The sequence below is a fragment of the Schistocerca piceifrons genome, chromosome 3, assembly GCF_021461385.2.
Source record: "Schistocerca piceifrons isolate TAMUIC-IGC-003096 chromosome 3, iqSchPice1.1, whole genome shotgun sequence".
NCBI classification, from domain to species: domain Eukaryota; kingdom Metazoa; phylum Arthropoda; class Insecta; order Orthoptera; family Acrididae; genus Schistocerca; species Schistocerca piceifrons.
Window position 1 is genome coordinate 49,179,420 of NC_060140.1, and position 72,089 is coordinate 49,251,508.

Below are 72,089 nucleotides of genomic sequence, written 5' to 3' on the forward strand. Positions count from 1 at the left end.
TATAGCAGTGGTCACATGATGTTCAGAGAGGCAGATTATGTCAGCTGGGTTTGAAGACTCTAATTCATCTATGCAGATAATTAATTCGCTAATTTTATTTCCCAGCCCTCGAATATTTTGATGCAATAATGATAGCTGACATTTCACATTGACAGAGTTAAATTGGGTAGAGTTAAAATATCCGCTGACTGTTGAAAATTCTTAACCAATGGCTGTTTATGCTGATGTATTGAGCTAGAATTATGTTTTTTGGTTTCTTTCTCAAACTGAAGATTTGTCTCAGTCCTAACCTCTCTTAAGAGTAGGTTTCTTTCTGTCCTCCCTACCCTAAAAAAGGGTCTTTTCTGAACCCTACAACCACTGGTAGTTTATCACTCGTGACACTGACTCCCCCTTTTAACTTTCCTGCCATTTTCCCAGCCAGTTTACCCTTCCCTTTCCTGTTGAGGTGAAGGCCATGCCTAGTATAATCCCACCTATTGAGAGAATCAACAGGAGCCACACCAATATTTGACCCCGCACCCGACATGAGCAGCCGTTCCAGCTCCAAACTAACTCTCTTGACAGAAGAGTTCAAATGAGGTTGGTCATGGCGCCCAAGAACAGCTAGAAACTCAACACTAGTGTGCTTCGATGCTGATGCAATCTTTGCCAGGTCACACTCTATACTGTACCCAGGATGTCTGACGGTACTATTACCTGCCCCACCCACTATAACCACAGTGTCTCCTACTTCTCCCCAAATGAGAATCGCGTACAGCGTCAACATATGGACCATCTCATAGGGGTCAAGTATCATTTTTTAGATGCACCATTGCCAGTTTAGTGTACCCACGCACCCTCAAATTGACGTTTAAAACAGATATTTCGTCGTTATTAAATACTAAAGGATCCATTCAATCTTCTGCCCAAGCGAGTAACACATCTATGGTCAACATATGGATCTTCTCCTGGGGTCATGTATCTTTTTCCCGATGCATCAGTGCCAGTTTAAAGAATTAACACAGAAATTGCGTCGCTATTAAAGACTAACAGATCCATGCCGACTTCTCCCCAAGCGAGTTGCGCGGCTGTGGTCAATTTATTTATTTTCTCCTGGGTGTCAAGTATCTTTTATCCGATTCATAGCTGCCAGTTTACTGTATCCCTCGCTTCCTAACATTGACGATTTAACCCAGAAATTGCATGGCTATTAAATACTAAAGGAGGGTACCTCCCAACTTCGCCAAGAGTGAGTAACACGTCAGTGGTCAACGAATGGATGTTCTCTTCAGAGTCAAGTATGTTTTGTCGGATGCACCACTGGTACTTAGCCGTATCCGACGCACCGTCTCATTGACGATTTAACTTAGAAATTTCGTCGCTATTAAATAACGAGGGATCCATGTCGTCTTATAACCAAGAGTGTAGAGCTGCTATGGACAACATATGGATCTTCTCGTGGGTGTCGTGTGTTTTGTCAGTTGCCTGTTTGTGTATCCCTCACTCTGACGGTTTAACACAAAATTTTGGCGCTATTAAATCATAAATTCTCCATGACGACTTTTATCGAAACTAGTAATGGGACTATAGTCAACGTATTGATCTTCTCCTGGGAGTCAAGTATCTTTCTTCCGGTGCATCAGTGATAGTTTACTGTAACCCTCACATCCTCACATTGTCGAATTAACACAGATTTGCGTCGCTATTAAATACTAATGGATACATACTGACTCCACCCCAAGTGAGTAATAAGGCTGTGGTCAAGGTATGTATCATCTCCTTGGAGTTAAGTATCTTTCTTCCGATGTACCAGTGATAGTTTACTGTAGCCATCACACCCTCGCATTGACGAATTACCACGGAAATTGCGTCACTGTTAAATACAACTGGGTACATGCTGTCTTCTCCTCAAGTGATTAATGTGGCTGCGGTCAAAGTATGGATCTTCTCCTGGGAGTCAAGTATCTCTCTTCTGATGCACCAGTGATAGATTACTGTAACTTTCACACGCTCATATTGACGAGTTGAGACAGAAATTGCACCGCTATTAATTATAAATGGATACATGCTGTCTTCTCCCCAAGTGAGTGATTCAGCTGCCGTTAAAGTATGTTACTTCTCCTGGGAGTCAAGTATCTTTTCATCCGATCCACCAGTGGAAATTTACTGTAACTCTCACCGTGACGAATTAACACAGAAATTGGGTCACTATTAAATACTACAGGATATCTCCCGAGTTCCCCCTAGTGGCTAACATGTCTACGGTCAATGAATGGATCTTCTCTTGGGAATCAATCATCTTTTTTCGGATGCACCACTGCTAGTTTAACGTATCCCTCGCACCGTCACATTGACGATTTAAAACAAAATTGAGGCTGTTTTAATTCATAAATGATCAATTACGACTTTTATCCAAGAGAGTAAATCTGGCGACGGCAACATATGGATCTTCGTCTGCCGGCTGCTGTGGTTCTAGGCGCTTCAGTCTGGAACCGCGCCACTACTACGGTCGCTGATTCGAATCCTGCCTCGGGCATGGAAGTGTGTGATGTCCTTAGGTTAGTTAGGTTTAAGTAGTTCTGGGGACTGATGACATCAGATGTTAAGTCCCATAGTGCTCAGAGCCATTTGAACCATTAGATCTGCGTGTGGGAGTCAAGTATCTTCGTTCCGATGCTCCAGTGATAGGTTACTGTAACACTCGGACCCTGACATTGACGAATTAAAACAGACATTGCGTCCCTATTAAATACTAAATGATACAAACAGACTTCTCCCCAAGTGAGTAGATCGGATGTGGTCGAAGAATGTATATTCTCCGGGGAGTGAAGTATCCTTTTTCCGATGCATCAATGGTAGTTTGCTGTAACCGTCACACCTCCACGTTGACGAATTAAAACAGAAATTGCGTCGCTATTAAATACTAATGGATTCATGCTGACATCTCCCAAATGAGTAATGCGGCTGCGACCAAAGTATGTATTTCTCCTGGGAGTGCAGTATCATTCTTCCGATGCACCAGTGGTAGTTTACTGTAGCCCCCACACCCTAACATTAACGAATTAACACAGAAATTGCGTCCCTATTAAGTACTAATGGTTACATGCTGACTTTTCCCCAAGTGAGCAAAGCAGCTGCTGTCAAAGTACGTATTTTCTCCTAGGAATCAGGTATCTTTCTTCCAAGCACCAGTGGCAGATTACTGTAACCCTCAGACCCTAACATTGACGATTTAATACAGAAATTGAGTCGCTATCAAATAGTAATGGATACCTCCCGAATTCTCAGCAAGGGAGTAACCTGTCTACCTTCAACGAATGGATCTTCTCTTTGGAGTCAAGTACCCTTTTGGATTCACCACTGGTAGTTTACCGTATCTCTTGTCCGCCCCCGGTAGCTGAGTGGTCAGCGCGACAGACTGTCAATCCTAAGGGCCCGGGTTCGATTCCCGACTGGGTCGTAGATTTTCTCCGCACAGGGACTGGGTCTTGTGTTGTCTTAATCATCATCATTTCATCCCGATCGACGCGCAAGTCGCCGAAGTGGCGTCAAATCGAAAGACTTACACCAGATGAGCGGTCTATCCGACGTTAGGCCCTCGTCACACGTGGTTTCATTTCACTTCACCCTATCTCTTGCTCCTTCACATCGACAATTTAACCCAGAAATTATGTCGCTATTGATTACCAAGGGATCCCATGTCGTCTTATAACCAAGAGCGTTGATCTGCTTTGGTCAACGTATGGATCTTCTCGTGGGAGTAATGCATCTTATGTCAGTTGCACCACTGCTCGTTTGTGTATCCTCACATTGACGATTTAACAAAAAATGGGGCGCTATTAAATAATAAGTGCTCCTTGACGACTTTTATCCGAGCGATAAATGTGGCTATGATCAACGTATGGCTCATATCCTAAGATTCAAGTATCTTTTTTCTGCTGCACCAGTGATAATTTACGGTAAACCTCGCATTGACGAATTAAAACAGAAATTGCGTTCCCATTAAATACTAATTTATTCATGCTGACTTCTCCCCAAGTGAGTAATTCGTCTGCGGTCAAAGTAAGTATCGTCTCCTGGGAGCCAAGTACCTTTCTTCTGATGTGCCAGGTTAGGTATACTGTAACCCTCAAACCCACAAAATGATGAATTGACAAAGAAATTGCGCCGCTATTGAATACTAATGGATACATGGCGACTTCTCCCCAAGTGAGCAATGCAGCTGCTGCCAAAGTACGTATCTTCTCCTAGGAGTCAGGTATCTTTCTTCCAAACACCAGTGGTAGTTTATTGCAACCCTCACATTGACGTTAAAACAGATATTGCGTCCCTAATAAATACTAAAGGAACCACGCAGACTCCTCAAACGAGTAGCACGTCTGCGGTCAGCATATGGATTTTCTCCTGGAGTCAGGTACCTTCTTTACGATGCAACAGTGGCTCAGAATTTTGGTCGCTATTAGATACTATTGTTTACATGTTGACTTCTCCCCAGGTGAGTAATGCGGCTGCTGTCAATATATGTATCTTCTCCTTGGACTCAAATATCTTTGTTCCGATGCACCAGTGATCGTTTACTGTAACTCTTAGACCCTCGCATTGGCGAATTAACACAGAAATTGCGTCGCTATCAAACACTAATGGATCCATGCCGACTTCTTCTTAAGAAAGGTGTGCGTTTGTGGTCAATTTATGTATTTTCTTCTGGGTGGCAAGTATATTTTATCCGATGCAACACTGGCAATTTCCTGTATCCCTCGCACCCTAACATTGACGATTTAACACAGAAATTGCGTCGCTAGTAAATATTAAAGGATACTTCTCGACTTCTCCCGAAGTGAGTAACATGTCTACGGTCAACAATTGAATCTTTTCTTGGGAGTCAAGGATATTTTTTTGGATGTACCACTGATAATTTACCGTATCTCTCGCAACCGTCACATTGACTTTTTAACTAAGAAATTGCGTCGCTATTATATACCGCGAGTGTAGAATTGCTATGGTCAACATATGGATCTCATCGTGGGGGTCATGTGTATTTTGTCAGTTGCACCGCTGCTAGTTTGTGTATACCTCACATTGACGATTTAACACAAAATTGCGGCACTAGTGAATGACAAATGCACCATGACGAATTTTATCCAAGCGAGTAATGCAGCTACGGTCAATGTATGGATCTTCTCTCGGGAGTCAAGTATCTTTTTTCCGATGCACCAGTGATAGTTTACTGCATCTCTCATACCTCACATTGACGAATTAACACAGAAATTGCGTCGCCATTGAATACTAATTGATACATGCTGACTTCACCCCAAGTGAGTAATGCGACTGCTGTCAAAGTATGTATCTCCTTCTGGGAGTCAAGTATCTTTTTTCCGATGCACCAGTGGTAGTTTACTGTATCCGTCACACCGTCACGTTGACGAGTTAACACTGAAATTACGTCGCTATTAAATATTAATGGATACATGCTTACTTCTCCTCAAGTGAGTAATGCGGCTCAGTTCAATGAGTGTGTCTTTTCCTGGGCGTCATGTATCTTTCGTCCGATGCACCAGTGGTAGTTTACTGGAACTCTGACATTGGCGAATAAACACAGAAATTGCGTTGCTACATGATACATGGTGGCTTGTTCCAAAGTAACTAATGCGTATGCGGTCATAGTATGTATCTTCTCTTGGGAGTGAAGTATCTTTTTTCCGATGCACCAATGGTAGCTTTCTGAAAGCATCAGGCAATTACGCTCACGAATTATCACATATATTGCGTTACTATTATATACTAATGGGTACATGTTTACTTCTCTCCTTATGAGTAAAGTGGCTGAGGACGAAGAATGTTTCTTCTCGTGTAAGTCAGGTATCATTCTTCCGATACACCAGTTGTTGCTTACTATAACCCTCACACCCTCCTTTGACGAATGAACACAGAAATTGCGGCGCTATTAAATAGAGATATGGACATGCAGACTGTGGCCCAAGTGAGTAATAGGGTTTGCGGTCAAAGTACGTATCTTCTCCTGGGAATCAAAAATCTTCCTTCCGGTGCACCAGTGGTAGTTTAGTGTAACCGTCACACTCTCACATTGTCGAATTGATACAGGAACTGCGTCACAAATAAATACTAACGGATGCTTGCTTTCTTTTCTCAAAGTGAGTAATGCAGCTGTGATCAAAGTATGTATATTCTCCTAGGACTCAAGTATCTTTCTTCCGATGCGCCACTGGTAGTTTATTGTATCCCCCACAGCCTCACATTGACGAAACACAGAATCTGCTTCGTTCTTAAATGCTAATGGAACATGCTCACTTTTCCCAAAGAGAGTAATGCTGCTGCAGTTAAAGTATGCATCTTCTCCAGAGAGTCAAGTATCTTTTTTCCGATGCACCAGTGGTAGTTTACTGGAAACCTCACGTTGACGAATTAACACAGAATTTCGCATCGCTAATAAATACTAAAGGACATATGCTAACTTCTCAACAAGTGAACAATGCGGCTGTGGTCAAAGTGTATATCTTCTCCTGGGATTCAAGTGTGCATTTTTCGATGCACCAGTGGTAGTTTCCTGTAACCATCACACACTCACATTTGCAAGACAACACGGAAATTGCGTTGCTATTAAATACTAATGAATACACGACTTCAGCCTAAGTGAATAATGTGGCTCTGGTCGAAGAATGTATCTTCTCTTGGGAGCAAATTATCTTCTTGCGATACCCGAGTGGTACTTAATTGTAATCCTCACACCCACACTTTGATGAATTAACACAGAGAAAGCGTCGCCATTAGATAATAATTGATAAATGCTTACGTCTCCGGAGCAATGTACCAGTTGTAGTTTACTGTATCCCTCACACCCTTACGTTGACGAATTAACACAGAAATTGCGTCGCTATTAAATACTAATTGATATGTGCTGACAAATCCCCATGTGAGTAATGCGGCTGTGGTGAAAATATGTATCTGTTCCTGGGAGCCAATTATCTTTCTTCTGATGCACCAATTGTAATTTACTGCATATTTCACGTCCTCACATTCATGCATGCACACAGAAATTGCGTCGCTATTGAATACTAATGATACATGGTAACGTCTTCCAAAGTGACTAAAACAGCTGCATTGAAAGTATTTATCTTCTCCTGGGAGTCAAGTATCTTTCTTCCGATGCACCAATGGTAGTTTACTCTAACTCTCGCACCCTCTTATAGACGAATTAACACAGAAATGGCGTCGCTATTAAATACTAATGATACATGCTCAAATTTCCCCAAGTGAGTAAAGCAGCTTGGGCTAAAGTATGTGTATTCTCCTGTGAGTCAAGTATCTTTCTTCTGATGCACCAGTGGTACTTTAATGTAGCCCTCACATTGATTAATTAACAACGTTATTCCGTCGCTATGAAATACTGATGGATACATGCTGACTTCCCCCAAGTGAGTAAAATGGCTGTGGTCAAAGTATGTATCTCTATCTGGGAGTCAAGAAACTTTCTTCTGATGCCCCAGTGGTAGTTTAATATACCACTCACACCATCAAAATGACGAATTAAGGTAGAAATTGCGTCGCTGTTAAATGTTAGTGGGTAGAAACTGACTTCTCCCCAAGCGAGTAATGCGACTGTGGCCAAACTATGTATCTTCTCTTGGGAATCACGTATCTTTCTTCCGATGCATCCTTGGTATTTTATGGTAACTTTCCCACCCTCACATTGACGAATTAACACAGAAATTGCGTTGCTATTAAATACTAATGGATACATGCGTACTTCTCTCAAAGTGACTAGTATGCTTGTGATCATAGTGTATATCTTCTCTTTTTTAGTCAAGCACCTTTCTTCTGATGCACCAGTGGTAGTTTACTGTAACCCTCACGTTGATGAATAAACACAGAAATTTCGTCGGTATTTAATACTACTGGATGCAAGCGGACTTCTCCCCAAGTGAGTAATGCGGCTCGGCTATGGTCAAAGTATATATCTTATCCCGGGAGTGAAGTATCTTGCTTCCGATGCACCCGAGATATTTTACTGTAACTCTCACACTGTCACATTGGCCAATTAATACAGAATGTGCGTTGCTGTTATATGCTAATGGATAGATGCTGACTTCTGCCAAAGTGAGTAATGCCGATGGTGTCAAAGTATCTTCTTCTGGGATTTATTTATATTTCTTCCTGTGCACCAGTGGTAGTTTGCTGTAACCCTCACATTAACGAATTAACAGAGAAATTGCGTCTCTATTGAATACTAATGATATGGGATGGCTACTGAAATCTGAGTAGTATGGCAGTATTCAAAATATTTATCTTCTTCTGACAGGTAAGTACCTTTATTCCAATTCACCAGTGGCAGTATACTGTAGCACTCACACCCTCAGATTGACAAGTTAACACAGGCATTGCGTCGCTATTAAATAATAAATGATACATGCAGACTTATACCCAAGTGAGTAAAGTGGCTGTGTTTAAAGTATGTATCTTATCCTGGGAGTCAAGTATCTTTCCTGTGATGCACCAGTGGTAGTTTAACCATCACACCCTCACATTGACGAAGTAACACATAAATTTCGTCTCTATTAAACACTAATGATACATGCTGGCTTCTGCCGATGTGAGAAATGTGGCTGTTGTGAAAATATGTGTCTTCACCTGGGAATCAAGTTTCTACCTTCCAACGCACCAGTGGTAGTTTACTATAACCTTAACATTGACGAATTAACACTGAAATTGAGTCGCTATCAAATACCATGGACCTTGCCGTTGGTGGGGAGGCTTGCGTGCCTCAGCGATACAGATAGGCGTACCGTAGGTGCAACCACAACGGAGGGGTATCTGTTGAGAGGCCAGCCAAACATGTGGTTCCTGAAGAGGGGCAGCAGCCTTTTCAGTAGTTGCAAGGGCAACAGTCTGGATGATTGACTGATCTGGCCTTGTAACAATAACCAAAACGGCCTTGCTGTGCTGGTACTGCGAACGGCTGAAAGCAAGGGGAAACTACAGTCGTAATTTTTCCCGAGGGCATGCAGCTTTACTGTATGATTACATGATGATGGCGTCCTCTTGGGTAAAATATTCCGGAGGTAAAATAGTCCCCCATTCGGATCTCCGGGCGGGGACTACTCAAGAGGATGTCGTTATCAGGAGAAAGAAAACTGGCGTTCTACGGATCGGCGCGTGGAATGTCAGATCCCTTAATCGGGAGGGTAGGTTAGAAAATTTAAAAAGGGAAATGGATAGGTTGAAGTTAGATATAGTGGGAATTAGTGAAGTTCGGTGGCAGGAGGAACAAGACTTCTGGTCAGGTGACTACAGGGTTATAAACACAAAATCAAATAGGGGTAATGCAGGAGTAGGTTTAATAATGAGTAGGAAAATAGGAATGCGGGTAAGCTACTACAAACAGCATAGTGAACGCATTATTGTGGCCAAGATAGATACGAAGCCCACAGCTACTACAGTAGTATAAGTTTATATGCCAACTAGCCCTGCAGATGACGAAGAAATTGAAGAAATGTATGATGAAATAAAAGAAATTATTCAGATTGTGAAGGGAGACGAAAATTTAATAGTGATGGGTGACTGGAATTCGAGTGTAGGAAAAGGGAGAGAAGGAAACGTAGTAGGTGAATATGGATTGGGGCTAAGAAATGAAAGAGGAAGCCGCCTGGTAGAATTTTGCACAGAGCATAACTTAATCATAGCTAACACTTGGTTTAAGAATCATGAAAGAAGGTTGTATACATGGAAGAACCCTGGAGATACTAAAAGGTATCAGATAGATTATATAATGGTAAGACAGAGATTTAGGAACCATGTTTTAAATTGTAAGACATTTACAGGGGCGGATGTGGACTCTGACCACAATCTATTGGTTATGACCTGTAGATTAAAACTGAAGAAACTGCAAAAAGGTGGGAATTTAAGGAGATGGGACCTGGATAAACTGAAAGAACCAGAGGTTGTACAGAGATTCAGGGAGAGCATAAGGGAGCAATTGACAGGAATGGGGGAAATAAATACAGTAGAAGAAGAATGGGTAGCTTTGAGGGATGAAGTAGTGAAGGCAGCAGAGGATCAAATAGGTAAAAAGACGAGGGCTAGTAGAAATCCTTGGGTAACAGAAGAGATATTGAATTTAATTGATGAAAGGAGAAAATATAAAAATGCAGTAAGTGAAACAGGCAACAAGGAATACAAACGTCTCAAAAATGAGATCGACAGGAAGTGCAAAATGGCTAAGCAGGGATGGCTAGAGGACAAATGTAAGGATGTAGAGGCCTATCTCAGTAGGGGTAAGATAGATACCGCCTACAGGAAAATTAAAGAGACCTTTGGAGATAAGAGAACGACTTGTATGAATATCAAGAGCTTAGATGGAAACCCAGTTCTAAGCAAAGAAGGGAAAGCAGAAAGGTGGAAGGAGTATATGGAGGGTCTATACAAGGGCAATGTACTTGAGGACAATATTATGGAAATGGAAGAGGGTGTAGATGAAGATGAAATGGGAGATACGATACTGCGTGAAGAGTTTGACAGAGCACTGAAAGACCTGAGTCGAAACAAGGCCCCCGGAGTAGACAATGTTCCATTGGAACTACTGACGGCCGTGGGAGAGCCAGTCCTGACAAAACTCTACCATCTGGTGAGCAAGATGTATGAAACAGGCGAAATACCCTCAGACTTCAAGAAGAATATAATAATTCCAATCCCAAAGAAAGCAGGTGTTGACAGATGTGAAAATTACCGAACTATCAGTTTAATAAGTCACAGCTGCAAAATACTAACACGAATTCTTTACAGACGAATGGAAAAACTAGTAGAAGCCGACCTCGGGGAAGATCAGTTTGGATTCCGTAGAAACACTGGAACACGTGAGGCAATACTGACCTTACGACTTATCTTAGAAGAAAGATTAAGGAAAGGCAAACCTACGTTTCTAGCATTTGTAGACTTAGAGAAAGCTTTTGACAATGTTGGCTGGAATACTCTCTTTCAAATTCTAAAGGTGGCAGGGGTAAAATACAGGCAGCGAAAGGCTATTTACAATTTGTACAGAAACCAGATGGCAGTTATAAGAGTCGAGGGACATGAAAGGGAAGCAGTGGTTGGGAAGGGAGTAAGACAGGGTTGTAGCCTCTCCCCGATGTTGTTCAATCTGTATCTTGAGCAAGCAGTAAAGGAAACAAAAGAAAAATTCGGAGTAGGTATTAAAATTCATGGAGAAGAAATAAAAATTTTGAGGTTCGCCGATGACATTGTAATTCTGTCAGAGACAGCAAAGGACTTGGAAGAGCAGTTGAATGGAATGGACAGTGTCTTGAATGGAGGATATAAGATGAACATCAACAAAAGCAAAACAAGGATAATGGAATGTAGTCTCATTAAGTCGGGTGATGCTGAGGGAATTAGATTAGGAAATGAGGCACTTAAAGTAGTAAAGGAGTTTTGCTATTTGGGGAGCAAAATAACTGATGATGGTCGAGGTAGAGAGGATATAAAATGTAGGCTGGCAATGGCAAGGAAAGCGTTTCTGAAGAAGAGAAATTTGTTAACATCCAGTATTGATTTAAGTGTCAGGAAGTCATTTCTGAAAGTATTCGTATGGAGTGTAGCCATGTATGGAAGTGAAACATGGACGATAAATAGTTTGGACAAGAAGAGAATAGAAGCTTTCGAAATGTTGTGCTACAGAAGAATGCTGAAGATTAGATGGGTAGATCACATAACTAATGAGGAAGTATTGAATAGGATTGGGGAGAAGAGAAGTTTGTGGCACAACTTGACCAGAAGAAGGGATCGGTTGGTAGGACATGTTCTGAGGCATCAAGGGATCACCAATTTAGTATTGGAGGGCAGCGTGGAGGGTAAAAATCGTAGAGGGAGACGAAGAGATGAATACACTAAGCAGATTCAGAAGGATGTAGGTTGCAGTAGGTACTGGGAGATGAAAAAGCTTGCACAGGATAGAGTAGCATGGAGAGCTGCATCAAACCAGTCTCAGGACTGAAGACCACAACAACAACAACAACATCAAATACTATTGGATACCGGCAGACAATGTGTCTTATCATGGGAATGAAGTGTCTTTCTTCCGATGCACCAGTGGTGGTTTAGTGTAACCCTGACACCCCCTCTTTGGCGAGTTAATATAGAAATTTCGACACTATCAAATACTAATGTATACATGCAGACTTATACCCAAGTGTTCACAGTGGCTGTTGTCAAAGTACGTTCTCCTGGGAGTCAAGTATCTTTCTTCTGATGCACGAGTCGAAGTTTACTGTAACGCTCACAGCCTCACATTGACGAATACTAATTGATACCTTAATTCCGATGCACTAGTTGTTGTTTACTGTAATGCTAACATCCTGACATTGACGAATTAACACGGAAATTTCTTCGATATTTAAAACTAATTGATACATTCTGACATCTCCACAAATGAGTAATGTGGCTGCAGTCACAATATATGTCTTCACCTGGGAGTCAAGTATCTTTGTTCCAATGCATGAGTGGTAGCTTAGTGTCACACTCTCACACGCACATTGAAGGATTAATATAGAAATTGCGTCGCTATCAAATACTAATGGATACTTGCTGTGTTTACTTCCAATGCATCATTGGTATTATACTGTTACGCTAACACACCACATAGATGAATGAACACTAAAATTTCGTCGCAGGTTAGTAGTGATTGATACATGCTGACGTCTCCCAAAGTGTGTAATTTGGCTGCGGTTACAATATGTATCTTCTCCTGGGAGTCAAGTATCTTTCATCCGGTGCGGCAGTGGTAGTTAACTGTAACCCTCACAATGACGAATGAACACTGAAATTGCATCGCTATTAAATAGTAGTGGATACATGCCGAATTATACCCAAGTTTGCAATGTGGCTGTTGTCAAAGTATGTACGTTCTCCTGGGAGTCAAGTGTCTTTCTTCTGATGCACCAGTTGTGGGTTACTGTAACCCTCACACCGTCAAATTCACGAATTATCACAGAAATTGCGTAGCTATGAAAAACTAATGGTTCACATGCTTACTTCCCTCCAAGTGAGTATTGCAGCTGAAGTCAAAGAATGTATCTTCTTCTGGGAGTCAAGTATCGTTGTTCCGTTGCATGAGTGGTAGCTTAATGTAACCTCTCACACTCACATTGACGAATTAATATAGAAATAGCGTTGCTATTAAACACTAATGTATACATGGTGACTTATCCGCACGTGAGTAATACGGCTGCGGTCTAAATATGTATCTTATCCTGGGTGTCAAATATCTTTGTTTCGGTGCACCAGCGGGAGTTTACTATAGCCCTTAAAATCACGTATTAACACAGAAATTGCCTCGCTATTAAATAGTAATGTATTAATGGTGACGTTTCCCTATCTGAACACTGCCACTGCGATCTCCTGGGAGTAAACTATCTTTCTTCCGATGTTCCAGATGTAGTTAACTGTAACCCTCACACCATCACATCGACGAATAAACACAGAAATTGCGTCGCTATTAAATACTAATTGATACATTCCGACTTCTCCTCATGTGAGTAATGCTGCAGTGGTCAAAATATCTTCTCCTGGGATTCATGTATCCTTCCCCCGATGCACCAGTGGTAGTTTACTGTAACCCTGACATCTCACATCGACGAATTAACAGAAAAATTGCGTCGGTATAAAATACTAATAGATAAATGCTGACTATTCCCCAAGTGAACAATGTGGCTGCGGTCAAAATATGTATCCGCTCCTTGGAGTTAAGTATGTTTCTTCCGATGCACCAGTGGTAGTTTTCTGTAACCCTCACACTCTCACATTGACTTATTACAACAGAATTCGCGTCGCTATTCAATACCAATGTAGATATGCTGTGTTTTACCAATCTGAGCAAAGCCGCTGAGGTCATAGTATGTTTGTAGTCCTGGGATTCAAGAATCTTTGTTCCGAAGAACCAGAGTTAGTGTTGTGGTTGGCAGGAGAGCTCACACCGAGTTACTAGAAGAGGCCGAAAGGCACGCGTTTTAGCTCACGCAAGCTGGCGTGAGGTCTGGAACAGGACAAGCAAATTAATATTTAGAAAACGGACGTAGCTGGTGGAATACTTAACTTTAATCCATTAATGATGAACGTCGGTTTTGACGGTACATGATTCACAATATCAATAGTAACTGATAATTACGCCTTGCTAGGTCGTAGCAAATGACATAGCTGAAGGCTATGCTAAACTATCGTCTCGGCAAATGAGAATGTAAGTAGGCAGTGAACTATCGGTAGCAAAGTCGGTTGTACAACTGGGGCGAGTGCTAGGAAGTCTCTCTAGACCTGCCGTGTGGCGGCACTCGGTCTGCAGTCACTGATAGTGGCGACACGCGGGTCCGACGTATACTAACGGACCGCGGGCGATTTAAAGGCTACCGCCTAGCAAGTGTGGTGTCTTGCGGTGATACCACATTCCTCCCCCGCAAATCGGCGTACGGTTGTGGCATAAGGCTTCCGCCCGCCGTGGGGAGGACCCCATGTTGACGTATGCGACGAGGTGGGGTGCCTAACAACAGGCGAGGCACTGCCACCCGCACCCTGCCATTCGGACCGCGGGGAGCTAGGAAACGCCTGAAAACCTGCTCCAGGGTGCACGCCAATATGCGGTGTATGCGCCCGCAGAGAGACAGGAGGAACCGAAGGGTCGATCTACATCGGGCCGGGGCACCCGACGGGCGAAGACGACATATGGTCCGGAGCGGGCAAGAGTTCCATGTCAGAGGACAACTGGTCACGGAAAGTGACGGGCGGCGCGTGACCCAGGGAGGCGCCCGGCGGCTGCAGCGACGCGTCCACTACGGGTGTTGCCGGCGGGAGAACAGGCGGCGGCGGCGCGTCGCCATGGGGCAAAATGGAAGACAGCGTCGGTAACACCTGGGGATGAGGCGAGCCATTAGATGGGCCCCCAGGGCGCTGACCGGACGGCACCATCCCTGAAAGCAGACGGCGAGCGGCAGATCCCGTGCGACGACAGAGGCGCAGCTGGTTGATATGCCGGCGCACCTCTCCAGAGGCCCCCAAACTCAGATACATAGCGCGGCCGAGGCAGCGAAGAATGCGCCCTTCGAGCCAACGCGGTGAAAGTCGGTAGTGGCGGTAGTAGACAACGTTGCCTGGGGCAAAAGCAGGTGTCTGCCGCTGCACAGGAACCTGATGCGGCCGATGTAGCAAAGACACCAAGGTTCGATGAGGGTGACCGTGGAGCAACTCAGCCGGTGAGCGACCATCTCGGGACTGAGAGCGATACGAGGACAAAAAGAGCAATAACGCGTCCTCCCGAGAATGCGACTCTTTCAACTTCAACATCTGTGACTTGAAAGTCCTGAACAATCGTTCAGCGGCATCGTTTGACTGGCGAAAACGGCGCGGACGTCAGATGTTGAATACCATTGGCCTTGCAGAATGACTGAAATTCTGCGGGCAAGAATTTTGGGCCTTTGTCGGAAACAATAGTCTGTGGAAGACCTTCAATGCAAAAAATAGCAGATAGCGCTTCAATGGTGGCAGATGACGTCATGGAAGACATCCTTACAACAAAAGGAAAATTACTGAATGAATCTACAACCAACCATCGAGCATTCCAGAATGGACCACCAAAATCGATGTGTAAGCGTTGGCCAGGGGAAATGGCTTTTGGCCATGCAAAGAATTTCCGCGGTGGTGCGGATTGTTGTTCGGCACACGCCATGCAAGAAGAGCACATATTCGTAATCGCGGCATCGATTCCGAACCAAGTACAGTGCTCACGAGCAAGTTGTTTCGTTCTCACTATACCCCAATGTCCTTGGTGGGGAAGCTGTAAGACAGAGGACTGTAACGAACGTGGTACCACGACCCTGGACTGATCTTTATCAGAATGCAACAGCAAAACACCACGTCGTACAAAAAGTCTCTCCTGGTGAGCAAAAACTCGGCAAACCAACGGATCCCCGATCCATGACTTTGACAAGGGCCATTGCGTAGCAACAAAATGCAGGACGGTAGCAAAGACTGGGTCGGCAGCTGTGGCTGTAGCTACACGACGAAAATCAATCGGAAACGATTCGACTACGTCATCGGTTTCCAAATCAATGAACATGCATCAAGTTCAGAGGAATCGAATGCTCTGTCCTCAGGAACAGGCAAACGGGACAACGCATCGGCGTTTCCTTGCTTAGCAGTGGACCGATACAAGATATCGTAGCGGTACTGCGAGAGGAAAATAGACCAGCGAATGAATTTCTGCGCTGTACGTGGAGGTACAGGCTTGTGCGGATGAAAAAGCGATGTCAAATGTTTGTGGTCTGTGATGATGGTAAAGTGACGACCATACAAGAAATCATGAAACTTTGTAACACCAAATACGAGAGCCAAAGCTTCTTTCTCGATCTGTGAATAATTTCTTTGCGCAGACAAGAGCAATTTGGACGCAAAGGCAATAGGGCGATCGTGCGATCCATGTTTTTTGCGCAAGCACAGCACCGATCCCGAAATCCGATGCATCCACCATCAACAAAAGGGGCTTCTGTGGGTCGAATGGCGTAAGGCAATTATTGGAAAGCAACGCCGATTTCAACTGGCGGAAGGCGCGTTCGCATTCTGTCGTCCAGACGAACGGAACACCTTTACGGCGTAACCGATGAAGCGGAGCTGAAATGAAAGAGCCGTGTGGAACATATCGGTGTAATAGTAGATTTTTCCCAGCACACTGCAGCTGCTTCAAATTCTGCGGCGAAGGCAAGTCTTGTATGGCACGGAGGTGCTCGGGACTGGGATGTATGCCTTGGGCATTGAGTACATGTCCCAGGTATGGTAAGTCACGAGCAAAAAACACACATTTGTCCTTCCGCAAGCGAAGACCATTTTGTCGCAATACCTGAAATAATGTTCTGAGATTGGCTAAATGTTCTTCTTCCGTCTTTCCGGAGATTATAATATCGTCCAGATAGTTTGCTGCAGTAGGGACCGACGCACAAACAGTTTGTAGATACTGCTGAAACAATGCAGGGGCGGATGGACACCCGAATGGCAGTCGTTTGAATGAATACAAACCAAGATGCGTGTTAACCACCAAATTGCGCTGGGATTCTTCGTTCACCGGTATTTGCAAGTGCGCATCTGCTAGGTCCAACTTCGAAAAATCTTTACCCGGTCACAGTTCGTCTAAAAGATCTTCTGGGCGGGGAAAAGGAAAAGTAGCAATCCCTAGTTGTGGATTCACTGTTGCCTTGAAGTCCACACAAAGTCTCAATTTTCCGGGAGGTTTTGGAAAAATTACTAAGGGTGATGCCCAGAGAGAAGCCTGCACACGTTCAATTACACCTTGTGATTCCAAATCGTGTAATGTTTTTGTGACCTCGTCACGCAATGCGTGGGGAACATTGCGCGCTCTGAAAAATTTCGGTTGCGTGTTTACTTTTAGTTCCAAACGTACTTATAGTTCTTAGCGCAACCGAGTCCCGGTGCAAAAATGTCTGCAAATTCTTCACATAGACGAGAAACACTGTCTGAAGGCACTGTCTGGTTCACTGATAGGACCTGTCTTACTATAGACAAATTAAACAACTGAAATAAATCGAAACCAGACAAGTTCACTGCAAAAGAAGAACGAAGGATGTAAAAGGACACAAGTTTTGTTTGTCCTTTGTATGTTGCAAGAAGGCTGCGCTGTCCTAACACAGAGATATCTTGAACTGAATAGCTAGTTAACTTAACATTTGTGGCATGAAACGGAGGTGTGCCCAGCAGTTCGTAAGTGTCTTGATTGGTCAGTGAAACTGCAGCCCCGCTATCGAGCTGGAATGGTATCACTTTGCCGTTAATGTCTAAGTCCACAAAAAGTTTATTGTCCTGTTGACGACAAGAGCGACTGTCTCGTGCAACGTGAACTGACTTTGGTACAAAATCACTTGTGACTTGACGGGAGTTCCGGCGATGTCGATGCACACTATTAGTGGGATGAACACCTGTTAGAGAGAGAGGCACTGAGCAGAGTGGAATGAACTACATGAATTTCCATGGGTGAAGTTTCGCGAGCCTGAGTAACACTGGTTCGACTCCGATTCCGGCGCGAAGCAAAGGGCCTTGAATGGTTTTGAGCTTCCGATCTGAGCTTTTTCTGCCAAACACTCTGATCATGTCCTTTTTTATTACAATAAAAGCAAATAGCTTGGTGTGGCGGGCAATTCTCACGCGAATGTCTAGTAGCGCACCGCAGGCAGGATTTGTTCACTGCATTTGCTTGCCGGCGCGGCACACGTGGCTGAGAGCCTGGCGGCAGCCGTGCGGTCAGGCGCGAGGGCTGTTTACTGCTCCGTGCAGCTCGCCCGGCGGGCCGGTTAACCTGACACACGGCTGGTGATGTTTCAAATGATTCCTGAGCAAAGTCAAGTGTGTCCTGCCGATCCAATATGTCTTACACTTGTTGAAATGAGGGACTGACTAGTTTCAAAATCTGTTCCCTTATACGAACCTCAGAAACATTCTGTGCAATTGCATCACGCACCACAGTGTCTGAATAAGGGAGTCCACATTCACACTCAAAAGCACAATCCCTAGTAAGGCCTTGCAAGGTTGCAACCCACTCCCGATTAGCCTGACCTGCCGTACATTTTGTACGAAAGAAGGTATACCGTTTCGGAACTACATTGACTGATTCTTTGAAATATGCATCTAATGCAGACAAAATTTCTTCGTAGGACAGAGTTGCTACGTTGTGTTGGGGAAATAATTTAACTATCACACGGTACGTGTTCACCCTGACTGATGATAACAAAAAAGTCTGCCTCTCGTTACCTTGAATTCTGTAGGCTGCGAGATGGAATTCAAATTGGTATGTCCACTCCATCCAGCTTTCCAGTGCAGCATCAAAAGGTCGAAAAGTTGGTGCAACTGCGTGTTGTGGCTGCGTTAGCGGTGGAGCGGCTGGTGCCGCATCGTTTTGTATCTCACGTTGACCCTGGACGAGCTGTCCAAGGGCATCCAGTAAGGCCTGCGTCTGCTGATTCTGTAAGAGATAAAATTCGGACAGTACATCTGGAGATTTTGGCGAAGCCATTACACAAGTAAATCAGGGCAATATCGATAAGAACGCGTTTTGCCTGGTCGCCAATGTTGTGGTTGGCAGGAGAGCCAACACTGTGTTACTAGAGGAGGCCGATATGCACGCATTTTATCTCACGCAAGCTAGCGTGACGTCTGGAACAGGACAAGGAGATTAGAATTTAGAAAAACGGTCGTACCTGGTGGAATACTCAACTTTAATCCATTAATGATGAATGTCGGTTTTGACGGTACATGATTCACAATATCAATGGTAACTGATAATGGCGCCTTGCTAGGTCGTAGCAAATGACGTAGCTGAAGGCTATGCGAAACTATAGTCTCGGCAAATGAGAAAGTAAGCAGGCAGTGAACCATCGCTAGCAAAGTCGGTTGTACAACTGGGGCGAGTGCTAGGAAGTCTCTCTAGACCTGCCGTGTGTCGGCGCTCGGTCTGCAATCACTGATAGTGGCGACACGCCGATCCGACGTATACTAACGGACCGCGGGCGATTTAAAGGCTACCGCCTAGCAAGTGTGGTGTCTTGCGGTGATACCACATTCCTCCCCCGCAAATCGGCGTATGGTTGTGGCATAAGGCTTCCGCCCGCCGTGGGGAGGACCCCATGTTGACGTATGCGACGAGGTGGGGTGCCTAACAACAGGCGAGGCACTGCCACCCGCACCCTGCCATTCGGACCGCGGGGAGCTAGGAAAAGCCTGAAAACCTGCTCCAGGGTGCACGCCAACATGCGGTGTATGCGCCCGCAGAGAGACAGGAGGAGCCGAAGGGTCGACCTACATCGGGCCGGGGCACCCGACGGGCGAAGACGACATATGTTCCGGAGCGGGCAAGAGTTCCATGTCGGAGGACAACTGGTCACGGAAAGTGACCGGCGGCGCGTGACCCAGGGAGGCGCCCGGCGGCTGCAGCGACGCGTCCACTACGGGTGTTGCCGGCGGGAGAATAGGCGGCGGCGGCGCGTCGCCATGGGGCAAAATGGAAGGCAGCGTCGGTAACACCTGGGGATGAGGCGAGCCATTAGATGGGTCCCCAGGGCGCTGACCGGACGGCACCGTCCCTGAAAGCAGACGGCGAGCGGCAGATCCCGTGCGACGACAGAGGCGCAGCTGGTTGATATGCCGGCGCACCTCTCCAGAGGCCCCCAAACTCAGATACATAGCGCGGCCGAGGCAGCGAAGAATGCGCCCTTCGAGCCAACACGGTGAAAGTCGGTAGTGGCGGTAGTAGACAACGTTGCCTGGGGCAAAAGCAGGTGTCTGCCGCTGCACAGGAACCTGATGCGGCCGATGTAGCAAAGACACCAAAGTTCGATGAGGGTGACCGTGGAGCAACTCAGCCGGTGAGCGACCATCTCGGGACTGAGAGCGATACGAGGACAAAAAGAGCAATAACGCGTCCTCCCGAGAATGCGACTCTTTCAACTTCAACATCTGTGACTTGAAAGTCCTGAACAATCGTTCAGCGGCATCGCGTGACTGGCGAAAATGGCGCGGACGTCAGATGTTGAATACCATTGGCCTTGCAGAATGACTGAAATTCTGCGGACAAGAATTTTGGGCCTTTGTCGGAAACAATAGTCTGTGGAAGACCTTCAATGCAAAAAATAGCAGATAGCGCTTCAATGGTGGCAGATGACGTCATGGAAGACATCCTTACAACAAAAGGAAAATTACTGAATGAATCTACAACCAACCATCGAGCATTCCAGAATGGACCACCAAAATCGATGTGTAAGCGTTGGCCAGGGGAAATGGCTTTTGGCCATGCAAAGAATTTCCGCGGTGGTGCGGATTGTTGTTCGGCACACGCCATGCAAGAAGAGCACATATTCGTAATCGCGGCATCGATTCCGAACCAAGTACAGTGCTCACGAGCAAGTTGTTTCGTTCTCACTATACCCCAATGTCCTTGGTGGGGAAGCTGTAAGACAGAGGACTGTAACGAACGTGGTACCACGACCCTGGACTGATCTTTATCAGAACGCAACAGCAAAACACCACGTCGTACAAAAAGTCTCTCCTGGTGAGCAAAAACTCGGCAAACCAACGGATCCCCGATCCATGACTTTGACAAGGGCCATTGCGTAGCAACAAAATGCAGGACGGTAGCAAAGACTGGGTCGGCAGCTGTGGCTGTAGCTACACGACGAAAATCAATCGGAAACGATTCGACTACGTCATCGGTTTCCGAATCAATGAACATGCATCAAGTTCAGAGGAATCGAATGCTCTGTCCTCAGGAACAGGCAAACGGGACAACGCATCGGCGTTTCCTTGCTTAGCAGTGGACCGATACAAGATATCGTAGCGGTACTGCGAGAGGAAAATAGACCAGCGAATGAATTTCTGAGCTCTACGTGGAGGTACAGGCTTGTGCGGATGAAAAAGCGATGTCAAATGTTTGTGGTCTGTGATGATGGTAAAGTGACGACCATACAAGAAATCATGAAACTTTGTAACACCAAATACGAGAGCCAAAGCTTCTTTCTCGATCTGTGAATAATTTCTTTGCGCAGACAAGAGCAATTTGGACGCAAAGGCAATAGGGCGATCGTGCGATCCATGTTTTTTGCGCAAGCACAGCACCGATCCCGAAATCCGATGCATCCACCATCAACAAAAGGGGCTTCTGTGGGTCGAATGGCGTAAGGCAATTATTGGAAAGCAACGCCGATTTCAACTGGCGGAAGGCGCGTTCGCATTCCGTCGTCCAGACGATTGGAACACCTTTACGGCGTAACCGATGAAGCGGAGCTGAAATGAAAGAGCCGTGTGGAACATATCGGTGTAATAGTAGATTTTTCCCAGCACACTGCAGCTGCTTCAAATTCTGCGGCGAAGGCAAGTCTTGTATGGCACGGAGGTGCTCGGGACTGGGATGTATGCCTTGGGCATTGAGTGCATGTCCCAGGTATGGTAAGTCACGAGCAAAAAACACACATTTGTCCTTCCGCAAGTGAAGACCATTTTGTCGCAATACCTGAAATAATGTTCTGAGATTGGCTAAATGTTCTTCTTCCGTCTTTCCGGAGATTATAATATCGTCCAGATAGTTTGCTGCAGTAGGGACCGACGCACAAACAGTTTGTAGATATTGCTGAAACAATGCAGGGGTGGATGAACACCTGAATGGCAGTCGTTTGAATGAATACAAACCAAGATGCGTGTTAACCACCAAATTGCGCTGGGATTCTTCGTTCACCGGTATTTGTAAGTACCCATCTGCTAGGTCCAACTTCGAAAAATGTTTACCCGGGCACAGTTCGTCTAAAAGATCTTCTGGGCGGGGAAAAGGAAAAGTAGCAATCCCTAGTTGTGGATTCACTGTTGCCTTGAAGTCCACACAAAGTCTCAATTTTCCGGGAGGTTTTGGAAAAATTACTAAGGGTGATGCCCAGAGAGAAGCCTGCACACGTTCAATTACACCTTGTGATTCCAAATCGTGTAATGTTTTTGTGACCTCATCACGCAATGCGTGGGGAACATTGCGCGCTCTGAAAAATTTCGGTTGCGCGTTTACTTTTAGTTCCAAACGTACTTATAGTTCTTAGCGCAACCGAGTCCCAGTGCAAAAATGTCTGCAAATTCTTCACATAGACGAGAAACACTGTCTGAAGGCACTGTCTGGTTCACTGATAGGACCTGTCTTACTATAGACAAATTAAACAACTGAAATAAATCGAAACCAGACAAGTTCACTGCAAAAGAAGAACGAAGGATGTAAAAGGACACAAGTTTTGTTTGTCCTTTGTATGTTGCAAGAAGGCTGCGCTGTCCTAACACAGAGATATCTTGAACTGAATAGCTAGTTAACTTAACATTTGTGGCATGCAACGGAGGTGTGCCCAGCAGTTCGTAAGTGTCTTGATTGATCAGTGAAACTGCAGCCCCGCTATCGAGCTGGAATGGTATCACTTTGCCGTTAATGTCTAAGTCCACAAAAAGTTTATTGTCCTGTTGACGACAAGAGCGACTGTCTCGTGCAACGTGAACTGACTTTGGTACAAAATCACTTGTGACTTGACGGGAGTTCCGGCGATGTCGATGCACACTATTAGTGGGATGAACACCTGTTAGAGAGAGAGGCACTGAGCAGAGTGGAATGAACTACATGAATTTCCATGGGTGAAATTTCACGAGCCTGAGTAACACTGGTTCGACTCCGATTCCGGCGCGAAACAAAGGGCCTGGAATGGTTTTGAGCTTCCGATCTGAGCTTTTTCTGCCGAACACTCTGATCATGTCCTTTTTTATTACAATAAAAGCAAATAGCTTGGTGTGGCGGGCAATTCTCACGCGAATGTCTAGTAGCGCACCGCAGGCAGGATTTGTTCACTGCATTTGCTTGCCGGCGCGGCACACGTGGCTGAGAGCCTGGCGGCAGCCGTGCGGTCAGGCGCGAGGGCTGTTTACTGCTCCGTGCAGCTCGCCCGGCGGGCCGGTTAACCTGACACACGGCTGGTGATGTTTCAAATGATTCCTGAGCAAAGTCAAGTGTGTCCTGCCGATCCAATATGTCTTACACTTGTTGAAATGAGGGACTGACTAGTTTCAAAATCTGTTCCCTTATACGAACCTCAGAAACATTCTGTGCAATTGCATCACGCACCACAGTGTCTGAATAAGGGAGTCCACATTCACACTCAAAAGCACAATCCCTAGTAAGGCCTTGCAAGGTTGCAACCCACTCCCGATTAGCCTGACCTGCCGTACATTTTGTACGAAAGAAGGTATACCGTTTCGGAACTACATTGACTGATTCTTTGAAATATGCATCTAATGCAGACAAAATTTCTTCGTCGGACAGAGTTGCTACGTTGTGTTGGGGAAATAATTTAACTATCACACGGTACGTGTTCACCCTGACTGATGATAACAAAAAAGGCTGCCTCTCGTAACCTTGAATTCTGTAGGCTGCGAGATGGAATCCAAATTGGTATGACCACTCCATCCAGCTTTCCAGTGCAGCATCAAAAGGTCGAAAAGTTGGTGCAACTGCGTGTTGTGGCTGCGTTAGCGGTGGAGCGGCTGGTGCCGCATCGTTTTGTATCGCACGTTGACCCTGGACGAGCTGTCCAAGGGCATCCAGTAAGGCCTGCGTCTGCTGATTCTGTAAGAGATAAAATTCGGACAGTACATCTGGAGATTTTGGCGAAGCCATTACACAAGTAAATCAGGGCAATATCGATAAGAACGCGTTTTGCCTGGTCGCCAATGTTGCGGTTGGCAGGAGAGCCAACACAGTGTTACTAGAGGAGGCCGATATGCACGCATTTTATCTCACGCAAGCTAGCGTGACGTCTGGAACAGGACAAGGAGATTAGAATTTAGAAAAACGGTCGTACCTGGTGGAATACTCAACTTTAATCCATTAATGATGAATGTCGGTTTTGACGGTACATGATTCACAATATCAATGGTAACTGATAATGGCGCCTTGCTAGGTCGTAGCAAATGACGTAGCTGAAGGCTATGCGAAACTATAGTCTCGGCAAATGAGAAAGTAAGCAGGCAGTGAACCATCGCTAGCAAAGTCGGTTGTACAACTGGGGCGAGTGCTAGGAAGTCTCTCTAGACCTGCCGTGTGGCGGCGCTCGGTCTGCAATCACTGATAGTGGCGACACGCCGATCCGACGTATACTAACGGACCGCGGGCGATTTAAAGGCTACCGCCTAGCAAGTGTGGTGTCTTGTGGTGATACCACATTCCTCCCCCGCAAATCGGCGTACGGTTGTGGCATAAAGCTTTCGCCCGCCGTGGGGAGGACCCCATGTTGACGTATGCGACGAGGCGGGGTGCCTAACAACAAGCGAGGCACTGCCACCCGCACCCTGCCATTCGGACCGCGGGGAGATAGGAAACGCCTGAAAACCTGCTCCAGGGTGCACGCCAACATGCGGTGTATGCGCCCGCAGAGAGACAGGAGGAGCCGAAGGGTCGACCTACATCGGGCCGGGGCACCCGACGGGCGAAGACGACATATGGTCCGGAGCGGGCAAGAGTTCCATGTCGGAGGACAACTGGTCACGGAAAGTGACCGGCGGCGCGTGACCCAGGGAGGTGCCCGGCGGCTGCAGCGACGCGTCCACTACGGGTGTTGCCGGCGGGAGAACAGGCGGCGGCGGCGCGTCGCCATGGGGCAAAATGGAAGACAGCGTCGGTAACACCTGGGGATGAGGCGAGCCATTAGATGGGTCCCCAGGGCGCTGACCGGACGGCACCATCCCTGAAAGCAGACGGCGAGCGGCAGATCCCGTGCGACGACAGAGGCGCAGCTGGTTGATATGCCGGCGCACCTCTCCAGAGGCCCCCAAACTCAGATACATAGCGCGGCCGAGGCAGCGAAGAATGCGCCCTTCGAGCCAACGCGGTGAAAGTCGGTAGTGGCGGTAGTAGACAACGTTGCCTGGGGCAAAAGCAGGTGTCTGCCACTGCACAGGAACCTGATGCGGCCGATGTAGCAAAGACACCAAGGTTCGATGAGGGTGACCGTGGAGCAACTCAGCCAGTGAGCGACCATCTCGGGACTGAGAGCGATACGAGGACAAAAAGAGCAATAACGCGTCCTCCCGAGAATGCGACTCTTTCAACTTCAACATCTGTGACTTGAAAGTCCTGAACAATCGTTCAGCGGCATCGTTTGACTGGCGAAAATGGCGCGGACGTCAGATGTTGAATACCATTGGCCTTGCAGAATGACTGAAATTCTGCGGGCAAGAATTTTGGGCCTTTGTCGGAAACAATAGTCTGTGGAAGACCTTCAATGCAAAAAATAGCAGATAGCGCTTCAATGGTGGCAGATGACGTCATGGAAGACATCCTTACAACAAAAGGAAAATTACTGAATGAATCTACAACCAACCATCGAGCATTCCAGAATGGACCACCAAAATCGATGTGTAAGCGTTGGCCAGGGGAAATGGCTTTTGGCCATGCAAAGAATTTCCGCGGTGGTGCGGATTGTTGTTCGGCACACGCCATGCAAGAAGAGCACATATTCGTAATCGCGGCATCGATTCCGAACCAAGTACAGTGCTCACGAACAAGTTGTTTCGTTCTCACTATACCCCAATGTCCTTGGTGGGGAAGCTGTAAGACAGAGGACTGTAACGAACGTGGTACCACGACCCTGGACTGATGTTTATCAGAACGCAACAGCAAAACACCACGTCGTACAAAAAGTCTCTCCTGGTGAGCAAAAACTTGGCAAACCAACGGATCCCCGATCCATGACTTTGACAAGGGCCATTGCGTAGCAACAAAATGCAGGATGGTAGCAAAGACTGGGTCGGCAGCTGTGGCTGTAGCTACACGACGAAAATCAATCGGAAACGATTCGACTACGTCATCGGTTTCCGAATCAATGAACATGCATCAAGTTCAGAGGAATCGAATAATCTGTCCTCAGGAACAGGCAAACGGGACAACGCATCGGCGTTTCCTTGCTTAGCAGTGGACCGATACAAGATATCGTAGCGGTACTGCGAGAGGAAAATAGACCAGCGAATGAATTTCTGAGCTCTACGTGGAGGTACAGGCTTGTGCGGGTGAAAAAGCGATGTCAAATGTTTGTGGTCTGTGATGATGGTAAAGTGACGACCATACAAGAAATCATGAAACTTTGTAACACCAAATACGAGAGCCAAAGCTTCTTTCTCGATCTGTGAATAATTTCTTTGCGCAGACAAGAGCAATTTGGACGCAAAGGCAATAGGGCGATCGTGCGATCCATGTTTTTTGCGCAAGCACAGCACCGATCCCGAAATCCGATGCATCCACCATCAACAAAAGGGGCTTCTGTGGGTCGAATGGCGTAAGGCAAGTATTGGAAAGCAACGCCGATTTCAACTGGCGGAAGGCGCGTTCGCATTCCGTCGTCCAGACGATTGGAACACCTTTACGGCGTAACCGATGAAGCGGAGCTGAAATGAAAGAGGCGTGTGGAACATATCGGTGTAATAGTAGATTTTTCCCAGCACACTGCAGCTGCTTCAAATTCTGCGGCGAAGGCAAGTCTTGTATGGCACGGAGGTGCTCGGGACTGGGATGTATGCCTTGGGCATTGAGTACATGTCCCAGGTATGGTAAGTCACGAGCAAAAAACACACATTTGTCCTTCCGCAAGCGGAGACCATTTTGTCGCAATACCTGAAATAATGTTCTGAGATTGGCTAAATGTTCTTCTTCCGTCTTTCCGGAGATTATAATATCGTCCAGATAGTTTGCTGCAGTGGGGACCGACGCACAAACAGTTTGTAGATACTGCTGAAACAATGCAGGGGCGGATGGACACCCATCACGCAATGCGTGGGGAACATTGCGCGCTCTGAAAAATTTCGGTTGCGCGTTAACTTTTAGTCCCAAACGTACTTATAGTTCTTAGTGCAACCGAGTCCCGGTGCAAAAATGTCTGCAAATTCTTCACATAGACGAGAAACACTGTCTGAAGGCACTGTCTGGTTCACTGATAGGACCTGTCTTACTATAGACAAATTAAACAACTGAAATAAATCGAAACCAGACAAGTTCACTGCAAAAGAAGAACGAAGGATGTAAAAGGACACAAGTTTTGTTTGTCCTTTGTATGTTGCAAGAAGGCTGCGCTGTCCTAACACAGAGATATCTTGAACTGAATAGCTAGTTAACTTAACATTTGTGGCATGCAACGGAGGTGTGCCCAGCAGTTCGTAAGTGTCTTGATTGATCAGTGAAACTGCAGCCCCGCTATCGAGCTGGAATGGTATCACTTTGCCGTTAATGTCTAAGTCCACAGAAAGTTTATTGTCCTGTTGACGACAAGAGCGACTGTCTCGTGCAACGTGAACTGACTTTGGTACAAAATCACTTGTGACTTGACGGGAGTTCCAGCGATGTCGATGCACACTATTAGTGGGATGAACACCTGTTAGAGAGAGAGGCACTGAGCAGAGTGGAATGAACTACATGAATTTCCATGGGTGAAGTTTCGCGAGCCTGAGTAACACTGGTTCGACTCCGATTCCGGCGCGAAGCAAAGGGCCTGGAATGGTTTTGAGCTTCCGATCTGAGCTTTTTCTGCCAAACACTCTGATCATGTACTTTTTAATTACAATAAAAGCAAATAGCTTGGTGTGGCGGGCAATTCTCACGCGAATGTCTAGTAGCGCACCGCAGGCAGGATTTGTTCACTGCATTTGCTTGCCGGCGCGGCACACGTGGCTGAGAGGCTGGCGGCAGCCGTGCGGTCAGGCGCGAGGGCTGTTTACTGCTCCGTGCAGCTCGCCCGGCGGGCCGGTTAACCTGACACACGGCTGGTGATGTTTCAAATGATTCCTGAGCAAAGTCAAGTGTGTCCTGCCGATCCAATATGTCTATCACTTGTTGAAGTGAGGGATTGACTAGTTTCAAAATCTGTTCCCTTATACGAACCTCAGAAACGTTCTGTGCAATTGCATCACGCACCACAGTGTCTGAATAAGGGAGTCCACATTCACACTCAAAAGCACAATCCCTAGTAAGGCCTTGCAAGGTTGCAACCCACTCCCGATTAGCCTGACCTGCCGTACGTTTTGTACGAAAGAAGGTATACCGTTTCGGAACTACATTGACTGATTCTTTGAAATATGCATCTAATGCAGACAAAATTTCTTCGTCGGACAGAGTTGCTACGTTGTGTTGGGGAAATAATTTAACTATCACACGGTACGTGTTCACCCTGACTGATGATAACAAAAAAGGCTTCCTCTCGTTACCTTGAATTCTGTAGGCTGCGAGATGGAATCCAAATTGGTATGACCACTCCATCCAGCTTTCCAGTGCAGCATCAAAAGGTCGAAAAGTTGGTGCAACTGCGTGTTGTGGCTGCGTTAGCGGTGGAGCGGCTGGTGCCGCATCGTTTTGTATCGCACGTTGACCCTGGACGAGCTGTCCAAGGGCATCCAGTAAGGCCTGCGTCTGCTGATTCTGTAAGAGATAAAATTCGGACAGTACATCTGGAGATTTTGGCGAAGCCATTACACAAGTAAATCAGGGCAATATCGATAAGAATGCGTTTTGCCTGGTCGCCAATGTTGTGGTTGGCAGGAGAGCCAACACTGTGTTACTAGAGGAGGCCGATATGCACGCATTTTATCTCACGCAAGCTAGCGTGACGTCTGGAACAGGAGAAGGAGATTAGAATTTAGAAAAACTGTCGTACCTGGTGGAATACTCAACTTTAATCCATTAATGATGAATGTCGGTTTTGACGGTACATGATTCACAATATCAATGGTAACTGATAATGGCGCCTTGCTAGGTCGTAGCAAATGACGTAGCTGAAGGCTATGCGAAACTATAGTCTCGGCAAATGAGAAAGTAAGCAGGCAGTGAACCATCGCTAGCAAAGTCGGTTGTACAACTGGGGCGAGTGCTAGGAAGTCTCTCTAGACCTGCCGTGTGGCGGCGCTCGGTCTGCAATCACTGATAGTGGCGACACACCGATCCGACGTATACTAACGGACCGCGGGCGATTTAAAGGCTACCGCCTAGCAAGTGTGGTGTCTTGCGGTGATACCACATTCCTCCCCCGCAAATCGGCGTATGGTTGTGGCATAAGGCTTCCGCCCGCCGTGGGGAGGGCCCCATGTTGACGTATGCGACGAGGTGGGGTGCCTAACAACAGGCGAGGCACTGCCACCCGCACCCTGCCATTCGGACTGCGGGGAGCTAGGAAACGCCTGAAAACCTGCTCCAGGGTGCACGCCAACATGTGGTGTATGCGCCCGCAGAGAGACAGGAGGAGCCGAAGGGTCGACCTACATCGGGCCGGGGCACCCGACGGGCGAAGACGACATATGGTCCGGAGCAGGCAAGAGTTCCATGTCGGAGGACAACTGGTCACTGAAAGTGACCGGCGGCGCGTGACCCAGGGAGGCGCCCGGCGGCTGCAGCGACGCGTCCACTACGGGTGTTGCCGGCGGGAGAATAGGCGGCGGCGGCGCGTCGCCATGGGGCAAAATTGAAGGCAGCGTCGGTAATACCTGGGGATGAGGCGAGCCATTAGATGGGTCCCCAGGGCGATGACCGGACGGCACCATCCCTGAAAGCAGACGGCGAGCGGCAGATCCCGTGCGACGACAGAGGCGCAGCTGGTTGATATGCCGGCGCACCTCTCCAGAGGCCCCCAAACTCAGATACATAGCGCGGCCGAGGCAGCGAAGAATGCGCCCTTCGAGCCAACGCGGTGAAAGTCGGTAGTGGCGGTAGTAGACAACGTTGCCTGGGGCAAAAGCAGGTGTCTGCCGCTGCACAGGAACCTGATGCGGCCGTTGTAGCAAAGACACCAAGGTTCGTTGAGGGTGACCGTGGAGCAACTCAGCCGGTGAGCGACCATCTCGGGGCTGAGAGCGATACGAGGACAAAAAGAGCAATAACGCGTCCTCCCGAGAATGCGACTCTTTCAACATCAACATCTGTGACTTGAAAGTCCTGAACAATCGTTCAGCGGCATCGTTTGACTGGCGAAAATGGCGCGGACGTCAAATGTTGAATACCATTGGCCTTGCAGTATGACTGAAATTCTGCGGACAGGAGTTTTGGGCCTTTGTCGGAAACAATAGTCTGTGGAAGACCTTCAATGCAAAAAATAGCAGATAGCGCTTCAATGGTGGCAGATGACATCATGGAAGACATCCTTACAACAAAAGGAAAATTACTGAATGAATCTACAACCAACCATCGAGCATTCCAGAATGGACCACCAAAATCGATGTGTAAGCGTTGGCCAGGGGAAATGGCTTTTGGCCATGCAAAGAATTTCCGCGGTGGTGCGGATTGTTGTTCGGCACACACCATGCAAGAAGAGCACATATTCGTAATCGCGGCATCGATTCCGAACCAAGTACAGTGCTCACGAGCAAGTTGTTTCGTTCTCACTATACCCCAATGTCCTTGGTGGGGAAGCTGTAAGACAGAGGACTGTAACGAACGTGGTACCACGACCCTGGACTGATGTTTATCAGAACGCAACAGCAAAACACCACGTCGTACAAAAAGTCTCTCCTGGTGAGCAAAAACTCGGCAAACAAACGGATCCCCGATCCATGACTTTGACAAGGGCCATTGCGTTGCAACAAAATGCAGGACGGTAGCAAAGACTGGGTCAGCAGCTGTGGCTGTAGCTACACGACGAAAATCAATCGGAAACGATTCGACTACGTCATCGGTTTCCGAATCAATGAACATGCATCAAGTTCAGAGGAATCGAATGCTCTGTCCTCAGGAACAGGCAAACGGGACAACGCATCGGCGTTTCCTTGCTTAGCAGTGGACCGATACAAGATATCGTAGCGGTACTGCGAGAGGAAAATAGACCAGCGAATGAATTTCTGAGCTCTACGTGGAGGTACAGGCTTGTGCGGATGAAAAAGCGATGTCAAATGTTTGTGGTCTGTGATGATGGTAAAGTGACGACCATACAAGAAATCATGAAACTTTGTAACACCAAATACGAGAGCCAAAGCTTCTTTCTCGATCTGTGAATAATTTCTTTGCGCAGACAAGAGCAATTTGGACGCAAAGGCAATAGGGCGATCGTGCGATCCATGTTTTTTGCGCAAGCACAGCACCGATCCCGAAATCCGATGCATCCACCATCAACAAAAGGGGCTTCTGTGGGTCGAATGGCGTAAGGCAATTATTGGAAAGCAACGCCGATTTCAACTGGCGGAAGGCGCGTTCGCATTCCGTCGTCCAGACGATTGGAACACCTTTACGGCGTAACCGATGAAGCGGAGCTGAAATGAAAGAGCCGTGTGGAACATATCGGTGTAATAGTAGATTTTTCCCAGCACACTGCAGCTGCTTCAAATTCTGCGGCGAAGGCAAGTCTTGTATGGCACGGAGGTGCTCGGGACTGGGATGTATGCCTTGGGCATTGAGTACATGTCCCAGGTATGGTAAGTCACGAGCAAAAAACACACATTTGTCCTTCCGCAAGCGAAGACCATTTTGTCGCAATACCTGAAATAATGTTCTGAGATTGGCTAAATGTTCTTCTTCCGTCTTTCCGGCGATTATAATATCGTCCAGATAGTTTGCTGCAGTAGGGACCGACGCACAAACGGTTTGTAGATACTGCTGAAACAATGCAGGGGCGGATGGACACCCATCACGCAATGCGTGGGGAACATTGCGCGCTCTGAAAAATTTCGGTTGCGCGTTTACTTTTAGTTCCAAACGTACTTATAGTTCTTAGCGCAACCGAGTCCCGGTGCAAAAATGTCTGCAAATTCTTCACATAGACGAGAAACACTGTCTGAAGGCACTGTCTGGTTCACTGATAGGACCTGTCTTACTATAGACAAATTAAACAACTGAAATAAATCGAAACCAGACAAGTTCACTGCAAAAGAAGAACGAAGGATGTAAAAGGACACAAGTTTTGTTTGTCCTTTGTATGTTGCAAGAAGGCTGCGCTGTCCTAACACAGAGATATCTTGAACTGAATAGCTAGTTAACTTAACATTTGTGGCATGCAACGGAGGTGTGCCCAGCAGTTCGTAAGTGTCTTGATTGATCAGTGAAACTGCAGCCCCGCTATCGAGCTGGAATGGTATCACTTTGCCGTTAATGTCTAAATCCACAAAAAGTTTATTGTCCTGTTGACGACAAGAGCGACTGTCTCGTGCAACGTGAACTGACTTTGGTACAAAATCACTTGTGACTTGACGGGAGTTCCGGCGATGTCGATGCACACTATTAGTGGGATGAACACCTGTTAGAGAGAGAGGCACTGAGCAGAATGGAATGAACTACATGAATTTCCATGGGTGAAGTTTCGCGAGCCTGAGTAACACTGGTTCGACTCCGATTCCGGCGCGAAGCAAAGGGCCTGGAATGGTTTTGAGCTTCCGATCTGAGCTTTTTCTGCCGAACACTCTGATCATGTCCTTTTTTATTACAATAAAAGCAAATAGCTTGGTGTGGCGGGCAATTCTCACGCGAATGTCTAGTAGCGCACCGCAGGCAGGATTTGTTCACTGCATTTGCTTGCCGGCGCGGCACACGTGGCTGAGAGCCTGGCGGCAGCCGTGCGGTCAGGCGCGAGGGCTGTTTACTGCTCCGTGCAGCTCGCCCGGCGGGCCGGTTAACCTGACACACGGCTGGTGATGTTTCAAATGATTCCTGAGCAAAGTCAAGTGTGTCCTGCCGATCCAATATGTCTATCACTTGTTGAAGTGAGGGATTGACTAGTTTCAAAATCTGTTCCCTTATACGAACCTCAGAAACGTTCTGTGCAATTGCATCACGCACCACAGTGTCTGAATAAGGGAGTCCACATTCACACTCAAAAGCACAATCCCTAGTAAGGCCTTGCAAGGTTGCAACCCACTCCCGATTAGCCTGACCTGCCGTACGTTTTGTACGAAAGAAGGTATACCGTTTCGGAACTACATTGACTGATTCTTTGAAATATGCATCTAATGCAGACAAAATTCCTTCGTAGGACAGAGTTGCTACGTTGTGTTGGGGAAATAATTTAACTATCACACGGTACGTGTTCACCCTGACTGATGATAACAAAAAAGGCTGCCTCTCGTTACCTTGAATTCCGTAGGCTGCGAGATGGAATCCAAATTGGTATGACCACTCCATCCAGCTTTCCAGTGCAGCATCAAAAGGTCGAAAAGTTGGTGCAACTGCGTGTTGTGGTTGCGTTAGCGGTGGAGCGGCTGGTGCCGCATCGTTTTGTATCGCACGTTGACCCTGGACGAGCTGTCCAAGGGCATCCAGTAAGGCCTGCGTCTGCTGATTCTGTAAGAGATAAAATTCGGACAGTACATCTGGAGATTTTGGCGAAGCCATTACACAAGTAAATCAGGGCAATATCGATAAGAACGCGTTTTGCCTGGTCGCCAATGTTGTGGTTGGCAGGAGAGCCAACACTGTGTTACTAGAGGAGGCCGATATGCACGCATTTTATCTCACGCAAGCTAGCGTGACGTCTGGAACAGGACAAGGAGATTAGAATTTAGAAAAACGGTCGTACCTGGTGGAATACTCAACTTTAATCCATTAATGATGAATGTCGGTTTTGACGGTACATGATTCACAATATCAATGGTAACTGATAATGGCGCCTTGCTAGGTCGTAGCAAATGACGTAGCTGAAGGCTATGCGAAACTATAGTCTCGGCAAATGAGAAAGTAAGCAGGCAGTGAACCATCGCTAGCAAAGTCGGTTGTACAACTGGGGCGAGTGCTAGGAAGTCTCTCTAGACCTGCCGTGTGTCGGCGCTCGGTCTGCAATCACTGATAGTGGCGACACGCCGATCCGACGTATACTAACGGACCGTGGGCGATTTAAAGGCTACCACCTAGCAAGTGTGGTGTCTGGCGGTGACACCACAGTTAGTTTACTGTAACCATCACACCCTCACATTGATGAATTGACACAGAAGTTGAGTCGCTATAAAATTTTATGGTATATACGCTGACTTCCCACCATGTGAATAATGCGGCTGCAGTGAAAGTTGTAAATTCTCCTGGGAGTCATGTATCTTTATTCCAGTGCGCCAGTGGTAGTTTACTGTAACCCCACATTGCCGAATTAACACTGAAATTGCGTCGGTATAAAATACTAATGGTGTCATGCTGACTTCTCCCCAAGAGAGAAATGTGGCTGCTGTCAAAATATGTATCTTCTCCTGGGAGTCAAGTATTTTTCTTCCGTTGCACCAGTGGTAGTTCACTGTAATCCTCACACTGACAAATTAGCCCTGAAATTGCGTCGCTATTAAATACTAATCAATACATGCTGCACCTCGCCAAGTGAGTTACGCGACTGCGGTCAAAATATGTATCTCTTACTGGGAGTCAAGTATCTTTCTTCCGATGCATCAGTGGTAGTTTGCTGTAACCCTGACACCGTCACATTAACGAATTAACAGAGAAATTGCGTTTCTATTGAATACTAGTGATATGGGATGGCTACTGAAATCTGAGTAGAATGGCTGTATTCAAAATATTTATCTTCTTCTGGCAGGTAAGTATCTTTATTCCAATTCACTAGTGGCAGTTTACTGTAACACTCACACAATCAGATTGACGAATTAACACAGACATTGCATCGCTATTAAACAATAATTGATACATGCAGGCTTATACCCAAGTGGGTAATGTGGCTGTGTTTAAAGTATGTATCTTATCCTGGGAGTCAAGGATCTTTCCTGTGATGCACCAGTGGTAGTTTACTGTAACCATCACACCCTCACATTGACGAAGTAACACATAAATTTCGTCTCTATTAAATACTAATGATACATGCTGGCTTCTGCCCATGTGAGAAATGTGGCTGTTGTGAAAATATGTATCTTCACCTGGGAATCAAGTTTCGTTCTTCCAACGCACCTGTGGTAGTTTACTATAACCTTCACATTGACGAATTAACACTCAAATTGCGTCGCTATCAAATACTAATGGATACAGGCAGACTTCTCCACAAGCGAGAAATGCGGCTGCGGCCAAAGTATGTATCTTATCCTGGGAGTCAAGTACCGTTTTTCTGATACAACAGTGTTAGTTTACTGTAACCCCCACATTACCGAATTGAAACTGAATTTGCGTCGGTATTAAATACTAACGCTGTCATGCTGACTTCTCTCCAAGAGACAAATGTGGCTGCGATCAATGTATGTATCTTCTCCTGGGAGTCAAGTATTTTTCTTCCGTTGCACCAGTGCTAGTTTACTGTAACCCTAACACTGACGAATTAACCCTGCAGTTGCGTCGCTATTAAATACTAATCGATACATGCTGGCACCTCGCCAAGTGAGTTATGCGACTGCGGTCTAAAATGTATCTCTTACTGGGAGTCATGCATCTTTCTTCCGATGCACCAGTGGTGGTTCAGTGTAACCCTCACTTTGGCGAATTAACATAGAAATTGCGTTGCTATCAAATACTAATGGATACTTGCTGTGTTCTCCCAGGTGAGTAATGTGGCCGCAGTCAAAATATGTATCTTCTCCAGGTAGGCAATTATCATCCTTCTGATTTACCAGTTGTAGTTTACTGTAACCCTCTCACCGTCACATCGACGAATAAACACAGAAGTAGCGTCGCTGTTAAATGCTATTGAATAGATGCTGACGTTTTCCAATGTGAGTAATGCGGATGCAGTCAAAGTATGTATAGTCTCCTGGGTGTCAAGTATCTTTCTTCCGATGTACCAGTGGTAGTTTACTGAATCTCTCACACTCCATCGACGTATTAACTCAATTGCGTCTGTGTAAAATACTGATGGATACATCCGACTTCCCATAAGTGAGTAATGCTGCTGTGGTCAAAGTATGTATCTTCTCCTGGGATTCATATATCTTTCTTCTGATGCAGCAGTGATAGTTTACTGTAACACTGACGCTCTTACATTGAGGTATTGATACAGAAACTGCGTCTCTATTAAGTACTAAAGATACATGCTGGTTTCTCTCCATGTGAGAAATGTGGCTGTTGTCAAAACGTGTATCTTCACTTGGGAGACAAGTTCCTTTCTTCCGACGCACCAGTGGAAGTTTACTGTAAGCCTCACATTGACGAATGAACACAAAATAGCGTCACTATTAAATACTAATGTAGATATGCGGACTTTTCTCAATTTGAGCATTGTTGCTGCTATCAATGAATGTTTTGTTCCTGGAAGTCAAGCATCTTTCTTCCAATGCACGAACGGCAGTTTACTGAAACCCTCACACCCTCACATTGACGAATTTACACAGAAATTGCGTAGCTATTAAAACTATTGGGTACATGTTGTCCTCCCTCAAAGTGAGTACTAAAGCTGAAGTCAAAGAATTTAGTATCTTCTGGGAGACAAGTAGCTTTGTTCCAATGCACGAATGGTAGCTACGTGGAACTCTCTTACACTCTTATTGACGAATTAATATAGATATTTCGTTGCTATTCAATACTAATGGATACATGCTGACTTCCCCCAAGTGACTACTGCGGCTGCGGTCAAAGTATGTATCTTCTCCTAGGAGTCAAGTATCTTTCTTCCGATGTACGAGTGGCAGTTTTCTGTGACGCTCATACCGTCACATTGACGAAATAACACTGAAATTTCGTCGCTATTAAATACTAATTTATACATTCAGACATTTCCACAAGTGAGTAATGTGGCTGCGGTCACTGTATATATCTTCTCCTGGGATTCAAGTATTTCTCTTCCGATGCACAAGTGGTAGTTTACTGTAACGCTCACATACTAACAGTGACGACTTAAGACAGAAATTGCGTCGCTATTTAATTTTTTAGTGGATACAAACTGACTTCTCCCCAAGTGGATATTGCGGCTTTAGTCAAAGTATGTATCTTCTCCTGGGAGTCAAGTGTCATCCTTCAGATGCACCAGTAGTAGTTTACTGTAATCCCATAGATTGACGAATCAACACTGAAATTGCTTCGCTTTTGAATACTAATGGATACATGCTGACTTGCCCCCTAGTGAGCAATACGGATATCGTCAAAGTGATTAATGCAGCTGTGGTCAAAGTATGTATCGTCTCCTGGGTGTCAAGTACCTTTCTTTCGATGCACCAGTGGTATTTTACTGTTACACTCACACCCTCACATTGACGAATTAACACTGAAATTTCGTCACTATTAAGTACTAATTGATACATGGTGACATCTCCCAAAGTGTGTAATGTTCCTGCTGTCACAATATGTATTTTCTTCTGGGAGTCAAGTATCTTTCTTCTGGTGTTCAAGTGGTAGTTTATTGTAACCCCCACATTGCCGAATTAAAAACTGAAATTGCGTCGGTATTAAATAATAACGGTGTCATGCTCACTTCTCCCCAAGAGAGAAATGTTTCTGCGGTCAATGTATGTATATTCTCCTGCGAGTCAAGTATTTTCCTTCCGATGCACTAGCAGTAGTTCACTGTAACCCACACACTAACGAATTTGTACTGAAATTGCGTCGCTATTAAACACTAATGGGTACGTGCTTACTTGTTCACAAGTGAGCAATGCGGCTGCGGTCAAAGTATGTATATTCTCCTGGGAGTCAAGTATCTTTCCTGTAACGCTCACACCATCACAGTGACGATTTAAGACAGATATTGCGTCCGTATTAAATTTTTAATAAATACGAACTGACTTCTCACAGACTGAGTAATGCGGCTGTAGTCAAACTGTGTATCAACTCATGGGAGTCAAGTATCTTTCTTCCCATGCACCAGTGATAGTTTACTGTAACCCCCACATTGCCGAATTAACACTGAAACTGCGTCACTATTAAACACTAATGGATACATGCAGACTTATACTCAAGTGAGCAATGTGGCTGTTGTAAAAGTATTTATCTTCACCTGGGAGCCAAGTATCTTTCTTTCGATGCACCAGTGGTGGTTTACTGTTACACTCACACTCTCACATTGACTAATTATCACAGAAATTCCGTTTCATTTAAATACTAATGTAGATATGCTGACTTCTCCCAATCTGAACAATGACGCAGCGGAAAAAGTAAGTTTCTTCTCCTGGGAGTCAAGTATCTTTCTTCCGATGCACCAGTTGTCGTTTACTGTAATCCTCACATTGACGAATTAACACTGAAATTGCGTCGCTATTAACTATTAAAGGATACATGCTCACTTGTCCCCAAGTGAGCAATGCAGATATGGTCGAAGTATATGTATCTTCTCCTGGGAGATAAGTATCTTTCTTCCGATGATCCAGTGGTGGTTTACTGTACCTCTCACACTCACACACTGACGAATTATCACAGAAATTCCGTTTCTTTTAAATACTAATGTAGATATGGTGACTTCTCCCAATCTTAACAATGACGCAGCGGTCAAAGTAAGTTTCTTCTCCTGGGAGTCAAGTATCTTTCTTCCGATGCACCAGTTGTCGTTTACTGTAACCCATACCCCCGGCGATTTAACACAGAAATTAGGTCAAGTATCTTTGTTCCTATGCACCAGTGGTAGTTTCCTGATACACTCACATTGACGAATTAACGCTGAAATTGCATCGCTATCAAATACTAATGTTTACATGCTTACTGCTCCCCAAGTGACTAATGCGGATGTGGTCATTGTATGTATTTTCTCTTGAGAGTCAAGTATTTCTCTTCTGATGCACCAGTGGTAGTTTACTGGAACCCTTACACTCTCACATTGACGAATTAACACTGTATGTGTGTCGTTATTAAACGCTGATGGATACATGCTGACTTTTCCCAAAGTGAGTAATGCGGTCAAAGTATGTATCTTCTCCTTGAAGTCAATTATCTTGCTTCCGTTGTACCGAGGGTAGTTTACTGTAACTCTCACAACCTCACATCGACGAAGTAACTCAGAAATTGCGTCCCTATTAAATACTAATTCTGACTCGAATTTTCCTGGCAGATTAAAATTTTGTGTCAGACTGAGACTCAATTTCGAGGCCTTTACCTTTCGCTGGCAAGTGCTCTACAACTGAGCTATCCAAGCACGACTCACGCCCCGTCCCCACAGCTTTAATTCTGCCAGTACCTCGTCTCCCACCTTCCAAACTTCACAGAATCTCTCCTGCATACCTTGCAGAACTAGCACTCCTGGAAGAAAGGACATTGCGGAGAAATGGCTTAGCCACTGCCTGAGGATCGATCTAGAATGATGTTTTCACTCTACAGCGGAGTGTGCGTTGATATGAAACTTCCTGGTAAGAGCACTTGCCCGCGAAGGGCAAAGGTCCCAATTTCGATCCGGCACACAGCTTTTCTGCTATGTAGTTTTATATCGGCGCACACTGCGCTGTAGAGTGAAAATTTCTTTGTAGAAACATGCCATGTCTCCGCAATATCCTTTCTTCCAGGAGTGCTAGTTCTGCAAGGTTCGCAGGAGAGCTTGTGTGACGTTTGGAAGGTAGGAGACGAGGTACTGGCGGAATTAAGGGCGTGAGTCGTAGTTGGGTTGCCCAGTTGTAAGAGCACTTGCCCGCGAAAGGCAAAAGTCCAGAGTTCGAGTCGCTGTCCAGCACACAGTTTTATCTGCCAGGGAATTTCGTATCAGTGCACACACCGATGTAGAGTGAAAACTTCATCCTAGAAACATTCTGACTTCTCAACAAGTGAGTAAAGTGGCTGCGATCAGTGTATGTATCTTTTCCTGGGCCATAAGTATATTTCTTGCGAAGCGCCAGTGGTAGTTTACTGTAACCCTCTTACCCTTACATTGACGAATTAACACTGAAATTGCATCGCTATTAAATACTAATGGATACATGCTAGCAGCTCCCCAAGTGAGAAATGCGTCTGCGGTCAGAATGTGTGTCTTCACCTGGGAGTCAGGTATCATCTTATGATGCACCAGTGGGAGTTCACTGTAATCCTTACACCCTCACATTGACGTACTAACACAAAAGTTGTGTCGCTATTAAATAGTAATTGATACATGCTGAGTTCTCTCCAAGTGAGTATTGCGGCTGTGTCAAAGTATGTATCTTTCTCTGGGATTCAAGTATCTTTCTTCGGATGCACCTGTGGTAGTTTACTTTAGCCCTTTTACCTTCACACTGGCGAATTAATATAGAAAGTGCATCACTATTAAATACTAATGGATATATGCTGACTTCTCAAGTGAGTAATGTGGCTGCAGTCAATGTGTATTCTCTTGGGAGTTGAGTATCTTTCTTCTGATGCACAAGAGGTAGCTTACTGTAACCCTCACTTTGCCGAATTAATACAGAAATTGCGTCGCTATTAAATACTAACGGATATGTGCTGACTTCCTCCCAAGTGAGTTATACAGCTGCGGTCAATGTATGTATCTTCTCCTGGGAATCAAGTATCTTTCTTCTGATGTACCACTGGTAGTTTACTGTAGTAGTAGAGCAACCTGTGTGTCACCCCACATTCCATTGTCGCCAGATGTATGCAAGATGGCGGCGATGGTGTCATCCATGATGGCGGCGTATGGACTTGGCAACAGCATATGACGTCATCCAAGATGGCGGATTTGGTCGGAAGATAGGTCAATTGGGCTACCTCCACTAACCTAACCCTCCAGAAAGAAATTAGCGGGAAATTGACATACAGAAAGCAGAGCAAACGCTCTCAGAATGTGCAGTGCTATATTACATGTCCCAATCAATGGATTTGGGCTAGGTGGTGCCATCTGTGCTACATTTACGATCAATTTTAGAACATAGAGCGAGATGTTACGTCATGATCGCTTATATAGATCTGACGTCAAATCGATAGAATTGCGAAAAGTGACTAGGGAATAGATATATATGGACCAAATATCGAGCCTTATCTGGTGAACTTGAGGAAGTACTTTGCTATCTTCTGGTTCACAACAAACAATTTGTATGTCAGACCAAGTATTCTGCAACAGGAGGAATTCCAGAAATTGTGGACATCGAAACGAAGGAGATAAGGGAGGTAGTCAATTTTTTTTCCCATTGAGGCTGCATTATACTGTATATCTACTGAGGTATCAGTGATTCCAGATGCATCAGTCACGTGGCATAGCCGACGCTCTACTCATATACAGCTACGTGTTCGTTATGTGTTTTAAAGCACTGTCTACTTGCAATCGTTAACAGTAAACCCTACGGTTATCAGAGGACTTCCATCTTTTGTGTGAAGAAACTTGACACACTCATTTGAAGGAGGTTTCATTCATACAATCACCCCTCTTGCATCTTGGGTGTAAAATTGGGACTTCAAGGTCATAACTAACTTAGCGGTAAGAGCTTGTGATGTGCTGCAACGCCTGTGTACGCATTTTCCCGACTCATGCGCTGTTTACTGAATTAGTGACGGAATGACTTGTAATTTTCACATGTCGGACGCTGCTGCTTTGCTTGTATCTGATTCCTTATAGGATGTATCCCTCGTTATTAACTGCCATTTTATGTAGGCCTCATGCAGGCATTGTGTAATTTCTGAACAGTGATTGGATGTGAACAGTGTGAAACGTCTCTGTGAAGACGTTTCATAAGACACTTGTCGAATTCGGTAAAATTTATTCACTTTACTACCTGATTATAGCTCATTTCATGATCTCTTCCAGAAAGACTGAGCACGCAAATAAGGCCTTTTGAATATTGATATTACATGTGTGTTTTAATGTGGTGTTTCGGATTTGTTTTGTGGGATATGCTGAGTTGGTCATCGTCTGCTGGGAGTAGACGATGTTGCTTCGCATTTGAAGGAGAGCACAGGATGACCAACTTAGGTTTCCAATACCTGAACAGAGTGATCTACCCATCTTAGTCGAAGGTTGTTTTTGTGTGTGAGGTTGGTGACAGAGGGCTACCCCTCTGGTAGCTTCCGCTGCACGGGGAGCTAGGTAATCTCTAAAGAGAAAGAGGCATTCTTCGGTGAACGCTTTGTGAGTACGGATTGTAGCTCTTAAGGGGAGTTTCAGGTGATAGGAATCAGGTTGAGTTAGGAGTTCGTTATGTTTAACTAGTGAAATACTTAAGAACTTCAGCTTAACTGAAGCGTGTGTAGCGAGCTATTTTTTTAATGATTTTTAATCTTATATTTTGTGGAAATTGCTTTTGTCTTTGTGTGTCTATTTTGTACCATGTGTTTGGTAATCAATGACCCTCCTGGTCCACCACGGCACCGCAATAGGCTTTGTTTTGACAGTCTGCTTGTTTAATGAGCTACAATTTCTGCAAGAATATCTGTTCTTTCGTGCGCTTTCTACAAAGCAGCACAACAGTTTGAGTCAGAATGCACCACGTGCTCTAGTTCGTTCATTTGCAAGCAGCAGACGCAGTTAGTATGTTAAATAATTATGGCACAGCCTTGTGTATTGGTTAAACCTCTGTCCAGAATAGTGCATGCGTAGAATCGTAATGCAAATCTCACTGAGATATTTTTATGGTATTAATGCAAAGGAGATGACAGTATAATTGTCTCCCACCCCTGTCTTCTGTTTTGCTTCTTGCTGTAGTTAAATTGTTCTCTGTTTCAATCTCACGTAATTCTAACTTAATTATTTCGAATGAGGCACCAGTTATGTGTAGTTAGGATGTGCAACCTAATATTTAGTTACAATAAATTCTTTGGTGTCGATCTTACCCCCTTACTCTGATTTCCAATCCTGAATTAATCGAGTTGCTTCATGCACGACATGGAATAGTATTTATCTGGCTACTTAAAGAAATTTGCGTACTTGTAATTCAATTATTAAAGTAATTAAACTAATAATTTTCCAGCTCCGTTTTTTCTAAATGGTTAGGAAGGGCTTGGGCTGGTGGCGACCCTGAATTCCTTAATTTTTATCATTAATTGTGTGAGAGAAGCAGCTAGAAATGCGAGATAACGTATATGGCTCGATGAGAAATGTCGTCAACATAGTAACACGTTACAAGTGGACACCATGCGTCTCCGCAAAGCTATATTGCGCTCATATCATGGACTGCAAATGTTTTACCATTCGATAAGATAGTTCAGCGTAGAGTAAGTGTGAAGAAGGATGTATGTCTGATAGGGGGGAAAGGTTTTCGATCTAACATTATGGCCAGTTTTTAAGTGCAGAACCTCGTAGTCTCAGGAGAATGTGTGTTTATGTTCTCTATCTTACCAGTACCTTCCAAGTACAGATCCTAGACTCTAGAACAATAATTTAGATTTGATAGCTTCGTTGATTTAGGTAAAACTCAATTCATCGCGAACTCCATCGCGTATAAAAATAAGTCTTCTCTTGTTCTTTTTAACTGTATGCTATTACACTTAGTCACTTTGAGATCTGTTACTATACCTCGATAAGGAGTGCTAAGCTCCTCGACAAGGTAACATCTCGAGAAATCTCGTGCACTTGGATGGTTTGGGACTTGGAGAGCTATATTCATTCACCTGATGTGGAGTGTAGCACGCTCTTCTTCTGATCGTTTGGAGATTAATTCTCTAACGGTGCTGCAGGGTGTGTTGGTCAATCACTGTGCGAGACTGATCTTTTACTCTAAGACGGGGAGGATGCTCTGTAACTCCCATACGCTGAGAGATAGATCGTAAATTAAACACTATGCTAGAAGTGTTACATGTATGTAGAGCGTTGTCAGATTTACTTTGATCATGTATGTGTTCGAGAATTAACAATGAATGCACGTACTGCACAATAATCTAACCACATTCGCAGTCATACTCGCAAAGTGATGTAAAAGGGGCGGTTTTGCTGTGATACTGAAATTGGGGGGGAGGGGGGGAGGGGGGGGGGCGTGCTGTCACATCAATGGCTGGTGCTAAACGTAGTGTAAAATTCTTCGCACTATCAAGTCTGTTGCTTAATATTACAGTACATCAAGGGTGTCTTTTTCCATCACATCCACGCATCGTTTACTACATAATGATTGAGTAACATAGCTTGTTTGAGTTGAGTCGGGGGAGGGGGAGGGGGATTTTTGTGGGTGGGAGACAACTTCTGAGTGTTGTTCGCAGCTAAACGGCGACTGCGTACATGAGTGCAAAATTACGAATATCTCTAAATGGAACGCCGGGCCACCGTCTGTTCCGTCACGGCGACATATGAACTTAAATGGAGAGGTGATGAAAGACTTTCGCACGGTAGTTTGGAAACTCTCCACAACGCTGCCAAACTCTTCTAGTTTCCTTATGTTGTAAGCGTGTTTTATTTAAAAATAATTGAGTGTTATGCTATCTGCGGTAAGAATGTGATTTACATAGTGTGATGTCTAGTTTTCTGTGAGAGGCCGTGGATCAGAGCTGCTTAATGCCAGTTTAGAATCTGACATAGAGGTCGAAGTCGTGGCAGAAAAAACAAATGTTTGGCAGTGTGCAAAGCGCGTTAGAAAACAGTGTTTCAAACAAGTAAACTGGGTCACAGTGGGCGTTTCTTGCCATTTACGGTATAGTGCGTGGGGTACAATCATTCTCCTAGAGTAGAGGTGATGAAACTTTAAACTACCCTCTGTAGTGTATCAATAAGTGTGTATTTAATAGGTTTGTTCGACACGGGGAACAGTAGCAGCAGCAGTAGTTTGAGGGTAAATTCAGTGAGTGGCGAAGTATGCCGTTAGGAATGCCTGGAGGGCTGCACGCTGTGATATTCTGGGAAGCATTGCAAAATCTCTCTCTCTTTCTCTATCTCCCTCTCTCTGTCTCTCCGCGCTGGACCCCCAACGCAGCTTTGCGTCATCACGTGAGTAATGGCGTCTATTTGAGTTCTATACCGGATGAAGTTATTTGAGCTTCTATAGTTGTTAATTTTTGTCTGCTGGGAGGGGGGGGGGGTTAGAGAATAACGATGGTAGGATGTTGGGCTGATAGATTTGAATGCAAGTGGATCTGTAGTACTTGTATGTAGTTTGGGAATGCACCACAATGCGCTCATCCCCGCCGAATGGTCAAAACGCGGCCCTGTCGCAGTAACTCAGTTCGCTCTGTTTGTAGACGGACTGCAGAAGGTGGTGAATATGGCTTTCTCCGACTTCTGATCAGTTCCGACTTGAAACGGCATGATCACATGTGCAAAGCTGTAGAAATGGAAGCAGTTGTAAGATGTGTAGCGACTGACTAAGACCATGTTGGATTTTTACTGTAGCAGATATGTTCGAGAAAGGTGACTCGTTTCGAGATATGAAAGTGCGTGAAATATGATTAACATGTGGGTGTCAGGCTATGCAAGTATGTGTTTCGATGGAGGGTCCTCATTACAAATGATGGATATAATTTCTAACATATAGAGTAAGACCAGAGATCTGAGAAGATAGTGTACATTTTTCCCCCATAGGACCTCAATCGACGCATCATCTACTATTACTGTTTGTGCTCCTTGTCAATCAGTCATCGCCTATAACTCAGTGGATATATCGTGGAACGTGTGATATGATCTAGAGACAGAATGCGATGGAAATAGTATAGAATTATACGTTTCATGGAGTCGAAAATACCTCTTACATACCACATTCCTTAGCAGAATCAATTACAATGTTCATTGATTTTATGACGAGGTTCAATCGTTGGCTGATAATACGTATTCGTACGATCACTGTCACGCTATTTGCACCGAAAACATCACCTCATTCATAAGTGATGTTGTACCTCGATTTGTAAAGCGGATATAGCATTTAACATGGATACTTGTGTGCATCTGTAGAACGGTGACCGCCTGTGATAGTAACATGCCGTAACAGTTGGGATAGAGTTTTTTGCTTTAACATCCGGTCTATCACGTCTCTGACATGGTGGTAGGACTCGCAAGAAGAACGTAACACACATGCGCACGAATACTTGATTTTGGGCTAGTATTATTTCGTATGGTAGGCAAACGCTTATTCAGGAAATATAAATTTTTTTCTGGTGCTATACAGGTATAAAAGATAAGTGCACTGTTCTTTAGAATGTGTATATATTGTACTGCAAAGTTAGTCTGGCTTACATTGTTTACAAAGGCTATATATTACATCGTAATGTTAATATGGTTTATGTTATGGCCTGACTAGAGAGGATGACTGTGTGTCCTGTCGTGAGGGATGTACCACATCGATGAAGACTAGGGTATGAGAGAAAGTTTGTAGGTGGAAAATTATAAGCGCTATAAATAATGAAGCACAGTCGTCAATAGGAGACATTACGTGTCCAATGATCGGTGTTAGACTGTAGCAGAAATGGTAATTTTTAATTGCAGTTGCATTGGTAAATATATTCCGGGCTTCGAATGTTGTTGTCGGTCTGGTATGTATTTGATGAGGTGTAGACGATTTTGCTAGTCTGTCAATGCAATTTCGCAATCTGTGTAAAATAACCGCTGGAAGCCCGAGAAGCAATAGGAGGATGGTGCTTCGATACCTGCAGCATAAGTAATTCGGCGTGTTAACTCGGTAAGAGCGAATCAGAATGCTTGATTCATCTTTTGTCCTGTGATATGGGAGTCTCTACATAGCGGTGAGAACATTTGCGTATGTTTAGAGCTGGAAGGCTATCACGTTAAGTCCGGGAGGAAGATTGAATTCGGCGATTTTTTTGTAAACAGATTCTGTTAGGGTAAGAATTTCCGTGCATACAAGTTGAGGCATGAAGAAAGCAAGCCTTAGCTATTTCTAGGACACTATACAGTTCCCGAGAGGTCGACGTGGCTCTTATTTTTTGCAAAACGATCTGTGGAGCGCCAGTCAGTCGTCACTTATGGTCCGTTAGAATCGCTAGGGGGGGGGGGGGGGGAGAGAGGAGGGAGCAGATTCTGCTATTGTGGAATGGAATTCTGCAGCGTCTTCGGCGGACCGCTTCGAGTGTGCGCTGTGTAAATAAACGTCCCATAAAAAAAAAAAAAAAAAAAAAAAAAAGGCTCTGAGCACTATGGGACTTAACATCTGAGGTCATCAGTGCCCTAGACTTAGAACTATAGAACTACTTAAACCTAACTAACCTACGGACATCCCACACATCCATGCCCGTGACAGGATTCGAACCTGCGACCGCAGCAGCAGCATGGTTCCGGACTGAAGCTCCTAGAACCGCTCGGCCACCGCGGGCGGCAAACGCCCACTCATTAATGGCGCCTACAAACAACTTTGGCCTGAGTTCGGTTGCAGCTCGCAGTTGCGCTCCTGCCCGATCACATCAGCAAGTGTGTGTAGGTGATTATGTATTTGGGTAGGAATTTTCTCAGGTGTTACATATGAATGGGAGGTGCTGCAACCTCATGTTTGTGGAAGCTGAGTAGGGGCTGTGCGCTGTTTGACTTCTGATGGATACATCACTTATCGCTACGTCCTCTGGACAGGATGTGGTGGAGGGTGCGTGTGCGCATTGATTGCATTATTTTGGGAGCAGGGCTGTAGGCCTTAATATGCGTTGTTCGAATAGTTTATGAGTGCTTAGCGTGTCTACACATCCTTGTGATGTATTATTTAGGAGCAGTTTGCAGGTCTGTACTGAAATAATTTAGGAAAATTAGGAGTTGTTGGGCTATTGGAACGTAAATGTATTGCATTATTTACGAGCGGTACACATGTCTGTAGGCTGTGCGATGCGTTATTTTTGTCGGTTTACAATTAGCAAGCGTGTGTGTAGAGAATTATAAATGAGTTATGTAGGAGTTGTTTGCAGGTCTGTATGCTGTGGGACATGTCAGTGCGTGTGTTCTGTGATACATATACTCCATCCCTAAATAAAGTACATTCGTTCCTCCATCCATGGGCCTAGTGCAGGCTGAGTCTTTTTACCTAGGAAGAGGTTGCGTCCTGGAGGCTTAGGTTAGTGATGGTGAGCTTCGTTTGCAACAATTTTGTTAGGTTGGTCGCGGAAGCGCAAGTGACCTTTCTTTACTGCCAGAATTCAAACTCGGCGCCGGTTCGTAGGAGGAGGTGGCGGTCAGGTGGCTGTGATTAGTACAAGTGTGCTTTCTTTCCCCCAATTTTGTTTGGGTGATAGCGAAAGCGCAAGTGACCTTTCTTCACTGGCAGAATTCAAACTCAGCCCTGGTTTCTGGGAATGGGTTTCGGTCTGGACATTGAAAAGTAGTTGAATTTACATAGTTGAACGCCTCTTCATACTTACATGAAATTATAAATTGAATTACTTAATATGATTAAAATTGAAATGCAATTAAGTACTTAGATAATTGATAGCTTAGATGCGCGATGTGTGTGATAGCATATTTACAGAAGATTACGGGGTGTTACAAAAAGGTACTGCCAAACTTTCAGGAAACATTCCTCACACACAAATGAAGAAAAGATATTATGTGGACATGTGTCCGGAAACGCTTAATTTCCATGTTAGAGCTCATTTTAGTTTCGTCAGTATGTACTGTACTTCCTCGATTCACCACCAGTTGGCCCAATTGAAGAATGTTGACTTCCGTGCTTGTGTTGACATGCGACTCATTGCTCTACTGTACTAGCATCAAGCAGATCAGTACGTAGCATCAACAGGTTAGTGTTCATCACGAACGTGGTTTTGCAGTCAGTGCAATGTTTACAACTGCGGAGGTGGCAAATGCCCATTTGATTTATGGATTAGCACGGGGCAACAGCCGTGGCGCGGTACGTTTGTATCGAGGCAGATTTCCAGAACGAAGGTGTCCCGACAGGAAGACGTTCGAAGCAATTGATCGGCGTCTTAGGGAGCACGGAACATTCCAGCCTATGACTCGCGACTGGGGAAGACCTAGAACGACGAGGACACCTACAATGGACGAGGCAATTCTTCGTGCAGTTGACGATAACCCTAATGTCAGCGTCAGAGACGTTGCTGCTGTACAAGGTAACGTTGACCACGTCACGGTATGGAGAGTGCTACAGGAGAACCAGTTGTTTCCGTACCATGTACAGCGTGTGCAGGCACTATCAACAACTGATTGGCCTCCACGGGTACACTTCTGCGAACAGTTCATCCAACAATGTGTCAATCCTCATTTCAGTGCAAATGTTCTCTTTACGGATGAGGCTTCATTCCAATGTGATCAAATTGTAAATTTTCACAATCGACATGTGCGGGCTGACGAAAATCCGCACGCAATTGTGCAATTACGTCATGAACACATATTTTCTGTGAACGTTTGGGCAGGCATTGTTTGTGATGTCTTGATTGGGCCCCATGTTCTTCCACCTACGCTCAATGGAGCACGTTATCATGGTTTCATACGGGATAATCTACCTGTGATGCTAGAAGATGTGCCTTTACAAGTACGACACAACATGTGGTTCATGCACGATGAAGCTCCTGCACATTTCAGTCTAAGTGTTCGTACGCTTCTCAACAACAGATTCGGTGAACGATGGATTGGTAGAGGCGGACCAATTCCATGGCCTCCACGCTCTCCTGACCTCAACCCTGTTGACTTTCATTTATGGGGGCATTTGAAAGCTCTTGTCTACGCAACCCCGGTACCAAATGTAGAGACTCTTCGTGCTCGTATTGTGGACGGCTGTGATACAATACGCCATTCTCCATGGCTGCATCAGCGCATCAGGGATTCCATGCGACGGAGGGGGATGCATGTATCCTCGCTAACGGAGGACATTTTGAACATTTTCTGTAACAAAATCTTTGAAGTCACTCTGGTACGTTCTGTTGCTGTGTGTTTCCATTCCATGATTACTGTTATTTGAAGAGAAGTAATAAAATAAGCTCTAACATGGAAAGTAAGCGTTTCCGGACACAAGTCCACATAACATATTTTCTTTCTTTGTGTGTGAGGAATGTTTCCTGAAAGTTTGGCCGTACCTTTTTGTAACACCCTGTATGTCCAGCACGTGTATGGAGGTGGCGGCCGAGGGTATGTGACGTAAGCAGTCGACCGCCCGTGGGGTGGCGGCCCTGCGCGTGTGCGGATATAATGCGCGCGCGCAGGACAGAGAAAAGACGATCTTGAGTCAGTTAACTTAGCGAGAGCATTCTTCGTCGAGCGAGCCACGTGGTGGACCGGTGGTTGTGTGACATCAGGGTAGATTCCACTCTCCAGCAAACAACTTTGGCGCCGTCCTAATGAGGGCTGTGACGTGAGCGGCCTCTGGACAGTGGCGAGAGCGCCGGCTACCACTGACCGGTGGCACCAGGGGTAGACTCTCCTACTGCTGAAGTAAATCAGTTGGAGTCTGGACCTGGTGGTGAGAGCACTGGGTGTCGCCATCTCATAGATGTGTACTAAGCCTAGCATAGTGAATGCCCATACTGCCTGAAATAAAGAGTTCAGTCCTTTCCCCGCCCTATCGACAGGAGGTGACTTAGATTAGTACAGGTGTACTTTATTTGACGTGATTTTCATAGCTTAGCAGCGAAAACATAAGTGACCGCCAAAATTCAAACTTAGCGAGAATTCGTAGGATGAAGTGGACTTAGGTTATTGGATGTGATCCAATTGTCCTATTTCAGACCAATTTTTCGTAGGTGTGTCCAGTTATCGTGGTCGAATTCGAACTTGTGACCAATGTTTTTTATGGAGGGTTAGGTTAGTGGACGTTGCCCAATTGGCCTATCTTCCCTCAATATTCAAACTTCACGCCCAAATCCGACATCTGGAATGATGTCCTCTGCTGGTGGGTATGTGTACTAAGCCAGTGGAACTTCAGACCTCGTGGCGAATACACCTGCATGATATTGTTTAAATAATAATAAGGACAAGTCCGGTTTTCCCGCCATTATCGTGCTGGAATTTGAACTTCCCCTGCGTTTTTCTTGGGGAGGGGGTTAGGTTAATGGAGGTAGGCCAAGTACACAGTCTTACACCACATGGTGGATTCAGTATGTGCATCCATCTTGATTGACGTCACTGTTGCCATCTTGGATGACATCATGGTGGCGCTCTCTGATGGCGACGACATGTACTAAGTCAGTTGAAGTTCAGACTTCGTGGTGAATACACTGTGTGTCGCCATCTTGGATTATGTCACAGATGAGAGCATCTCTGCTCGTGGCGATGTGTACTAAGTGAGTTGGAGTCCTGACCTTGCAGTGAACACAACAGCATCGAATTGCTTAAATAAAATCTTATGTTCAAGTCCTTTTCCCACGAATCCTTAGGAGGTGGTGGCAATCTGGGGACTGAGGTTAGTAAATTGTCTTTTCTTTCGCGCCATTTTTGTTAGCTTAGTAGACATATGGGAATTAAATTTTGTTTACCACAAAAATTAAAAGTTTACGCCAGTCCGTAGGAAGCTGTGGAGGTTGGGTGACTTAGGTTAGTGGAGGTAGGCCAAGGGAGCTATTTTCCAGCGATTTTCTTTGCTTAGTAGAGATAAGAGCGGTGTGGTGCATTATCCCGTTGGAATATGATCTTCCCACCTTTTTCTAGGGGGTGGGGATTAGTGGACGTAGCACAATTGACCTTCTTCCCGCCATTTTCGTGGTGTGACGCATTATCCTGCTGGAATTTGAATTACCCGCCAATTTTTTTCAGGAGGGTCAGGTTAGTGGAGGTAGCCTAATTGACAAATCTTCCCGCCAAAATACGCCATATTAGATGACGTTGTGCGCTGTTGCCAAGTCTACACGCTGCCATCTTGGATTATGTCAATGCTACCATCTTGGACACATCTGGCTACAATGGAATGTGGGGTGACACACAGCTTGCTCCACTACTTACTGTAACCCTGACACCCTCACATTGACGATTTAGTATAGAAACTGCGTCTCTATTAAATACCAACGGATTCATGTCGTCATAACCAAGAGAGTAAAGCTGCCACGGTCAAGGTATGGATCTTCTCGTGGCACACAATTGTCTTTTGTCAGTTGCACCACTGATAGTTTACTGTATCACTGCACATAGACGATTTAACATAAAATTGCGACGCTATTGAATACTAAAATGTCCATGACAACTACCTAAGGGAGTAACGCGGCTACGGCCAATGTATGGATATTCTCCTGCGACTTAAGGTTCACTTTTCCGATGCAGAATGGCTCTGAGCACTGTGGGACTTAACTTCTGAAGTCATCAGTCCCCTAGAAATCAGAACTACTTAAACCTAACTAACCTAAGGACATCACACACATTCATGCCCGAGGCAGGATTCGATCCTGCGACCGTAGCGATCGCGCGGTTCCAGACTGTAGCGTCTAGAACCGATCGGCCACTCCGGCAGGGTATCAGATGCACCACTCCTAATTTACTGTATCCCTCGCACCCACACATTAACGAATTAACACTAAAATTGCGTCGCTATTACATACTGGATGATCCATGCCCATTATTCCCCAAGCAAGTATCATGGCTAGGGTCGACATATGGATCTTCTCCTAGGAGTCAAGTAACTCTTTTCCGATGCACCACTTCCAGATTACGATACCCCTTGCACCGTCACATTGTTGAATTAACACAGGAAATGCTTCGCTATTAAATACTAAAAGATCCATGCCAATTTCTCCCAAAGCGAGTGATGTGGCAACAGTGGACATATCGATCTTCTCCTAGGAGTCAAGTATGTGTTTACCGATGCACCACTGCCAGTTTACTGTATTCCTTGCGCCTTCACATTGATGAATTAACACAGAAACAGCTTCGCTATTAAATACTGAAGGATCCATGCCGATTTATGCCCAGTTGGCGAAAAGTAGGCATGGATCCTTTAGTATTTAATAGCGACGCAATTACTGTGTTAAATCGTCAATGTAAGAATGCGAGGGATACAGATAACTGGCAGTGTTGCATCAGAGAAAAGATACTTGACTCCGAGGAGAAGATACATACATTGAAGGTAGCCACGTTACTCGGCTGTGGAGAAGTCGACATGGACCCTTAAGTATTTTATAGCGACGCTATTTCAGTGTTAAGTCGTGAATGTGATTGTGTGAGGGTTACAGTAAACTGGCAGTGGTGCGTCGGAAAAAGTTGCATGACTCCCAGGAGAAGATCCTTATGTTTACCGTAGCTGCTTTACTCGCTTGGGAAGATGTAGCCATGGATCCTTATCTATTTAAAAGCGACGCAATTTCTGTGTTAAATCGTCTACGTTACGGTGTGAGGGTTACAGTAAACACCCAGTGTTGCATCGGAAAAATGATGCTGGCTATGGTCCACGTATGGATCTTCTCGTAGAAGTCAAGTATCTCTTTTCGATGCACCACTGCTAGTTCGCTGTATTCCTTGCACCCTCACACTGATGAATTAACACAGAAATTGCTTAACTATTAAATACTAAATTATTCATGCCGATTTGTCCTCAAGTGAGTAACACGTCTACGGTCTACTTATGAACCTTTTCTTAGATGCACTATAGTCGGTTTACTGTATCCCACGCACAATCATATTGACGATTTTAGACAGAAATTGCGTCGCTATTAAATAGGAAAAGATCCATGCCGACTTACAACGAAGGTAGTTGAGTTGCTACGGCCAATATATGTGACTTCTCGTGGGACTCTTCGTGGGACTCTTGAGTCTTTTGGCAGTTGCACCACTGCTAGTTTACTGTATCGCTCGCCCCCTCTCTATGACGATTTAACACAAAATTGCGGGGCTATTAAATAATATATGGTCCATGACGACTTCTATCCAAGCCAGTAACACGGCTACGGTCAGAATATGGATCTTCCCTGGGAGGCATGTATCGGTTTACCGATGACCATTATCAATTTACTGTATCCCACGCACCCTTAAATTGACGATTTAACACAGAATTACGTCGCTAATAAAAACTAAAGGATTCATGGCGACTTCTCCCCATGCGAGTAACGTGGCTACGGTCAATGCATGAATTATTTCCTGGAAGTCAAGTAGGTTTTTACCCGTGCACCACTCTCTGTTTACTGTAACCCTCGCACTTCCACATTGACAATTTAACACCGAAATATTGTGTCTATTGAATACTAATGGATCCATGCCATATTCTCGCCAAGCGATTAACGTGGCTATGGTCAATGTATGGATCTTCTCCTGGAAGTCAAAAAATTTTTTTCGATGCACCACTGCGTTTACTGTGTTCCTCACACTGATGAAGTGAAACAGAAATTGCGTCGCTATTAGATACTAAAGATTCCATGTCTACTTCTCCCCAAGCGAGTAACGTTGCTACGGTCAGCATTGGATCTTGCCCTGGGAGTGAAGCATTGTTTTTCCGATGCAATACTGGGTTTTACTGTAACCCTCACACCGTAACGTAGACGATTTAACACAGAAATTGCGTCGCTTTTAATTAGAGAAGGATCCATGCCTACTGTTGTGGTTTGGCAGGAGCCAATCCACGGAGTTTGGAGGCAGCCGAAAGGCACGCGTTTTAGCTCACGCAGGCTGGCGTGAGGTCTGGAACAGGACAAGGAAGTTAGAATAGAAAAAAAGGATGTAGCTGGTGGAATACTTAATTTTAATCCATTAATGTTGAACGTAGCTCTTGTCTGTACATTCTTTACAATATCAATAGCAACTGATAATGGCGCCTTGCTAGGTCGTAGCAAATGACGTAGCTGAAGGCTATGCTAACTATCGTCTCGCCAAATGAGAACGTATTTTGTCAGTGAACCATCGCTAGCAAAGTCGGCTGTACAACTGGGTCGAGTGCTAGGAAGTCTCTCTAGACCTGCCGTGTGGCGGCGCTCGGTCTGCAATCTCTGATAGTGGCGACACGCGGGTCCGACGTATACTAACGGACCGCGGCCGATTTAAAGGCTATCACCTAGCAAGTGTGGTGTCCGGCGGTGACACCATACCTACATCTTCCCAAGCGAGTGAAGCAGCTGCGGTAAACGTGAGGATCTTCTCCTGGGAGTCATGTAACTTTTTCCGACGCACCACTGCCAGTTTACTGTAACCCTCACACAATCAGAGTCACGACTTAACACTGAAATTGCATCGCTATAAAATACTTAAGGGTCCATGGCGACTTCTCCACAGCCGAGTAACGTGGCTACCTTCAATGTATGTATCTTCTCCTCGGAGTCAAGTATCTTTTTTCTGATGCAACACTGCCTGTCTACCGCATCCCTCGCACCCTCACTTTGATGAATTAATACAGAATATTTGTCGCTATGAAATACTGATGGATCCATTCCCACTTCTCCCTAAATGACTAACGCGTCATAAGGCGCTGCAGTCATGGACTGTGCGGCTGTTCCTGGCGGAGGTTCGAGTCATCCGTCGGGCATGTGTGTGTGTGTGTTTGTCGTTCGGATAATTTAGGTTAAGTAGTTTGTAAGCTAAGCGACTGATGACTTTGGCAGTTAAGTCCCATAAGATTTCACACACACATTTGAACAACGAACGCTTCTATTGTCAACATTTTGATATTCCCCTGGGAGTCAAGTATCTGTTTTCCGATGGACCATTACCAGTTTACTCTTTCCCACGCACCCTCACATTGACGTTTTAACTCAGAAATTGCGTCGCTAATAAATACTAAAGGATATAAGCTGACTTCTCCCATGCAAGTAACGTGGCTATGGTCAACGTATGTATCTTCTTCTAGGAGTCTAGTATCGTTTTCCAGATGCACCATTGCCGTATCACTATAACCTTCGCATCCTCACACTGAAATTTGGGCCTCTATTAGATACTAAAGCGTCCATGCCGACTTCCGCTCAAGCGGATATTCTCCTGGCAGTCAAGTATATTTTTTCCAATGCAGCACTGCCTGTTTACTGTACCCTCGCACCCTCACGTTGACGAATAAACACTGAAATTGTGTAACTAATAAATACTAAAGGACCCTTGTCCACTTCTCCCCAAGCGAGTAACGTAGCTATGGTCAACGTATGGATCTTCTCCTGGGAGTTAAGTACCTCTTTTTCGATGCACCACTGCTAGTATACTGTAACTCTCGCACCTTCACACTGATGAACTGAAATAGAAATTGCATTGCAATTGTATCCTAAAGGTTCCATGTCGACTTCTCCCCAAGCGAGTAACATGGCTACGATCAATGTATGGATCTTCTCCCGAGAGTCAAGTATCTTTTCTTCGATGCACCACTGCTAGTTTCTGTAACCATCGCACCCTTACAATGATGAGTTGAAACAGAAATTTCGTCGCTATTAGATACTAAAGGTTCCAATGCGAGTAATGCGGCGATGGTCAAAGTATTGGTCTTCTCTTGGGAGGCAAGTGTCTTTTTTCGTATGCACCACATCCAGATTTCTGTAGCTCTTGCACCCTCACATTGACAATTACGCACAGAATTTGCGTCGCTATTAAATACCAAGTGATACATGCAGACTTCTCCCCAATCGAGTAACGTGGCTACGGTCAACGTATGGCCTACTAATGGGACTCAATTATATTTTTTTGGATGCATCACTGCTAGTTTACTGTGACCCACGCGCCCTAAGATAGACGATTTAACACTGAAACTGCGTCGCTATTAAACATAGAAAAATCCATGCCTACGTCTCCCCAAGTGAGTAGTAACGCGTCTACTGTCAACATATGGATCTTCTCCTGGGGGTCAAGTACATTTTTTCCGATGCACCATTGCCAGTATACTGTAACCCTCACACCCTTATATTCACGATTCATTAAAGCAACTGCGTCGGTGTTAAATATTAAAGGATTCATGCTGGCATACCCCCTAGCACGTCAAGCGGCTACAGTCAACATATGGAAATTCTCCTACGAGTCAAGTAGCTTTTTTATGATGCAACACTGCCAGTTTACTGCCTCACTCGAAACATCACTATGACGAATTAACGCAGGAATTGTGTCGCTGTTAAATACTATACGATCCACGCCAACCTCTCCCCAAGAGAGTAACGCTTCTAGGAGTGAATATTCTTTTTTCCGCTGCACCACTGCTAGTTTACAGTATCAGTCGCACACTCACATTGAAGAATGAACACAGAAATAGCGACTGTATTAAATACTAAAGGATCCATGGTGACGTCTCCCCAAGCGAGTAATGTGGTTACGCTAAACGTTGTTGTTGTTGTTGTGGTCTTCAGTCCTGAGACTGGTTTGATGCAGCTCTCCATGCTACTCTATCCTGTGCAAGCTTCTTCATCTCCCAGTACCTTCTGCAACCTACATCCTTCTGAATCTGGGTTGGTGTATTCATCTCTTGGTCTCCCTCTACGATTTTTAACCGCCACGCTGCCCTCCAATACTAAATTGGTGATCCCTTGATGCCTCAGAAGATGTCCTACCAACCGATCCCTTCCTCTAGTCAGATTGTGCCACAAATTTCTCTTCTCCCCAGTCCTATTCAACACCTCCTCATTAGTTATGTGATCTACCCATCTAATCTTCAGCATTCTTCTGTACCACCACGTTTCGAAAGCTTCTATTCTCTTCTTGCCTGAACTAGTTATCGTCCATGTTTCACTTCCATACAGGGCTACACTCCATACAAATACTCTCAGAAACGACTTCCTGACACTTAAACCAGTACTCGATGTTAACAAATTTCTCTTCTTCAGAAACGCTTTCCTTCCCATTGCCAGTCTACATTTCATATCCTCTCTACTTCGACCATCATCAGTTATTTTGCTCCCCAAATAGTAAAACTCCTTTACTACTTTAAGTGTCTCATTTCCAAATGTAATACCCTCAACATCACCCTACTTAATTCGACTACATTCCATTATCCTCGTTTCGCTTTCGTTGATGTTCATCTTATATCCTCCTCTCAAGACACTGTCCACTCCGTTCAACTGCTCTTCCAAGTCCGTTGCAGTCTCTGACAGAATTACAATGTCAGCGTCGAACCTCAAAGATTTTATTTCTTCTTCATGGATTTTAATACCTACTCCGAATTTTTCTTTTGTTTCCTTCACTGCTTGCTCATTATGCAGATTGAATAACATCGGGGAGAGGCTACAACCCTGTCTCACTCCCTTCCCAACCACTGCTTCCCTTTCATGCCCCTCAACTCTTATAACTGCCATTTAGTTTCTATAGAAATTGTAAATAGCCTTTCGCTCCCTATATTTTACCCCTGCCACCTTCAAAATTTGAAAGAGAGTATTCCAGTCAACATTGTCAAAAGCTTTTTCTAAGTCTACAAATGCTAGAAACGTAGGTTTGCCTTTCCTTAATCTAGCTCCTAAGATAAGACGTAAGGTCAGTATTGCCTCACGTGTTCCAGTATTTCTACGGAATCCAAACTGATCTTCCCCAAGGTCGGCTTCTACTAGTTTTTCCATTCGTCTGTAAAGAATTCGTGTTAGTATTTTGCAGCCGTGACTTATTAAACTGATAGTTCGGTAATTTTCACATCTGTCAACACCTGCTTTCTTTGGGATTGGAGTTATTATATTCATTTTGAAGTGTGAGGTTATTTCGCCTGTCTCATACATCTTCCTCACCAGATGGTAGAGTTTTGTCAGGACTGGCTCTCCCAAGGCCGTCAGTAGTTCTAATGGAATGTTGTCTACTCCCGGGGCCTTGTTTCGACTCAGGTCTTTCAGTGCTCTGTCAAACTCTTCACGCAGTATCATATCTCCCATTACATCTTCATCTATATCCTCTTCCATTTCCATAATATAGTCCTCAAGAACATCGCCCTTGTATAGACCCTCTATTTACTCCTTCCACCTTTCTGCTTTCCCTTCTATGCTTAGAACTGGGTTTCCATCTGAGCTCTTGATATTCATTTAAGTGGTTCTCTTTTCGACAAAGGTCTCTTTATTTTTCCTGTAGGCAGTATCTATCTTACCTCTAGTGAGATAAGCCTCCACATCCTTACATTAGTCCTCTAGCCATCCCTGCTTGGCCATTTTGCACTTCCTGTCGATCTCATTTTTGAGACGTTTATATTCCTTTTTGCCTGCTTCATTTACTGCATTCCTATATTTTCTCCTTTCATCAATTTTAGTCAATATTTCTTCTGTTACCCAAGGATTTCTACTGCCCCTCGTCTTTTTACCTACTTGATCCTCTGCTGCCTTCACAACTTTATTCCTCAAAGATACCCATTCTTCTTCTACTGTATTCCTTTCCCCCATTCCTGTCAATTGTTCCCTTACGCTCTCCCTGAAACTCTGTACAACCTCAGGTTCTTTCAGTTTATCCAGGTCCCATCTCCTTAAATTCCCACGTTTTTGCAGTTTCTTCGTTTTTAATCTACAGTTCATTACCAATAGATTGTAGAGTCCACATCTGCCCGGTTAGGTTAGGTTAGGTTAGGTATTTTGAAGCTTGTGGTATAGAAATTAGCACCAAGACCCTGTCACTCATTGTAGTAACAGTGTGTAGGGCCCCATCAGAGAAGCAGTGTATGTTCTTTAAGCATGGAAATGTCTTACAATTTAAAACCTTGTTCCTAAATCTCAGTCTTACCATTATATGATCTGTCTGAAATTTGTCAGTATCTCCAGTCTTCTTCCATGTATACAACCTTCTTTTATGATTCTTGCACCAAGTGTTAGCTATGATTAACTTGTGCTCTGTGCAAAATTGTACCAGGCGGCTTGCTCTTTCATTTCTTACCCCGAATCCATATTAATCTACTACGTTTCCTTCTCTCCCTTTTCCTACTACCGAATTCCAGTCACCCATGACTATTAAATTTTCGTCTGCCTTCACTATCTGAAAAATTTCCTTTATTTCATCATACATTTCTTCAATTTCTTCGTCATCTGCAGGGCTAGATGGCATATAAACTTGTACTACTGTAGTAGGCGTGGGCTTCGTGTCTATCTTGGCCACAATAATGCGTTCACTATGCTGTTTGTAGTAGCTTACCCGCATTCCTATTTTTTTATTCATTATTAAACCCACTCCTGCATTACCCTTATTTGATTTAGTATTAATACCCTGTATTCTCCTGACCAAAAGTCTTGTTCCTCCTGCCACCGAACTTCACTAATTCCCACTATATCTAACTTTAACCTATCCATTTCCCTTTTTAAATTTTCTAACCTACCTGCCCGATTAAGGGATCTGACATTCCACGCTCCGATCCGTAGAACGCCAGTTTTTTTTCTCCTGATAGCGACGTCCTCCTGAGTAGTCCCCGCCCGGGGATCCGAATGGGGGACTATTTTACCTCCGGAATATTTTCCCCAAGAGGACGCCATCATCATTAACCATACAGTAAAGCTGCATGCCCTCGGGAAAAATTACGGCTATAGTTTCCCCTTGCTTTCAACCGTTCGCAGTACCAGCACAGCTAGGCCGTTTTGGTTAGTGTTACAAGACCAGATCAGTCAATCATCCAGACTGTTGCCCCTGCAACTACTGAAAAGGCTGCTGCCCTTCTTCAGGAACCACGTGTTTGTCTGGCCTCTCAACAGATACCCCTCCGTTGTGGTTGCACCTACGGTACGGCTATCTGTATCGCTGAGGCACGCAACCCTCCCCACCAACGGCAAGGTCCATGGTTCATGGGGGGGACTCTCAACGTATGGGTATGCTAATGGGAGTCAAGTATCTTTTATTCGATTAACTTCTACTAATTTACTTTATACCTCGCACTCTCACATTGAGGAATTAACACAAACATTGCGTCTCTATTAAATGTTAAAGGATCCATGGCGACTTCTCCCATGCGGATAAAGTGGTTACTCTCAAATTATGGATATTCCAATGGGATTCAAAAATCTTTTTTCCAATGAACCACCACTAGTATACTTTATCCTCGACATCCTCACATTGGCGAATTAACACAGAAATTCGTCACTATAATATACGTAATGATCCACGCCAACCTATTCCCAAGTAATTAACCTGGCTACAGCCAAGATATGGATAATCTCCTGATAGTCAAGTATCTCATTCCGATGCACCACTGCCAGTTTACAGGATTACTCGCATTCTCCCATTGACGAATTAACATACAAATTGCGCCGGTATTAAATGCTAAAGTATCTAAGCAGACTTCTCCCCAAGCGAGTAGCGCGGCTGCTGTAAACGAGTGGATCTTCTCCTTAGAGTGAAGATTCTTTTTTCAGATGCACCACTGCTAGTTTACTGTATCAATCGCACACTCAAATTGAAGAATGACCATAGAAATTGCGTTACTATTAAATAATAAACGATCCACGCCATTTCTCCCAAAGAGAGTAACACTTCTACGGTCAACATATAGAACTCCTCCTGTGAGTCAAGCATCTATTTTCCGATGCATCACTTCGAATTTACAGGATCAATCGCACACTTACATTGAAGAATGATCACAGAAATTGCGTCTCTATTAAATGCTATAGAATCCATACCGACTTCTCCCCATGCGAGTAACGGGGCTACAGTTTTCGAATGGATATTATCCTGGGAGTAAAGAAACTCTTTTCTGATGCATCACTACCAGTTTACAGTATCATTCGCAACCTCAATTTGACGAATTATCACAGAATTTGCTTCGCAATTAAGTACTAAAGGAGCCATGACGACTTCTCTCCAAACGAGTAACCTGGCTACAGTCAACATTAGGATCATCTCCTGGGAGTCAAGTAACTCTTTTCCAGTACACTGCTGCTAGTTTATTGTATCCCTCGCATCGTCCCATTGACGATTTAACACAGAAATTGGGTCCTATTCACTACTAAAGGATCCATGCCGAATTCTCTTTGAGCGAGTAAAGTGGCTATGGTCAACGAATGGATCTGCTTCTGGGAGTCAAGAATCTTTTTCCGATACATCACTGCCAGTTTACAATATCACTCGCGCACACACAGTTACGAATTAACACATAAATTTCGCTGCTGGTCCACTACTGGCCATTAAAATTGCCACACGAAGAAGAAATGCGGGTGATAAACGGGTATTCATTGGACAAATATATTATACTAGAACTGACATGTGAGTACATTTCCACGCAATTTGGGTGCATAGATCCTGAGAAATCGAAACCCAGAACAACCACCTCTGGCCGTAATAACGGCCTTGATACGCTTGGGCATTGAGTCAAACAGAGCTTGGATGCCGGGTACAGGTACAGCTGCCCATGCAGCTTCAACACGATACCACAGTTCATCAACAGTAGTGACTGGCGTATTGTGACGAGCCAGTCGCTCGGCCACCATTGACCAGACGTTTCCAATTGGTGAGAGATCTGGAGAATGTGCTGGCCATGGCAACAGTCGAACATTTTCTGTATCCAGAAAGGCCCGCACAGGACCTGCAACATGCGGTGGTGCATTATCCTGTTGAAATGTAGGGTTTCGTTGGGATCGAATGAAGGGTAGTGCCACGGGTCGTAACACATCTGAAATGTCGAGACGTGTAACCAATAGCACCCAATGCCATCACACCGGCTGATACGCCAGTATGGCGATGACGAATACACGCTTCCAATGTGCGTTCACCGCGATGACGCCAAATACGGATGCGACCATGATGATGCTGTAAACAGGAGCTGGATTCATCCGAAAAAATGACGTTTAGCCATTCGTGCACCCAGGTTCGTCGTTGAGTACACCATCGCTGGCGCTCCTGTCTGTGATGCAGCGTCAAGGGTAACCGCAGCCATGATCTCCGAGCTTATAGTCCATGCTGCTGCAAACGTTGTCGAACGGTTCGTGCAGATGGTTGTTGTCTTGCAAACGTCCCAATCTGTTGACTCAGCCTGTCATCTCGACTGCTAGTGAGACGAGGCCGTTGGGATCCAGCATGGCGTTCCGTATTAACCTCCAGAACCCACCGATTCCTTATTCTGTTAACAGTCATTGGATCTCGACCAACGCGACCAGCAATGTCGTGATACGATAAACCGCAATCGCGATAGGCTACAATCCGACCTTTATCAAAGTCGGAAACGTGATGGTACGGATTTCTGGTAGTTACACGAGGCATCACAACAACGTTTCACCAGGCAGCGCCGGTCAACTGCTGTTTGTGTATGGGAAATCGGTTGGAAACCTTCCTCATGTCAGGACGTTGTAGGTGTCGCCAAGGCGCCAAACTTTTGTGAATGCTCTGAAAAGCTAGCTAATCATTTGCATGTCACAGAATCTTCTTCCTGTCGGTTGAATTTCGCGTCTGTAGCACGTCATCTTCGTGGTGTAGCAATTTTAATGGCCAGTAGTGTAAATACTAAAGGATCCATGTGGACGTATCACCAAGCAAGTAACGAGGCTACGGTCAACATATGGATTTTCTCCTTGGAGTCAGGTATCTCTTTTGCAACGTGCCACTGCTAGTTTACTGTATCCCTCGCACCCCCAATCGAGTAGCGCGGCTATCGTCAACGACTGTATCTTCTTCTGGGTGTCAAGAATCTTTTTCCGATGCACGACTGCCAGTTTGCAGTATCAGTCGCACACTCACACTGAAGAATAAACACCGAAATTGCGTCGCTATTATATACTAAAACATCCATGCCGACTTCCCCCTAGCGAGTAACGTTGCTACAGTCAGCATTTGGATCATCTTCTAGGAGCCAGATATCTCTTTTCCGGTGCAACACTGCGAGTTTATTGTATCCCTCGCACTGTCACATTGACGAATTAACACAGAAATTACGTCACTCTTCAATACCAAATGATCGATCACGACTTATCCCCGAGTGAGTAACGCAGCTACGGTCAACCTACTGATCTTCACGTGGACGTCAAGTATACTTTAGTATACTTTTTACGACGAGCAACTGCTAGGTTACTGTATCCCTCGCACACTCATATTGACCTATTAACACAAAATTGCGTCGCTATGAAATACTAACTTATTATTGCCGACTTCTCCCCAAGTGTGTAACATGGATACGGTCAACGTGTGGATCTTCTCCTGGGAGTCAAAAACCTTTTATTCCGATTCAAACTGCCAGTCTACAGTATCACTCGCACCCTCAGATTGACGAATTAGCACAGAAATAGCTTCGCTAGCCAATATAGCTTTTTACCGACGCACCACTGCCTTTACTGTAACCCTCGCATCCTAATACTCTCGATTTAATACAGAAGTCGCGTCACTATTCAACACTAAAAGATCCATGCCGACTTCTTCCCGAGCGAGTGACACGTCTTTGGTCAACGTATAGAAATTCTCCTGGGTGTCAGGTATTTTTTTTCTGATGTACCACGGTAGTTTGCTGTAACCGTCGCCCCCTCATGTTGACAAATTAACACTGAAATTTCGTCACTGTTCAGTACTAATGTCCATGCCGACCTCCCTCCAGTGAGTAACGGACCTATGGTCAACAAGAGGAATCCATCCGGGGAACCGAGCGAGGTGGCGCCGTGGTTAGCGCACTGGACTCGCATTCGGGAGGACGACGGTTCAATCCCGTCTCCGGCCATCCTGATTTAGGTTTTCCGCGATTTCCCTAAATCGTTTCAGGCAAATGCCGAGATGGTTCCTTTGAAAGGGCACGGCCGATTTCCTTCCCAATCCTTCCCTAACCCGAGCTTTCGCTCCGTCTCTAATGACCTCGTTGTCGACGGGACGTTAAACACTAACCACCACCACCATCCGGGGAGTCATGTAGCTTTTTTCCGATGCATCACTGCCAGTTTACTGTAACCCTCGCAACCTCTCACTGACGATTTATCACAGAAATTGCGTCGTTATTCAGGACTAAATGACCCATGTAGACTTCTCCCAAGCGAGTTACGCGCCTATGGTCAACACATGGAACACCTCTTTCGAGTCGTGTAGCATTTTCCGATGCACCACTGACAGTTTACTCTAACCCTTGCACCATCACATTCACGATTTAACTTCGACATTATGTCGCTATTCAGGGCTAAATGGTCCATTTAGAATTTTCCCCGAACTAGTAACGCGACTATGGTCAACGTACGGAACTTGTACTAGGAGTCAAGTATCTATTTTATGCTGCACCATTGCCAGCTTACTGTATTCCTCGCACCCTCACATTGACGATTTAACACAGCAATTGTGTTGCTAGTAAATACTATTATATCCATGCCAATTTCTCCCAAAGCGAGTAGACTTCTGCGGTAAACGTATGGAACCTCTCCTGGGAGTCATGTATCGTTTTTACGATGCACCACTGACAGTTTACTGTAGCCCTTGGAATCTCACGTTGACGATTTAACACAGAAATTGCGACGCTAATCATTACTAAGGGATCCATTCCAACTTCAGCCCATGTGAGCACGCTTCCACGGTCAATGTATAGAACTTCTATGTAGAGTCAAGTATTTCTTTTCCGATGAAACACTGTCAGTTAACTGTAGCCCTCGCACCCTCAAACTGACTATTTAACACAGTAATGGCGTCGTTATTCAGTATTAAAGTATCCATGCAGTCTTCTCCCCAAGCGAAGAATCGCGCCTATGGTCAACGTATGGAACTTCTTCTGGGAGTCAAGTATCGTTTTTACGCTGTTCCATTGCATGTTTACTGTATTCCTCGCACCCTCATATTGACAATTTGACACAGAAATTGTGTCGCTATTAAATACTAATGTACCCATGCCAACTTCTCCCAAAGCGAGTACACTTGTACAGTAAACATATGGAACTTCTCCTGGGAGTCAAGTATCTATTTACGATCCGCCACTTCTAGTCTACTGTATCCCTCACACACACACATTGACGAATTGACACAGATTTTGCGTCGATATTAAGTGCTAATGGTTCCGTGCCGACTTCTCCCCAAGCGAGTAACGTGACCCTGCTCAATGTATGGATCTTCTCCTGGGTGTCATGTAGCTTTTTTGCGATGCACCACTGCCAGTTTACTGTAACACCCGCACCCTCACATTAACGATTTAACACCGAAGTTAGTTTGCTATTAATACTAAAAGTTCCGTGATGACTTCTCCCCAAGCTAGTAACGCGCCTATGGTCATCTTACGTAACTTCTCCTGTTAGTCATGTACCTTTTTTCCAATGCACCACTGCCAGTTAACTGTACCCTTCACACCGTCAGATTGACGATTTCACACAGAAATTGCATCTCCATTCAATATTAAAAGATCAAAGGCGATTTTTCGCGGAGTGAGTAATACGCCTATGTTGAGTGTATGAAACACCTCCTGGGAGTCATGTAGCTTTTTTTAAATGCACCACTGCCAGTTAACTGTACCCCTCGCTCCGTCACAGTGACGATTTAACACGGATATTGTGTCACTCTATGCGGACTTCTCTCAAAGTTCGTAATGCGCCTTTGGTCAACGTATGGAACTTACCTGGGACTCAAGTAGCTTTTCTTCGTTACACAACTGCCAGTTAACTGTACCTCTCGCACCTTCGCATTCACGATTTTACAGAGAAATTGCGTCGCTATTAAATACTAAAAGATCCATGTCGACTTCTCCCCGATCGAGTAACGCCCTAATGGTCAGTGTATGGAACCCCTCCCGGGAATAATGTCGAATTTTTCGATGGACCACTGCCAGTCCACTGTCCCTTGCACCGTCACATTGAGGATTTTACATAGAAATTGCGTCGCTTTGCAATACTAAATATTCTATGCCGACTTCTTCACGAGGGAGTGGTGCGCCTATGGTCAACGTATTGACACTTCCTGGGCGTCATGTACCTCTTACCGATATGCCACTGCCAGATTACTGTAACCCTCACACTTTCACGTTGACGATTTAACCCAGGAATAGCATTGCTATTCAATACTAAAGATGCACGACAACTTCTGCCCGAGTGAGTACCGCGCCTATGGTCAAGGGTTAGAACTTCTTCTGAGAGTCAAGTACTTTTTTTCCGATGGACCACTGCCAGTTTACTGTAACCCTCGCACTCTCGCATTCACGATATAACATGGGAATTTCTTCGGTATTCATTATTAAAGGACCCACGCCAACTTCACCCCAAGTCAGTACACTTCAATTGTCAACGTACAGAACTTCGCCTGAGAGTCAAGTTTTTTTTTTTTTCCTGATGCACCACTGACAGTTTACTAGCCGGCCGGAGTAGCCGAGCGGTTCTAGGCGCTTCAGTCTGGAACCGCGCGACCGCTACGGTCGCAGGTTCGAATCCTGCCTCAGGCATGGATGTGTGTGACGTCCTTAGGTTAGTTAGGTTTAAGTACTTCTAAGTTCTAGGGGACTGATGACCGCAGATGTTAAGTCCCATAGTACTTAGAGCCATTTGAACCATTTGAACAGTTTACTGTATCCCTTGCGGCCTCACATTGTCGATTTAACACATATATTGTGTCGGTATTCAGTATTCGAGGATCCATGCCTACTTCTCCCCAAGCGAGTAACGAGACTATGTTCAACGTTGGAACTTCTCTTGGGAGTCACGTAGCTTTGCTCCGATGCACCACTGCCAGTTTACTGTAATCGTCGCACCCACATGTTGACGGTTTAGCGCAGATGTTGCTTCGCTGTTCAACAAAGATCCAAGCAGACTCCTCGCCGAGTTAGTGACGCACCTATGGTCAGCGTATGAGACACCTCCGGCGCGTCATGTAGCTTTTTTCCGTTGCACGACTGCCAGTTAGCTGTACCTCTCGCACCTTCGCATTCACGATTTTACAGAGAAATTGCGTCGCTATTCAATACTAAAAGATCCATATCGACTTCTCCCTGAGCGATTAACGCACCTACGTTCAGCGTATGAAACACCTCCTGGGAGTCATGTAGTATTTCCCAATGTATCACTGCCAGTAACTGTACTCCTTGCACACTCACACTGACGACTTAACATCGAAATTGTGTCACTATTCAATACTAAACGACCCACGCGGACTTCTTCCTGAGCTAGTAACCTGCTTATGGTCAACGTACAGAACTTCTCGTGGCAGTCATGTACCTTTTTTCCGATTCACCACTGCCAGTTTACTGTAAACCACGCCCTCTCACGTTGACTATTTAAAACAGAAATTCTGACACTATTCAATACTAAAGGATCAGTGCCATCTTCTCCCCGTGCGAGTAAGGCTCCGATGGTAATTTTATGGATCTTCTCTTGGGAGACATGTACCTTTTTTCCATGCACCACTGACAGTTTACTGTAACCCTTGGAATCTCACGTTGACGATTTAACACAGAAATTGCGTCGCTATTCAATACTAAAGGATCCATGAAGACTTCGCCCTGTGCGAGTAACCTGCCTACACTCAACGTATGGAACTTTTATTGAGATTGGTATACCTTTTATGCGATGCACCACTGCCAGTTTACTGTCACGCACTCTCACGTTGACAATTTTACACAGAAATTGAGACACTATATAATAACAAAGAATCCATGCCGACTTCTGCACAAGGCAGTGATACGCCTATTGTCAACGTATGGAACTTCTCGTGGGACTCACGTACATATTCTCCGATGCAATACTGCCAGTAACCCTCGCTCCGTGACGTCAACGATTTATCACAGAAATTTGGTCACTATTCAATGCTAAAGGATACATGACGACTTCTCCCCGTGCGTTTATCACACCTTTGGTAAACGTATTTGAACTTCACCTGGGAGACATGTACCTTTTTTGCGATGCACCACTGCCAGTTTACCGTATCTCTCGGAAGCTTATAATGACCATTTAACACAGAAATTTTGCTATTATGCAATACTAAATGATCCATGCTGACTTCTCCCGGAGCTAGCAACGCGCCTATGGTCAGCGAATGTAAAACTTCCTGGGAGTCATGTAACTCCTTTCCAATGCATTACTGAAAGTTAGCTGTACCCCTCGCACCCCCACATTGACGATTTAACACGGAAATTGTGTCCCTATTCATTACTAAATAATCCGTGCGGACTTATCCCGAAGGGTTTGAAACACTTCCTGATAGTCATGTAGCTTTCTTTTGATGCATCACTACCAGTTAACTGAAACCCTCACACTGTAAAATTGTAGATATAAGAAAGAAGTAATTGTACTATTCAATACTAAATGATCCATGCCGACTTCTCCCCGAGCTAGTAATGCGTCTATGTTCAGCGTATGAAAAATCTCCTGGGAGGCAGGTTGCTTTTTTCCAATGCATCATCCCCTATTAACTGTACCCCTCACAGGCTCACATTGAGGATTTAACACAGAAATTTGGTCACTGTCAATACTAAATGATCCATGTTGACCTCTCCCCGTGCAAGCATATGAATCACCTCCTGAGTCATGTAGCTCTTTTCCGATGCATCACTGCCAATAACTATACCCATCGCACCTTAACATTCACGATTTAACACATAAATTGCGTCGCTATTTAATACTAAAGGATCCATGCCGACTTCTCCTTGTGCTAGTAACGCGCCTGTGGCCAACATATGGAACTTCTGCTGGGAGTATGTTACTTTTTTCCAGTGCACCACTGCCAATTTACTGTAACGCTTGAACACTCAAATTGACGATTCAACGCGGAAAGTGTGTCACTATTGAAAACTAAATTAACCATGCCGCCTTCTCCCTGAGCTAGTAACATACCTATGGTCAATGTAGGGAACACCTCCTATGGGCCATGTAGCTATGCATCACTCCCAGTTAACTCTATCCCTCGAACTCTCACAATGGCGATTTAACAATGAAATTATCTCACTATCAGTAGTAGATGATTCATGTCGACTTCTGGCCTTGCGAGTAACGCGTCTAAAGTCAGCATTTGAATCATCTCCTGGGAGTCATGTGGTTTTTTCCGATGCATTACTGCCAGTTAACTGTACCCCTCGCACACTCACATCGACGATTCAGCTCAGAATTTTTTTCACTATTCAACACTAAATGATCCATGCCGACTTCTCCCCGAGCTAGTAACGCGTCTACGGTCAGAGTATGAAACATCTCCTGGGAGTCATGTAGTTTTTTCCGATGCATCACTGCCAGTTAACTGTACCCCTCGCACCCTCAAACTGACGATTTAACTCAAAATTTCGTCGCTATTCAATACAAAATGATCCATGCTGACTTCTCCCTGTGCATCGCGCCTACGGTCAACGTATGAAACCACTCCTGCGAGATATGTACCTTTCTTCCGATGCACCATTGCCAGTTTACTGTAACCCTGGTGCCCTCACGTTGACGATTTAACACAGAAATTGCGCCGCTATTCAGTACTAAAGGATCCAAGCCGAGATCTCCCTGTGTGATTAACGCGGCTATGGCAACGAGTGGTACTTCTCCTGAGAAACATGTACGCTTTCTCCGATGCACCACTGCCAATTTACTGTAAACCTCGCACCGTCACATTGTCGATTTAACACTGAAATTGCGTCGCTATTCAATACTAAAGGGTCCATGCCAACTTCTCCATGTGCAAGTAACGCATCTATGGTCAGTGTATCAAACACCTCCTGCGACTCATGTAGCTTTTTTTGCATGCATCACTCTCAGTTAACTGTACCCCTCACACCCATACATTCACGATTTAACACAGAAGTTGTGTCATTATTCAATACTAAATGATTTATGCGACTTACGCCTGTGCGAGTAACGCGCCTATGGTCAACGTATGAAACTTTTTCTGGGAGTCAGGTTGCTTTTTTCCGATGCATCACCCCCTGTTAACTGTATTCCTCACTCGCTCAAATTGACGATTTAACACGGAAATTATGTCAGTATCAATACTAAATGATCCATGCTGACTTTTCTCCATGCAAACTACGCGCCTATGGTCAGCGTACGAAATACCCCCTAGGAGTTATGTAGCTCTTTTCCGATGCATCACTGCCAATTAGCCGTGCCCCTCGTACCCCCACATTCTCGATTTAACACAGAAATTGTATCACTATTCAATACCAAGTGATACATGCCGTCTTTTCCCCGAGCTAGTTATGTTCCATGGTCAACGTATTGAATTTCTACAGAGGGTTATGTATCTTTTTTCCGATGCATCACTGCCAATTTACTGTAACCCTCGCACCCTCACATTGACAATTTAACACAGAAATTGTGTCACTATTCAATACTAAACGGTCCATGCCAACTTCTGCCTGTGCTAAAAACGCGATTACGGTCAGAGTATGAAACACCTCCTAGGAGTCATGTGGCTCTTTTCTGATGCATCACTGCTGGTTAACTCTATCCCTCACATCCTTGCACTGACGATTTAACACAGAAATTATGGCACTATTCAATACTAAATGTTCCATGCCGTCTTCTTCCCGAGCCAATAACGCGCCGGCGATCATCGTATGGAACTTCTCCTGGTAGGCATCAACCTCTTTTCCGATGCACTACTGCCAGATTACTGTACTTCTCGCACCTTAACGTTGACGATGTAACACAGAAATTGTGTCGCTATTCAATACTAAAGGACCCATGTCGAATTCTCCTTGTGCTAGTAATGCGCCTCTGGTCAACGTATGGAACTTCTCATTGGGGTCATGTAACATTTTACCAATGCACCACTTCCAGTTTACCGTAATGCTTGCACACTCAAATTGACGATTTAATGCAGACATTGTGTCAATATAGAATACTGAATGATCCATGCCGACTTCTCCCCGAGCTAGTAACGCGCCTAAGGTTAACGTATGGAACTTCTCCTGGTAGTCATGTATCTTATTTCCGATGCATCAGTCCCAGTTAACCGTACCCCTCGCACCCTCACATTGACGATTCAACTCAGAACTTTTATCACTATTCAATACTAAAGGATCCATGCTTAATTCCCCCCGAGGTAGTGATACGCCTATGGTTTACACATGGAGCTGCTCCTGGGACTCATGTATCTTTATTCCGATGCACAACTGCCAGTTTACTGTAACCATCGCTAAAGCACGTTGACGAATTAACAAACAAATTGTGTGACTATTCAATAGTAAAGAGTCCATGCTGGCTTCTCCCCAAGCTTGTATCGTCCCTATGGTCAATGTATAGAAGTTCTTCTTGGAGTGTTGTACCTTTTTTCCGATGTGCTAAT